Consider the following 52667-nt stretch of genomic DNA (forward strand, 5'->3'; position numbering starts at 1 on the left):
CCAAGGGGTGTGTCTTTACCCAAGGGGTGTGGCTTCCCGAAGGGGGTGTGGCTTCCGCGATAGGGGCGTGGCTTGGGGGGATAAGGGCGGGGCTTAATGGGGGCGGGGCTTTGGGGTCTGGGTTCCTGGCTGCTGCTGCGAGGGCTTTAGCCGCGTGGGCGGGGCTTCCTGGCGGAGTGGGCGGGGCTGGAGTGGGTGGGCGTTGCCCAGCGGGTGGGAGGGGGTTTAGGTCGGGAGGGGCGGGGTCTCCTCGGAGGGGCGGGGTCTCCTCGGAGGGGCGGGGCCTCCACAGAGGGGCGGGGCCTCCAGGAGACTGCAAACCTAAGGGGAAGGCGCTTAGGGGGGCGGGGCTTGAAGATCGGGGGGTGTGGCCTCGGTGCCTTGCTTGGGGGCGGATCCGACGACCTTGGGGGGGCGTGGCTTGCCAGACGAGTGGGTGTGGCTTGCAGTGTGGGCGGGGCTTGCAAGAATAGACCCTTAGTGAGGAGGTGCTGGGTGGGTGGGGGTGGGCGTTGCCCGTAGTGGGCGTGCCCTCCCTGAAGCCCCGCCCTCTTCCCCCCACAGGTGGGCGGGGCAAGCGCTGGGGCTGGGTCCCTGGGGGGCGCTGGGCCTGCGGGCCTTGGGGGCGGCCGCTTTGGGGCTGGGGGCTCTCCGGCTGCTCGTCCCCCTCCTGCCCCCCCCTTAAATTAATAAAGGCACCTATAGGAGCTGCCAGAGCTTTATGGGGACCGGGTGGCTGGGGGGGGGTCTTAGGGGTCTGGGGGGGGGGGGCTCAGGGGTCTGGGGGGGGGTCTTAGGGGTCTGGGGGGGGTCCCAAACGTCTGAGGGGGGGTCCAAGGCATCCAGGGGGGTGTCCCAGGAGGCTGGGGGGGGTCCCAGGGATCTGGGGGGGGTCCCAGGGATCTGGGGGAGGGTCTCAGGTGTTTGGGGGGGGGGTCCTAGAAGTCTGAGGGGGGGTCCAAGGCATCTGGGGGGAGGTCCAAGGCATCCAGGGGGGTGTCCCAGGAGGCGGGGGGGGTCCCAGGGATCTGGGGGAGGGTCTCAGGTGTTTGGGGGGGGGGTCCAAGGCATCTGGGGGGGGTCCAAGGCATCCAGGGGGGTGTCCCAGGAGGCTGGGGGGGGTCCCAGGGATCTGGGGGGGTCCCAGGGATCTGGGGGGGGGGCTCAGGTGTTTGGGGGGGGGGTCCTAGAAGTCTGAGGGGGGGTCCAAGGCATCTGGGGGGGGGTCCAAGGCATCCAGGGGGGTGTCCCAGGAGGCTGGGGGGGGTCCCAGGGATCTGGGGGGGGGGGGCTCAGGTGTTTGGGGGGGGGTCCTAGAAGTCTGAGGGGGGGTCCAAGGCATCCAGGGGGGTGTCTCAGGAGGCGGGGGGGGTCCCAGGGATCTGGGGGAGGGTCTCAGGTGTTTGGGGGGGGGGTCCAAGGCATCCAGGGGGGCGTCCCAGGTGTCTGGGGGGGGGTCCCAGGGATCTGGGGGGGGGCTCAGGTGTTTGGGGGGGGGTCCTAGAAGTCTGAGGGGGGGTCCAAGGCATCTGGGGGGGGGCTCAGGTGTTTGGGGGGGGGTCCTAGAAGTCTGAGGGGGGGTCCAAGGCATCTGGGGAGGGGTCCAAGGCATCCAGGGGGGTGTCCCAGGAGGTGGGGGGGTCCCAGGGATCTGGGGGGGGGGTCCCAGGGATCTGGGGGGGGGCTCAGGTGTTTGGGGGGTTCCCTAGAAGTCTGAGGGGGGGTCCAAGGCATCTGGGGGGGGGTCCAAGGCATCCAGGGGGGTGTCCCAGGAGGTGGGGGGGGTCCCAGGGATCTGGGGGGGGGGGCTCAGGTGTTTGGGGGGGGTGGTCCTAGAAGTCTGAGGGGGGGTCCAAGGCATCTGGGGGGGGGTCCCAGGGATCTGGGGGGGGGCTCAGGTGTTTGGGGGGGGGTCCTAGAACTCTGAGGGGGGGTCCAAGACATCTCAGGGGGGGTCCAAGGCATCCAGGGGGGTGTCCCAGGAGGCTGGGGGGGCCCCAGGGATTTGGGGGGGGTCCTAAAAGTCTGAGGGGGGGTCCAAGGCATCTGGGGGGGGGTCCAAGGCATCCAGGGGGGTGTCCCAGGAGGCTGGGGGGGTCCCAGGGATCTGGGGGGGGGGGCTCAGGTGTTTGGGGGGGGGGTCCTAGAACTCTGAGGGGGGGTCCAAGGCATCTGGGGGGGGGTCCAAGGCATCCAGGGGGGTGTCCCAGGAGTCTGGGGGGGGTCCCAGGTGTCTGGGTGGGGGTCCCAAGCCTCTGGGGGTGGTGTCTCAGATGTTCAGGGGGGGTCCCAGAAGTCTGGGGGGGGGGTCCCAGGTATCCGGGGGTTGTCCCAGAAGTATGGGGGGGGTCCAAGGCATCCAGGGGGGTGTCCCAGGTGTCTGGGGGGGGGTCCCAGGGGTCTGGGGCGGGGCCCTGAGGCTGCTTGTCGTCCCTCCCCCCCCCCCCCCAATTAATAAAGGCACCTATAGAAACTCTGAGAGCTTTATTGGACCCGGGTGTCCATCGGGGGGGGGGGGGCACCCAGGTGTCTGGGGGGGGTCCCAGGTGTCCGAAGGGGGGGTCCCAGGTGTCCGAAGGGGGGGTCCCAGGTGTCCAAGGGGGGGTCCCAGGTGTCCGGGGGGTAGTCCAAGGTGATGGGGGGGGGGGGGGTCCCAGGTGATGGGGGGGGTCCCAGGTGATGGGGGGGGGTCCCAGGTGATGGGGGGGACACCCCAAATGTCGTGGGGGGGGGGGGGTGTCCCATCAACCTCCATCTCAGTAGTAGAGCTCTCGGTCCCACCAACCTGGGGGGGGGGGAGAAAGACACAGAGGGGTGAGGGGGGGACGGGACACGGGACCCCCAATTATCCGGGGGGGGGGACACACGCAGGGGGTCCGGCCCCAACCACTCACTTCCTGGGTGTCTCCGTACTCCCAATTTCCGGATCTCGTCGTAGACGAGGATGAGGAGGCCGAAGGGCATCGGCACGAACCACCACTGGAACCTGGAGGATGAAGGGGGGGGGGGGGGGGGATGACACCCATGGTCAGGGGACCCAGGGGGGGTTTTTTTTTTGGGGGGGGGGGTCCTAGGGGTCTGGGAAGGGGACCTGGATATTGGGAAAAGGGATCTAAATATCTGGGATGGGGTCAGGGGGGGACCCAGGTGTCCGGGAAGGGGACCTGGATATTGGGAAAGGGGACCTAAATATCTGGGATGGGGTCATGGGGGGGATCCAGATATCCGGGAAGGGGATCCCAGTGTCTGGGAAGGGGATCCCAGTGTCCGGGAAGGGGACATGGATGTCCAGGAAGGGGACACGGATGTCCGGGAAGGGGACACGGATATCTGGGATGGGGTCAGGAAGGGGCCCAGGTATCCAGGAAGGGGACCCAGATATCCGGGATGGGGACCCAGGTGGCCAGGAAGAGGACCCAGAAATCCGGGAAGGGGACATGGATATCTGGGATGGGGTCAGGATGGGATCCAGATATCTGGGAAGGGGACCCCCGTGTCCGGGAAGGGGACACGGATGTCCAGGAAGGGGACTGAGATATCCGGGAAGGAACCCCAGATATCCGGGAAGGGGACCCAGATATCCGGGAAGGGGACTGAGATATCTGGGAAGGAACCCCAGATATCCGGGAAGGGGACCCAGATATCCGGGAAGGGGACTGAGATATCCGGGAAGGAACCCCAGATATCCGGGAAGGGGACCCAGATATCCGGGAAGAGGACTGAGATATCCGGGAAGGAACCCCAGATATCTGGGAAGGGGACCCAGATATCCGGGAAGGGGACCCAGATATCCGGGAAGGGGACCCAGATTTCCGGGAAGGGGCCGGAGCCCACCGGATGGGCATGAAGTTGAAGACGTTGGGCATCCCGGGGCAGTAGCAGAGGAAGCAGCCGATGGACACCTGGAACACGATGGCGATCACCAGGATCCGGTTCCTGCGGGAGACGAGCCCCTATAGCCCCTCCGAGGGCTCCTATAGTGCCCCACAGGCTTATGTAGCAGAGCTCCTATAGACCCCATAGGCACCAGAAGAGCCCCATAGCTCCCCCAGGCACTGGCAGAGCCCCTATAGACCCCATAGGTGCCAGAAGAGCCCGCTACCTCCCACAGGGACTGGAAGAGCCCTTATAGACCCCATAGGCACCAGAAGAGCCCCTATAGACCCCCATAGGCACAACAAGAACCAGCTAGCTCCCCCAGGCACTGGCAGAGTCCCTATAGACCCCATAGACCCCCAGAAGATCCCACTAGCTCCCCCAGGCACTGGCAGAGTCCCTATAGACCCCATAGACCCCCAGAAGATCCCACTAGCTCCCCCAGGCACTGGTAGAGCCCCTATAGACCCCGTAGGCACTGGCAGAGCCCCTACAGACCCCGTAGGCATCAGAACAGCCCCTATACACCCCCATAGGCACCACAAGAACCCACTAACTCCCACAGGCACTGGAAGAGCCCCTATAGATCCCATAGGCACTGGCAGAGTCCCTATAGACCCCATAGCCCCCCAGAAGATCCCACTAGCTCCCCCAGGCACTGGCAGAGCCCCTATAGACCCCATAGGTGCCAGAAGAGCCCGCTACCTCCCACAGGGACTGGAAGAGCCCCTCTAGACCCCCCCGGCACTGCCAAAGCCCCTACAGACCCCATAGGCATCAGAACAGCCCCTATACACCCCCATAGGCACCACAAGAACCCACTAACTCCCACAAGCACTGGCAGAGCCCCTATAGATCCCATAGCCCCCCAGAAGATCCCACTAGCTCTCCCAGGCACTGGCAGAGTCCCTATAGACCCCATAGCCCCCCAGAAGATCCCACTAGCTCCCCCAGGCACTGGCAGAGTCCCTATAGACCCCATAGACCCCCAGAAGATCCCACTAACTCCCCCAGGCACTGGCAGAGCCCCTATAGACCCCATAGACCCCCAGAAGATCCCACTAACTCCCACAGGCACTGGCAGAGTCCCTATAGACCCCATAGACCCCCAGAAGATCCCACTAGCTCCCCCAGGCACTGGCAGAGCCCCTCTAGACCCCGTAGGCACTGGCAGAGCCCCTATAGCCCCTATAGGCACCGGAAGAGGCCCTGCTGGAAGAGGGAGAGACGTCGGGTCTTGCGGATGAGGACGTCGGCGATCTGGCACATCTCGATGCTGATGAAGAAGACGGTGTAGCACGTGTACTGCTGGTAGCGGCGCTGCTCGAAAGTCTACGGTGGGGCCGAACCGGGACGTATAGGTCAGCGAGGGGGACGTATAGGCGCCTATAGGGGTCTCTAAGGGTGGTACGTACCCACTGCTGGCCGTAGCTGTCCTGCAGCTCCTGCTCGTGGGTGTCCTCCCAGCGCGGGCGCAATCCCAAGCAGAGCAGAGGCCACCAACCCTCCTGCGCCATCGCCACGAAGTAGTCGGTGAAGCCGGCGAAGGACTGGATGGCACCTACCGGGGTGGGGGAGGGGTGGGGGGGGACACGACAGATTTAGGTGGGGACCCAGGGGTCCGGGCACCCATGGACCCAGGTGTCATGGGGACCAAGGGACCCCGGTGTCTGGGGACATGAGTGTCCAGGGATCTGGGGACACCGGTATCTGGGTGTCCTGGGACTCGGGGAACCAGATGTTTGGGTGTCCAGGACCAAGGGACGCGGGTGGACGGGCACCCAGATGTCCAGGGACCTGTGTGTCCATGGAACTAGGCACCCATGAACCCAGATGTCCAGGGACTTGGGTGTCCATGGAACCAGGCACCCATGGACCCAGATGTCCAGGGACTTGGGTGTCCAGGGAACCAGGCACCCATGGACCCAGATGTCCAGGGACCTGGATGTCCAGGGACCCAGGAATCCGGGCACCCATGGACCCAGATGTCCAGGGACCTGGATGTCCAGGGACTTGGGTGTCCAGGGACCCAGGTGTCCAGGCACCCAGGGACCTGGATGTCCAGGGACTTGGGTGTCCATGGAACCATGCAGCCATGGACCCAGACGTCCAGGGACTTGGGTGTCCATGGAACCAGGCACCCATGGACCCAGATGTCCAGGGACTTGGGTGTCCAGGGAACCAGGTGTCCAGGCACCCAGATGTCCAGGCACCCAGGCACCCAAGATGTCCAGGGACTTGGGTGTCCAGGCGCCCTGATGTCCAGGGACCTAGGTGGGCACCCATGGACCCAGATGTCCAGGGACCTGGGTGTCCAGGGACCCAGGAATCCGGGCACCCATGGACCCAGATGTCCAGGGACCTGGATGTCCAGGGACTTGGGTGTCCAGGGACCCGGGTGTCCAGGGACCCAGGAATCCGGGCACCCATGGACCCAGATGTCCAGGGACCTGGGTGTCCAGGGACTTGGGTGTCCAGGGACCCAGGAATCTGGGCACCCAGGGACCCAGATGTCCAGGGACTTGGGTGTCCAGTGACCCAGATGTCCAGGGATTTGGGTGTCCAGGGCCCCAGATGTCCAGGGACCCAGCATCTGGGCACCCAAGGCATCCGGGCACCTGGGCACCCCCATGTCCATGCACCCAGGAATCCGGGACACCCCAACATCTAGACCAGCCAGACCCCTCTCTACCCACCCAAGGTGGACCACCCACCCACGGGACCCAGCCGTTCTCCCCCCACCCAAACCTTGGCCACAACCCATTCATCCCCTCTCCTAGCTGGACCCTGGTGTCCGGACCCTTCCCTCAGCTCCGGAAAAAACGCCCGTTATCCGGATCGTACCGATCTGGAAGTAGGAATAAGCCGCCAAAGGTTCGTTGACCAATCGGTCGCGTCGAGGGTTGCGGGGCTTCAGGTGCATGATGTCGCTCTCTGCCCTCTCATAGGCCAAGGAGACCGAGGGGAACTGTGGACCCGGGTTTTTGGGTGAGGGACCCAAGTGTCCGGGAGGGACCCTCTGCATCCCATTGGGAGACGCCGGTATTTGGGAGAGGGACCCAACCCTTGGGGGGAAGGACCCAAGTGTCTGGGTGAAGGACCAAGGTCTCAGGGTGAAGGACTCAAGGTGTTGGGGTGAAGGACCCAAGTGTCTGGGTGAAGGACCAAGGTGTCGGGGTGAAGGACTCAAGGTTTCGGGGTGAAGGACTCAAGATGTCGGGGTGAAGGACCCAAGTTGTTGGGGGGAAGGACCCAAGTTGTTGGGGTGAAGGACTCAAGGTGTTGGGGTGAAGGACTCAAGGCATTGGGGTGGAGGACCCAGGGTGTTGGGGTGAAGGACTCAAGGTTTCGGGGTGAAGGACTCAAGGAGTTGGGGTGAAGGACCCAGGTGTCCAAAATGGACCCAGCACCCAGGTGGGACACCCCGGCATCCAGGAGGGACCCCGGTGTCTGGGTGAAGAACCCAGATACTTGGGTGAAGAACCCCAAATCCATATGAAGAACCCCCAAATCCATACGAAGAACCCCCAAATCCTTACGAAGAATCCCCAAATCCCTATGAAGAACCCCCAAATCCTTACGAAGAATCCCCAAATCCCTAAGAAGAACCTCCAAATCCTTATGAAGAACCCCCAAATCTTTACGAAGAATCCCCAAATCCATACGAAGAACCCCCAAATCCTTACGAAGAATCCCCAAATCCCTATGAAGAATCCCCAAATACATACAAAGAACCCCCAAATCCTTACAAAGAACCCCCAAATCCATACGAAGAATCCCCAAATCCATACGAAGAACCCCCAAATCCTTACAAGGAATCCCCAAATCCATATGAAGAACCCCCAAATCCTTACGAAGAACCCCCAAATCCCTATGAAGAATCCCCAAATCCATACGAAGAACCCCCAAATCCATATGAAGAACCCCCAAATCACTATGAAGAATCCCCAAATCCATACGAAGAACCCCCAAATCCTTACAAAGAATCCCCAAATCCATACGAAGAACCCCCAAATCCTTACGAAGAACCCCCAAATCCATACGAAGAACCCCCAAATCCCTATGAAGAATCCCCAAATCCATACGAAGAACCCCCAAATCCCTATGAAGAACCCCCAAATCCTTACAAAGAACCCCCAAATCCTTACGAAGAATCCCCAAATCCCTATGAAGAACCCCCAAATCCATACGAAGAACCCCCAAATCCCTATGAAGAATCCCCAAATCCATACGAAGAACCCCCAAATCCATACGAAGAACCCCCAAATCCCTATGAAGAACCCCCAAATCCTTACAAAGAACCCCCAAATCCTTATGAAGAATCCACAAATCCCTATGAAGAATCCCCAAATCCTTATGAAGAACCCCCAAATCCTTACGAAGAACCCCCAAATCCTTACGAAGAATCCCCAAATCTCTATGAAGAATCCCCAAATACATACGAAGAACCCCCAAATCCTTACGAAGAACCCCCAAATCCATATGAAGAACCCCCAAATCCCTATGAAGAATCCCCAAATCCATATGAAGAACCCCCAAAATCCATACGAAGAACCCCCAAATCCTTACGAAGAATCCCCAAATCCCTATGAAGAACCCCCAAATCCTTACAAAGAACCCCCAAATCCCTATGAAGAATCCCCAAATCCATACAAAGAACCCCCAAATCCTTACGAAGAACCCCCAAATCCATACAAAGAACCCCCAAATCCTTACGAAGAACCCCCAAATCCATACGAAGAACCCCCAAATCCTTATGAAGAATCCCCAAATCCCTATGAAGAACCCCCAAATCCTTATGAAGAACCCCCAAATCTTTACGAAGAACCCCCAAATCCTTACGAAGAACCCCCAAATCTTTCCGAGGAACCCCGGTTCCTGGATGAGGAACCTCAACGACTGGTTGATGGACCCCAGTGGGGTGGGGGTGGGGGGGACACCCTGGCGTCCGGGTGGGGGGACCCCGGGCACTCACGATGTCGGTGCAGAGCTCGATGAAGAGGATGGTGATGCAGCCCAAGGGCAGGGGGACGCTGGCCGTGATGTAGATGAGGTAGGGGGTCAACTCGGGGATGTTCTTGGTCAAGGTGTAGGCGATGGACTTCTTCAGGTTGTCAAAGATCAAGCGGCCTGGAGAAGGGTGGGGACGGTGTCACCGGGACGGCGTCACCTCACGTCACCCCCCCCCCCCCCCCCGGTGTCCCCAGTCCCACCTTGCTCCACGCCGGTGACGATGGAGGCGAAGTTGTCATCGAGGAGGATCATGTCGGCCGCGTTCTTGGCGGCGTCGGAGCCGGCGATGCCCATGGCCACCCCGATGTCGGCCTTCTTCAGCGCCGGGGAGTCGTTCACCCCGTCCCCCGTCACCGCCACGATGGCACCCTGGGGACATCGGGAGCGGAGAAGTGAGGGTTGAGGACCATCATCATCCCCGTCATGGTGGCACCTTGAGGACATGGGGAGTGGAGAAGTGAGGGTTGAGGACCATCACCATGTCCATCATGGTGGCACCTTGGGGACCGAGGGACCAGGGAGATGGTGACTGGGACCATGTCCATCATGGTGACACCTTGGGGACAGAGGGACCAGGGAGATGGCGACTGGGACCATCCCCATGTCCATCATGGTGGCACCTTGGGGACCAAGGGACGAGGGAGATGGCGACTGGGACCATCCTCATCATGGTGGCACCTTGGGGACCAAGGGACGAGGGAGATGGCGACTGGGACCATCCCCATCATGGTGGCACCTTGGGGACCGAGGGACCATGGAGATGGCGACTGGGACCATCCTCATCATGGTGGCACCTTGGGGACCAAGGGACCAGGGAGATGGCGACAGGGACCGCCACCATCCCCGTCATGGTGGCACCTTGAGGACACGGGGAGTGGAGAAGTGAGGGTTGAGGACCATCACCATGTCCATCATGGTGGCACCTTGGGGACCGAGGGACCAGGGAGATGGTGACTGGGACCATGTCCATCATGGTGACACCTTGGGGACAGAGGGACCAGGGAGATGGTGACTGGGACCGTCCCCATCCCCGTCACGATGGCACCTTGGGGACACGGGGACCATCCCCATCCCCAACGTGATGACACCCTGAGGACAACGCCGCTGAGGGCACCTCTCTGGTCATCCCAGTGTCCCCAGCGCCCCCTTCCCACCAGGACTGGTGGTGGCTTTGGGCTTTGCCCATGTCCCCCCCGATGTCCCCCAACGGCCCCCCCAACATCCCGAATGTCCCCACCAGCCGCTGGCAGCTCTCCACGATGACAAGTTTCTGCTGCGGTGACGTCCGGGCGAAGACCATCTCGGGGTGGGCGCGTAGAAGAACCTCCAGAGCTTCCGGTGTCATGGACGCCAGCTCCGCTCCCGTCACCACCCGCGCCCGCGCCTGTCTGGGGGGGGACGGGACACACAACCGGACATCTGGGTCCCCCCAACCCGGACACCTGGGTCCCTCCTGGACATCTGGGTCCCCTCTCGGACACCTGAGTCCCACCTGGGGTCCACTTGCTCAAGGGGTACACGTAGACGAGCTGCCACCTCCTCGGGGGTCTCGCTGCCCTCGGAGATGATGCCGACGGCGGCCGCGATGGCTTTGGCCGTGATGGGGTGGTCTCCGGTCACCATGATCACCTGGGGACATCGGTGTGGGCTTGATGGTTCCTCACGGTCCCCTGTGGTTCCCCATTTCCCCCCCCCCACCATGTCCCTCAACGTTCTTGATGTCCCTCCATCCTCACGTCCCGCATGTCCACCCCATGTCCCCAAATCCCTCCACGTCCTTGATGTCCCTCCATCGCTACATCCCTCCCAATCCCCGTGTCCGTCTCGTCCCCATGTCTCTCCATGTTCTCCATGTTCTTGATGTCCCACCATCCGTCCTTGATGTCCCCCAACCCCATGTCCCTCCATGTCCTTCCATGTCCTTGACGTCCCCCCATCTCTACGTCCCTCCCAATCCCCGTGTCCGTCTCGTCCCCACGTCTCTCCATGTTTTTCCATGTCCTTCATGTCCCCCCATCCCCACGTCTTTCCACGTCCCTAATGTCCCCTGAACCCCAAATCCCTCCATGTCCTTGATGTCCCTCCATCTCTACATCCCTCCCAATCCCCATGTCCATCTTCTGTCCCCATGTCTCTCCATGTTCTTCCATGTTCTTGATGTCCCACCACCCCCGTGTCCTACCACGTCCTTGATGTCCCTCCATCTCTACGTCCCTCCCAGTCCCCGTGTCCACCTTCTGTCCCCATGTCTCTCCATGTTTTTCCATGTCCTTGATGTCCCCCCATCCCCACGTCTTTCCACATCCCTAATGTCCCCCCAACCCCAAATCCCTCCACGTCCTTGATGTCCCTCCATCTCTACGTCCCTCCCAATCCCCGTGTCCGTCTCGTCCCCACGTCTCTCCATGTTTTTCCATGTCCTTCATGTCCCCCCATCCCCACGTCTTTCCACGTCCCTAATGTCCCCCCAACCCCAAATCCCTCCATGTCCTTGACGTCCCCCCATCTCTACGTCCCTCCCAATCCCCGTGTCCGTCTCGTCCCCATGTCTCTCCATGTTTTTCCATGTCCTTCATGTCCCCCCATCCCCACGTCTTTCCACGTCCCTAATGTCCCCTGAACCCCAAATCCCTCCATGTCCTTGATGTCCCCCCATCTCTACGTCCCTCCCAATCCCCATGTCCATCTTCTGTCCCCATGTCTCTCCATGTTCTTCCATGTTCTTGATGTCCCACCACCCCCGTGTCCTACCACGTCCTTGATGTCCCTCCATCTCTACATCCCTCCCAATCCCCGTGTCCACCTTCTGTCCCCATGTCTCTCCATGTTCTTCCATGTCCTTGATGTCCCCCCATCCCCACGTCTTTCCACGTCCCTGATGTCCCCCCAACCCCAAATCCCTCCACGTCCTTGATGTCCCTCCATCGCTACGTCCCTCCCAATCCCCGTGTCCGTCTCGTCCCCATGTCTCTCCATGTTCTCCATGTTCTTGATGTCCCACCATCCGTCCTTGATGTCCCCCAACCCCATGTTCCTCCATGTCCTTCCATGTCCTTGACGTCCCCCCATCTCTACGTCCCTCCCAATCCCCGTGTCCGTCTCGTCCCCACGTCTCTCCATGTTTTTCCATGTCCTTCATGTCCCCCCATCCCCACGTCTTTCCACATCCCTAATGTCCCCCCAACCCCAAATCCCTCCATGTCCTCGATGTCCCTCCATCTCTACGTCCCTCCCAATCCCCATGTCCATCTTCTGTCCCCATGTCTCTCCATGTTCTTCCATGTTCTTGATGTCCCACCACCCCCGTGTCCTACCACGTCCTTGACGTCCCTCCATCTCTACGTCCCTCCCAATCCCCGTGTCCGTCTCGTCCCCACGTCTCTCCATGTTTTTCCATGTCCTTGATGTCCCCCCATCCCCACGTCTTTCCACACCCCTGATGTCCCCCCATCCCCATGTCCCTCCCTGTCCCTCCACGTCCCTGATGTCCCCCCATCCCCATGTCCCCCCACGTCCTCGACGTCCCCCTACCCTGATCCCGGCCGTACGACACTTGAGCACGGCCTGGGGGACGGTGGCCCTGGGTGGATCAATCATGGACACCAGCCCGGCGAAGCAAAGTCCCACGGCCACCTCCGGCAGCGACTCGGGGTCCGTCCCTGCTGCCACCGTCCCCGCCGGCAGCCAGCGGGCGCAGAACCCTTGGGAGGGACAAGGAGGGGGGGGGGACGCAAACACACGGGGTGACCTTGGGACCCGAGCGCACGGGGGTGGTGCACGGGCCACCTTCCTGCGCACGTGTCCTCCATCCCGTGTCCCCGCACCTTTCCGTGTCCCCCCTCCATGTCCCCATGTCCCCCCCATGTCCGCCCGTCTCCTCCATGTCCCCCATCTCCCTATCGTCTCCCCTCATCCCCACGTCCCCATCTCCCCATGATGTCCCCCATCCCCACGTCCCCCCCAACCCCATTTCCCACCATCTCCCTATGATGTCCCCCCATCCCCACGTCCCCCCAACCCCATTTCCCCCATTTCCCACCATCTCCCCATGATGTCCCCCATCCCCACGTCCCCCCCAACCCCATTTCCCACCATCTCCCCATGATGTCCCCCCATCCCCACGTCTCCCCCAACCCCATTTCCCCCATGTCCCACCATCACCCCATGATGTCCCCCATCCCCACGTCCCCCCAACCCCATTTCCCCCATGTCCCACCATCTCCCCATGATGTCCCCCATCCCCACGTCCCCATCACCCCATGATGTCCCCCATCCCCACATCCCCCCAACCCCATTTCCCAGCATCTCCCCATGGTGTCCCCCCATCCCCATCTCCCCATGGTGTCCGCCCATCCTCACGTCCCCCCATCCCCCTTCTCCCCGCCATCCCCCCCTCCACCCCGCTCACCCAAGACCCTCTCCCCGCGCCCCCCCAGCTCGGCGTAGGCCCCCTCGAAGGCTTCTCGCCATTGGGCGTCCAGGGCCAGCTCCTGTCCCTTGAGCAGCACCGTGCTGCACCGTTCCAGCACCCTCTCGGGGGCACCTTTCAGCACCAGGAGTTGCCGCTCTCCCGCCTCGTGGACCGAGAGCTGTCGAGGGACACGGATGCCCGAGTTCCCACCTGGATGCTTGGGTCCCTCCTGGAGATCTGAGGCCCATTCCCGGACACCTGGGTCCCATCCTGACCCCATCCCAGATATCTGGGTCCCCTTCCCGGACACCTGGGTCCTCTCCTGACCCCATCCCAGCTACCTGGATCCCCTTCCCAGATGACTGGGTCCCATCCTGACCCCATCCCAGATATCTGGGTCCTCTCCTGACCCCATCCCAGATATCTGGATCCCCTTCCCAGATGACTGGGTCCTCTCCTTACCACATCCCAGATATCTGGGTCCTCTCCTGACCCCATCCCAGCTATCTGGATCCCCTTCCCAGATGACTGGGTCCTCTCCTGACCCCATCCCAGATATCTGGGTCCCCTTCCCAGATGACTGGGTCCCTCCTGAACCCATCCCAGACATCTTGGTCCCCTTCTGAACCCCATCCCAGATATCTGGGTCCCCTTTCCGGACATCTGGGTCCCATCCTGACCCCATCCCAGATATTTGGGTCCCCCCATCCCGGATTCTTGGGTCCCCCCTCACCTGGAACTTGTTGGTGGAGTTGAAGGGCAACTCGGCCACCTTGGGGAACCGTCCCCGCGCCTCCGACACCGACCCCACCGTCACCTCGGCGAACTTCAGCAGCGCCGTCTCCGAAGCGTCGCCGATGACCTCACGCTGCAGGGGCGGGGCTTAAACGGGTGGGGCTTGGGCGGGGGCATGAGGGGCCCATATCCCTATATAGGACCCCTATGGGAGAGGTCTTGGCCCCTATATGCCTTTCCGAGCCCCATATAGGGCGTCTATGGGGGTCCTTGTGTTCCCCTTTCAGCCCCATATAGGGCTCCTATAGGCATCTATATGACATTTCCAGCCCCTATAGGCATCCCGGCCCCTATATGCCCCTCCCAGCCCCATATAGTGCCCCTATAGGAGTCCTGGCCCCTCTACACTTCTCCCAGTCCCATATAAAGCCCCATATAGGGTCCCTACATGCTCTCCCAAGCCCCACAGAGGGTCCCTAGATGCCCCTTCCAGCCCCATATAGGGTCCCTATACAGCCCTCCCAGCCCCCTATAGGTCCCCTATAGGACCCTATACGTGTCCCACCTTGGCCACGGGGACGTTGTCCTGTCCCGGCTTGAACTGGGCCCTATTGCAGAGGGTGACGACGCGGCTCAGCATGGTCCACGTCTCCGACGATTGGTCGAAGCTTTGACCTAGGTGGGACGTAGAGGTTGGGGGTCACCTCGGGGGGGTGGAGGTGGTGGTGGGGGGTGGATCCAGGCACGCGACTCACCCGATTGGTCCTCGGTGGTGTCGGCCGTATGGATCTGGTTGTCGAACCAGAGATGCGCCACCGTCATCCGGTTTTGGGTGAGGGTCCCCGTCTTGTCGGAGCAGATGACCGAGGTGGAACCCAACGTCTCCACCGCTTCCAGGTTCTTCACCACGCAGTTCTTCCTCGCCAGCCTCTTCGCCGTCAGCGAGAGGCAAACCTGGAGGTGCGCAAGTCCCTCAGCACCCTGGGGAACGCTGGGAAGCCCTAGGGGCACCCATGGGACCTCCCGTGGTGGCCTTGGAGCCACGGGGACCTCCAGGAAAGCAGTTGATGCCCGTGGACCCGTAGGGACAACCAGAACGCTGGGTTGTGGTGGGCCCATGGGGATCTCAAGAGTCCCAGGTGACCCCATGAAGACCCTCAAGAGTCCCAGGTGACCCCATGAAGACCCTCAAGTCTCCCGTAGCACCCACGTGGTGGGATCCACAGCTCTACGGCTCCAACCCCCATGATGCCCCAAGCCATACCGTGACAGTGGCCAGCAGCCCCTCGGGGACGTAGGCCACGACGATGGCCATGAAGAAGACCATGGCACGGAGGAAGGGGTAGCCGATGACCATGGCCACCACGAAGAAGGTGGCACCGAAGAAGATGGCAAGGCCGGCGATGATGTCGACGAAGTGCTCGATCTCGATGGCGATGGGGGTCTTCTCGTTCTCCACCCCCGAGGCCAAGCTGGCGATGCGCCCGATGATGGTCCGGTCGCCCGTGTTGATCACCAACCCCATGGCCGTCCCTATAGGACCCAGATATCCGGGTGGTTTAAGGGACCTTGGTGTCCACATGGGACCCAGATGTCCACGTTGGACCCGGGTGTCCAGGTGGGACCCAGATGTCTGGGTGGGACCCAGATGTCCAGGTTGGACCTGGGTGTCCGGGTGGGACCCAGATGTCCAGGTTGGACCCAGGTGTCCAGGTGGGACCCAGATGTCCGGGTGGGACCCAGATGTCCAGGTTGGACCTGGGTGTCCAGGTGGGACCTAGATGACCAGGTTGGACCCAGGTGTCCAGGTGGGACCCAGATGTCCGGGTTGGACCCAGGTGTCCAGGTGGGACCCAGATGTCCAGGTTGGACCTGGGTGTCCAGGTGGGACCCAGATGTCCAGGTGGGACCCAGATGTCCGGGTTGGACCCGGGTGTCCAGGTTGGACCCAGGTGTCCAGGTGGGACCCAGATGTCCGTGTTGGACCCGGGTGTCCAGGTGGGACCCAAATGTCCACGTTGGACCTGGGTGTCCAGGTGGGACCCAGATGTCCAGGTTGGACCTGGGTGTCCAGGTGGGACCCAGATGTCCGGGTTGGACCCGGGTGTCCAGGTTGGACCCAGGTGTCCAGGTGGGACCCAGATGTCCGTGTTGGACCCGGGTGTCCAGGTGGGACCCAGATGTCCAGGTTGGACCCGGGTGTCCAGGTGGGACCCAGATGTCTGGGTGGGACCCTGATGTCCAGGTTGGACCCAGATGTCCGGGTGGGACCCAGATGTCCAGGTTGGACCCGGGTGTCCAGGTGGGACCCAGATGTCCGGGTGGGACCTAGATGTCCAGGTTGGACCTGTGTGTCCGGGTGGGACCCAGATGTCCAGGTTGGACCCGGGTGTCCAGGTGGGACCCAGATGTCCGGGTTGGACCCGGGTGTCCGGGTGGGACCCAGATGTCCGGGTGGGACCCAGATGTCCGGGTTGGACCCGGGTGTCCAGGTTGGACCCGGGTGTCCAGGTGGGACCCAGATGTCCGGGTGGGACCCAGATGTCCAGGTTGGACCCGGGTGTCCAGGTGGGACCCAGATGTCCGGGTGGGACCCAGATGTCCAGGTTGGACCGAGGTATCCGGGTGGGACGCACCTTCTAGGCACATGGTGGAGAAGAAGGCGATGTTGCGGGTCTCCAAGGGCGAGTCATGGGTGCACTCGGGTGACCGCGTCTGGGGCTCCGACTCCCCGGTCAACGATGAGTTGTCCACCTGGAGGTGGTGGTGGGAGGACACGTCTCAGCCCGGCGGTGGAAGGGGGGGGAACCCAGGTGTCTGGTCACCCCCCCAAAAGGGACCCAGAGGTCCGGGCCCACCTTGCAACCCTGGGCTGAGATGATGCGGATGTCTGCAGGGACTCGGTCGCCTCCTTTGATCTCCACCAGGTCACCGACCACCAACTCGTTGGCGTTGATCTGTAGTTTGTCTCCTTCCCGGATCACGGTGGCTTGCTGGAGGTCACAGGAGAATCCAGGTGTCCGGGTGGGGACCCTGGTGTCCGGGTGGAGACCCAGGTGTCCAGATAGGGAAGGGACCCAGGTGTCCTGGTGGCCCCACCTGAGGGACGAGGTTCTTGAAGCTGGCGATGATGTTGGTGCTCTTGAACTCCTGGTAGTAGCCGAAGCAGCCGGTGACGACGACGACGGCGATGAGGGCGATGGCGAGGTACAGCTGGTGGGAAGGGACAGGATCAGGCCCATGGGGTGGGGATCTGGGTACCCCCATCCAAGGGGACCCAGGTGTCCTACTTCCCCCCACGAGGGTCCTAGACACCTGGATCCCCCCTCCAAGCCCCACAAGTTCTCCCCTCCTGAGCGTTCCTGGCTTCCAGGTACCCCCCAGATGTTCTCCAGATGGACCTAGATGTTCCCCCACCCCAAGATGGACCCATATGTTCCCCCACATGGACCTAAGTGTCCCCAGTCCAGATGGACTCAGATGTTTGCCCAGATGGACCCAGATGTTCCCCCAGATGGACCCAGATGTTCCCCCCGAGATGGCCATAGATACGAACCCAGAGGTTCTCCCAGATGAACCCAAAGGTTCTCCACCCCAGATCTTCCCCAAGATGGACCCAGGGGTTCCTCAACCCATGGACCCCTGCGTTCCCTCCTAGATGGACCCAGATGTTCCCCCCGAGATGGACCCAGATGTTCTCCCCTGAGATGGACCCACGTCTCCCCCCGAGATGGACCCATGTCTCCCCCCAAGATGGCATTTTCCCTCCACCACAGATGGACCCAGGCGTCCAACGTACGTTGTCGGAGCTGCCGCGGTCACCTTCCCCCTCCTGCACGCCGTAGGCGATGAGGCAAATGGCCGCCGCCACCCACATCAGGCACTGGAGACCCCCGGCCAGCTGCCGCCCAAACTTGACGCACTCGGGGGTCCCCCGGGGGGGGCGGAGCTCGTTGGGACCATCCCGCAGCAGCCGCTCGGCTGCCACCGCTTCTACCAGGCCCTGCCGGGGTCAATGGGGGGGTCAACGGGGTTGGTGGGGGTCATGGAGTTGACTGGGGTCAACGGGGTCGGTGGGGTCAACGGGGGTGTTGGGGATCATGGAGTTGACTGGGGTCAACGGGGTCGATGGGGTGAACGGGGATGTTGGGGGTCGTGGAGGTGACTGGGGTCAACGGGGTCAGTGGGGTCAACGGGGGTGTTGGGGATCATGGAGTTGACTGGGGTCAACGGGGTCAATGGGGTGAACGGGGATGTTGGGGGTCATGGAAGTGACTGGGGTCAACGGGGTTGGTGGGGTCAATGGGGTTGGTGGGGTCAACGGGGTCAGTGGGGTCAACGGGGGTGTTGGGGATCATGGAGTTGACTGGGGTCAACGGGGTCGATGGGGTGAACGGGGATGTTGGGGGTCATGGAGGTGACTGGGGTCAACGGGGTCAGTGGGGTCAACGGGGGTGTTGGGGATCATGGAGTTGACTGGGGTCAACGGGGTCGGTGGGGTCAACGGGGGTGTTGGGGATCATGGAGTTGACTGGGGTCAACGGGGTTGGTGGGGTGAACGGGGATGTTGGGGGTCATGGAGGTGACTGGGGTCAACGGGGTTGGTGGGGTCAATGGGGTTGGTGGGGTCAACAGGGTCGGTGGGGTCAACGGGGGTGTTGGGGATCATGGAGTTGACTGGGGTCAACGGGGTCGATGGGGTGAACGGGGATGTTGGGGGTCATGGAGGTGACTGGGGTCAACGGGGTTGGTGGGGTCAACGGGGTCGGTGGGGTCAACGGGGGTGTTGGGGATCATGGAGTTGACTGGGGTCAACGGGGTCGATGGGGTGAACGGGGATGTTGGGGGTCATGGAGGTAACTGGGGTCAACGGGGTTGGTGGGGTCAACGGGGGTGTTGGGGATCATGGAGTTGACTGGGGTCAACGGGGTCAGTGGGGTCAACGGGGGTGTTGGGGATCATGGAGTTGACTGGGGTCAACGGGGTCAATGGGGTGAACGGGGATGTTGGGGGTCATGGAGGTGACTGGGGTCAACGGGGTTGGTGGGGTCAATGGGGGTGTTGGGGGTCATGGAAGTGACTGGGGTCAACGGGGTTGATGGGGGTCATGGAGTTGACTGGGGTCAACGGGGTTGACAGGGGTCACGGCATTGACCCCTGGGATCAACGGGGTCGATGGGGTGAACGGGGATGTTGGGGGTCGTGGAGGTGACTGGGGTCAACGGGGTTGGTGGGGTCAATGGGGTTGGTGGGGTCAACGGGGTCGGTGGGGTGAACGGGGGTGTTGGGGATCATGGAGTTGACTGGGGTCAACGGGGTCGATGGGGTGAACGGGGATGTTGGGGGTCATGGAGGTGACTGGGGTCAACGGGGTTGGTGGGGTCAACGGGGTTGGTGGGGTCAATGGGGTTGTTAGGGGTCATGGAAGTGACTGGGGTCAACGGGGTTGATGGGGGTCATGGAGTTGACCGGGGTCAACGGGGTTGGTGGGGTCAACGGGGTTGACAGGGGTCACGGCGTTGACCCCTGGGATCAATGGGGTTGGTGGGATTGATGGGGTCAATGGGTTTGGTGGGGCCAATGGGGTTGATGGGTCACGAGGGGTCAACAGGTTCAACGAGGTTGATTGGGGTCAACGTGATTGGTGGGGCCATGGGTCAACAGAGCTCAACGGGGTTGAGGGTGAAAGGGTCATGGTGCTGGGAGCTGGGGGGGTTGGCCGGGGTCAGAGGTCAGGGGTCACCCACCTTGGTGATGCTGGTGCTGTACTTGAGCTCCAGGTCGTTCACGTCAAGCTTGTGGTCATCCTGGGGGCACCTGCCTCAGCACTGGCCCCTGACCCCCGACCCCTGACCCTCGCAGTGCCCCCCAGTATAGCCCAGTGCCCTCGCAGCCCCTCCCAGTGCCCCATTGACCCTCCCAGTCCCCCGCTGACCGTCCCAGTTGCCTCTTGATGAGCTCCCCACTCTCTCAGTTGCCCTCCCAGTGCCCCCCCCATTGACCCCCAGTCCCTCCCAGTCCCTCTTGTTGACCTCCCAGTCCCCCAACTGACCTCCCAGTCTCTCCCGTTGACCCTCCCAGTCCCTCCCAGTCCCCCCCTCATACCACATCCATCTCCTTCTTCATGTCTTCCAGTTTCTCCTGCTTGCGGCGGCCACGGCCCTTTTTCGCCGGGGGCGGGGCCTTGCCCCGTGGCCCCAACTCATAGCTCTCCTGGGGGCAGAAGTCAAGGGTCAAGGGTCAGCTGGGGGCAGGTCCCTTCGTCCGTCCGTCCATCCGTCCCACCTCCCTCTTTCCCTTCACCCCGTGCCCCCTTCTCTCTGCCCACGTGTCCATCTGTCTGTCCCTCCATTGCTCCATCCCTCCGTCCATCCCTCCGTCCATCCCTCCATCCCTCCTTCGGTCCAGCCCTTCGTTCCTCTCTCCATCCCTCCATCTCTCCTCCATTTCCCCATCCCTCCATCCCTCCATTTCTCCATCCCTCCATCTCTCCATCTCTCCATTCCTCCAATCCTCCTCCATCTCTCCTCCATTCCTCCATCCCTCCATTTCTCCATCCCTCCATCCCTCCATCCCTCCATCTCTCCATCCCTCCAATCCTCCTCCATCTCTCCTCCATCCCTCCATCCCTCCATTTCTCCATCCCTCCGTTTCTCCATCCCTCCAACCCTCCTCCAGCTCTCCATTTCTCTATCCCTCCGTCTCTCCATTTCTCCGTTTCTCCATCCCTCCATCCCTCCTCCATCTCTCCAGCCCTCCAACCCTCCTCCATGTCTCCAACTCTCCATGTCTCCATCTCTCCATCCCTCCAACGTCTCTCCTCCATCCCTCCATCTCTCCATGCCTCCTCTATTTCTCCATCCCACCATCCTTCCATCCCTCCTCCATCTATTTCTCCATCTCTCCATCTCTCCATCCCTCCTCCATCTCTCCATCCCTCCGTCTCTCCATTTCTCCATCCCTCCATCCCTCCATCCCACCATCCCACCATCCTTCCATCCCTCCTCCATCTATTTCTCCATCTCTCCATTTCTCCATCCCTCCTCCATCTCTCCATCCCTCCATCCCTCCATTTCTCCATCCCTCCGCCTCTCCATTTCTCCATTTCTCCATCCCTCCATCCCTCCTCCATCTCTCCAGTTCTCCATTCTTCCATCTCTCCATTTCTCCGTCCCTCCATTTCTCCATCCCTCCAACGTCTCTCCTCCATCCCTCCATCTCTCTGTGCCTCCTCTATTTCTCCATCCCACCATCCTTCCATCCCTCCTCCCTCTATTTCTCCATCTCTCCATTTCTCCATTTCTCCATCCCTCCTCCATCTCTCCATCCCTCCGTCTCTCCATTTCTCCATTTCTCCATCCCTCCAACCCTTCTCCAGCTCTCCATTTCTCTATCCCTCCGTCTCTCCATTTCTCCATTTCTCCATCCCTCCATCCCTCCTCCATCTCTCCATTTCTCCATTCTTCCATCTCTCCATTTCTCCGTCCCTCCATTTCTCCATTCCTCCATCCCTCCATCCCTCCATTTTTCCATCCCTCCGCCTCTCCATTTCTCCATTTCTCCATCCCTCCATCTCTCCTCCATCTCTCCATCCCTCCATCCCTCCTCCATCTCTCCATTTCTCCATTCTTCCATCTCTCCATTTCTCCTATCCCTCCATTTCTCCATTCCTCCAACCCTCCATCCCTCCATCCCTCCATTCCTCCATCCCTCCATCCCTCCATTTCTCCATCCCTCCAACCCTCCTCCAGCTCTCCATTTCTCTACCCCTCCATTTCTCCATTTCTCCATTTCTCCATCCCTCCAACGTCTCTCCTCCATCCCTCCATCTCTCTGTGCCTCCTCTATTTCTCCATCCCACCATCCTTCCATCCCTCCTCCCTCTATTTCTCCATCTCTCCATTTCTCCATTTCTCCATCCCTCCTCCATCTCTCCATCCCTCCGTCTCTCCATTTCTCCATTTCTCCATCCCTCCAACCCTTCTCCAGCTCTCCATTTCTCTATCCCTCCGTCTCTCCATTTCTCCATTTCTCCATCCCTCCATCCCTCCTCCATCTCTCCATTTCTCCATTCTTCCATCTCTCCATTTCTCCGTCCCTCCATTTCTCCATTCCTCCATCCCTCCATCCCTCCATTTTTCCATCCCTCCGCCTCTCCATTTCTCCATTTCTCCATCCCTCCATCTCTCCTCCATCTCTCCATCCCTCCATCCCTCCTCCATCTCTCCATTTCTCCATTCTTCCATCTCTCCATTTCTCCATCCCTCCATTTCTCCATTCCTCCAACCCTCCATCCCTCCATCCCTCCATTCCTCCATCCCTCCATCCCTCCATTTCTCCATCCCTCCAACCCTCCTCCAGCTCTCCATTTCTCTACCCCTCCATTTCTCCATTTCTCCATTTCTCCATCCCTCCAACGTCTCTCCTCCATCCCTCCATCTCTCCGTGCCTCCTCTATTTCTCCATCCCACCATCCTTCCATCCCTCCTCCCTCTATTTCTCCATCTCTCCATTTCTCCATTTCTCCATCCCTCCTCCATCTCTCCATCCCTCCGTCTCTCCATTTCTCCATTTCTCCATCCCTCCAACCCTTCTCCAGCTCTCCATTTCTCTATCCCTCCATCTCTCCATTTCTCCATTTCTCCATCCCTCCATCCCTCCTCCATCTCTCCATTTCTCCGTCCCTCCATTCCTCCATCCCTCCATCCCTCCATTTCTCCATCCCTCCAACCCTCCTCCAGCTCTCCATTTCTCTACCCCTCCATTTCTCCATTTCTCCATTTCTCCATCCCTCCATCTCTCCGTGCCTCCTCTATTTCTCCATCCCACCATCCTTCCATCCCTCCTCCATCTCTCCATCCCTCCGTCTCTCCATTTCTCCATCCCTCCATCCCACCATCCCTCCATCCCACCATCCCTCCATCCCTTCTCCTTCCCTCCATCCCACCATCCCTCCATCCCTTCTCCATCCCACCATCCCTCCATCCCTTCTCCATCCCACCATCCCTCCTCCGTCTTTCCATCCCTCCATCCCTCCCCCTCTCCCCTCACCTCCTTCCCCATGGCAGCTCCCGGCAGCTCCCAGTCCCTCCCAGTGCCTCCCAGTCCTCTCCCCACCTCCCCTTATAACCCACCTTGGGGAACCGCCCCAAGGTGACCTCGCCGGGACGCCTGGGTCCCTCCTTGGGGGGGGTGGGGACACCCCCCTCCCTTTTTGGAGGAGAACTAGGACAACCGGGGGGTCTTGGAGGGGACACCTGGGTCCCCCGAAACACCTGAGTCGCCCCCCCCCCCCCCCCCCCCCAAAAAAAAATCTGAGTCGCACAGCGGGGGGGGGGTCCCAAACATCCCCCCCAAACCCCCAGCGCCCTTGATGAAGTTCCCCTCCCCCTCCCCCAACGCTTATCAGGTTCTGGCTTATCAATTGCGGGGGAGGGGAGGCCCCAGACGCCCGGATCCCCTTTTGCCGCTCGTTAATGATTAATTACTGATAGCTTATCGGGCTCGTCCCCATAAGGCGCGTGTGGGAGGGTATAATGGGGGGGGGGGGATGTTTTTGGGGACCCAAGCGTCCGAGCTCCCATCATGCTTTGCTCTAAGCTTAGCTACTGCTTGGGGGGGGGGGGGGCCCCCCCCCCCCCCAAAAAAAAAAAAACCCCAAACCAACAAAAAACAACCCAAAAAAAGGTCCGGGACTTCCCATCATGCTCCGCTCTACCCCATAACCCCCGTCGCCCTTCTTTGGGGGGGGGGGGGGGATGTGGGTTTTTGGGGCCCCGCGGCGTCACCCTGGTTTTGGTTGGGTGAACCCAGGTGCTCGTCACGCCTCCCCCCCCCCCCCCAAAAAAAAAAAAAGGGGAACCCAAGCATCCGGGCTCCCATGATGCCTTGCTCTGCCCACCACCAACCCCATGGGGACCCAGGTGTTCCCAGTAAGCTTTGCGGGTGGATATGGGGGGGGGGGGGTGTGGTAGGATGGTGTGACCCACCCCGGATGCCCGGGTCCATCGCGGAAGACCCGTCGGGACTTTTGGGGTCCTCCAGCCTTCGATTGGAGAGGAGGGGGGGTGTCAGGTGAGACGGGATTGGTCCGGATGTCTGGGTCTCTTTGGGGTAGGAGGACCATGGGGTGGTGGGACTCGGACGCTTGGGTGACTTTGGGGTTAGGTCTATGGGTGGTGGGAGCTTTTGGGTGGTGGGACCCCTCGGGTGGTGGGACTCGGGCGTCTGGATCCCTTTGGAGCATCTATGGGGTGGTGGGATCCGGACGCCTGAGTCCCTTCGGGGTAGGATGTCCATGGGGTGGTGGGACCCATCGGGTGGTGGGACTCGGACGCCTGGGTTCACTTGGGGTGTTTACGGGGTGGTGGGACTCGGACGCTTGGGTGCCTTTGGGGCAGGAGGTCTGTGGGTGGTGGGACCCCTTGGGTGGTGGGACTCGGACACCTGGGTCCTTTTGGAGCGTCTATGGGGTGGTGGGACCCAGATGCCCGAGTCCCTTTGGTGTAGGAGGTTTATGGGTGGTGGGATCTTTTGGGTGGTGGGACTCATCGGGTGGTGGGACTCGGACGTCTGGGTGCCTTTGGGGCAGGAGTTCTATGGGTGGTGGGATCTTTTGGGTGGTGGGACCCCTTGGGTGGTGAGACTCGGGCGTCTGGATCCCTTTGGAGCATCTATGGGGTGGTGGGATCCGGATGCCCGAGTCCCTTTGGTGTAGGAGGTTTATGGGTGGTGGGATCTTTTGGGTGGTGGGACTCATCGGGTGGTGGGACTCAGATACTTGGGTGCCTTTGGGGCAGGAGGTTTATGGGTGGTGGGATCTTTTGGGTGGTGGGACTCATCAGGTGGTGGGACTCGGACGTCTGGGTCCCTTTGGGGCAGGAGTTCTATGGGTGGTGGGATCTTTTGGGTGGTGGGACCCCTTGGGTGGTGGGACTCAGACGCCTGGGTCCCTTTGGGGTGTCTATGGGGTGGTGGGACCCAGATGCCCGAGTCCCTTTGGTGTAGGAGGTTTATGGGTGGTGGGACTCGGACGCCTGGGTCCCTTTGGGGTGTCTATGGGGTGGTGGGATCCAGACACCTAGGTCCCTTTGGTGTAGGAGGTTTATGGGTGGTGGGATCTTTTGGGTGGTGGGACTCATCGGGTGGTGGGACTCAGACACTTGGGTGCCTTTGGGGCAGGAGGTTTATGGGTGGTGGGATCTTTTGGGTGGTGGGACCCCTTGGGTGGTGGGACTCGGACGCCTGGGTCCCTTTGGGGTGTCTATGGGGTGGTGGGACCCAGATGCCCGAGTCCCTTTGGTGTAGGAGGTTTATGGGTGGTGGGACTCGGACGCCTGGGTCCCTTTGGGGTGTCTATGGGGTGGTGGGATCCAGACACCTAGGTCCCTTTGGTGTAGGAGGTTTATGGGTGGTGGGATCTTTTGGGTGGTGGGACTCATCGGGTGGTGGGACTCAGACACTTGGGTGCCTTTGGGGCAGGAGTTCTATGGGTGGTGGGATCTTTTGGGTGGTGGGACCCCTTGGGTGGTGGGACTCGGACGCCTGGGTCCCTTTGGGGTGTCTATGGGGTGGTGGGACCCAGATGCCTGGGTGCTTTCAGGGTAGGAGGTCCATGGGGTGGTGGGACCTATTGGGTGGTGGGAACCCTTGGGTGGTGGGACTCGCACGCTTGGGTCATCTATGGGGTGGTGGGATCTGGACGCCTGGGTCCCTTTGGGGCAGGTCTATGGGGTGGTGGGACCCAGACCCTGAGGTCCTTTTGGAGCATCTATGGGGTGGTGGGACCCAGACCCTGAGGTCCTTTTGGAGCATCTATGGGGTGGTGGGACCCAGACCCTGAGGTCCTTTTGGAGCATCTATGGGGTGGTGGGACCCAGACCCTGAGGTCCTTTTGGAGCATCTATGGGGTGGTGGGACCCAGACCCTTAGGTCCTTTTGGAGCATCTATGGGGTGGTGGGACCCAGACCCTGAGGTCCTTTTGGAGCATCTATGGGGTGGTGGGACCCAGACCCTGAGGTCCTTTTGGAGCGTCTATGGGGTGGTGGGACCCAGACCCTGAGGTCCTTTTGGAGCATCTATGGGGTGGTGGGACCCAGACGCTTGGGTCCCTCCAGGGTAAGAGGTGCACGGGGTGGGGGTGGTGGGACCCAGACGCTTGGGTCCCTTCGAGAAGAGGGAAGGAAATGGGCTCGACTGGCTTCGAGCGGGGGAGGAGGCGAAGAACCCGGACGCCTGGGTTCCTCTTGTGTCTCGGGGGGGTGGGGGGGGGGGGGGAAGGAGGTGGCCAAATCCAGATGCTGGGGTCCCCTCGGACGCTCGCGTCCCCCTCAGTTGATGTTTCGACCTCCTCGGTCAGGTCCAGATTCTGCCGACATGCGCGTCTTCGTCTGCCTCCTCTTCTTCATCCCAGGTAGGGACCTTTCCTGGGATGCCTGTGTCCCCTGAGAGGGTGGGTGGGGGTCATGGTGGGAGTCCCTCTGGTTTTTGGGGGTGTAGGAGATGATGGGTAGGGGTCCCCAGATGCCTGGGTCCCCAAAACGCCTGGGTCCCCGGGTCCCTCTGGTCTTTGGGGTTGAAGGTATGGCCAGGAGATCTCCATCCGTGGCCACCTGGGTCCCTCGGGTCTTTGGGGTTGAAGGTATGGCCAGGAGATCTCCATCCGTGGCCACCTGGGTCCCTCGGGTCTTTGGGGTTGAAGGTATGGCCAGAAGGTCTCCATCCGTGGCCACCTGGGTCTCTCGGGTCTTTGGGGTTGAAGGTATGGCCAGGAGATCTCCATCCGTGGCCACCTGGGTCCCTCGGGTCTTTGGGGTTGAAGGTATGGCCAGAAGATCTCCATCCGTGGCCACCTGGGTCTCTCGGGTCTTTGGGGTTGAAGGTATGGCCAGAAGAACTCCATCCGTGGCCACCTGGGTCTCTCGGGTCTTTGGGGTTGAAGGTATGGCCAGGAGATCTCCATCCGTGGCCACCTGGGTCTCTCGGGTCTTTGGGGTTGAAGGTATGGCCAGGAGATCTCCATCCGTGGCCACCTGGGTCCCTCGGGTCTTTGGGGTTGAAGGTATGGCCAGGAGATCTCCATCCGTGGCCACCTGGGTCTCTCGGGTCTTTGGGGTTGAAGGTATGGCCAGAAGATCTCCATCCGTGGCCACCTGGGTCTCTCGGGTCTTTGGGGTTGAAGGTATGGCCAGAAGATCTCCATCCGTGGCCACCTGGGTCTCTCGGGTCTTTGGGGTTGAAGGTATGGCCAGAAGATCTCCATCCGTGGCCACCTGGGTCTCTCGGGTCTTTGGGGTTGAAGGTATGGCTAGGAGATCTCCATCCGTGGCCACCTGGGTCTCTCGGGTCTTTGGGGTTGAAGGTATGGCTAGGAGATCTCCATCCGTGGCCACCTGGGTCCCTCGGGTCTTTGGGGTTGAAGGTATGGCCAGAAGATCTCCATCCGTGGCCACCTGGGTCTCTCGGGTCTTTGGGGTTGAAGGTATGGCCAGGACATCTCCATCCGTGGCCACCTGGGTCTCTCGGGTCTTTGGGGTTGAAGGTATGGCCAGAAGATCTCCATCCGTGGCCACCTGGGTCTCTCGGGTCTTTGGGGTTGAAGGTATGGCTAGGAGATCTCCATCCGTGGCCACCTGGGTCCCTCGGGTCTTTGGGGTTGAAGGTATGGCCAGAACATCTCCATCCGTGGCCACCTGGGTCCCTCGGGTCTTTGGGGTTGAAGGTATGGCCAGAAGGTCTCCATCCGTGGCCACCTGGGTCTCTCGGGTCTTTGGGGTTGAAGGTATGGCCAGGAGATCTCCATCCGTGGCCACCTGGGTCTCTCGGGTCTTTGGGGTTGAAGGTATGGCCAGAAGATCTCCATCCGTGGCCACCTGGGTCTCTCGGGTCTTTGGGGTTGAAGGTATGGCCAGAAGATCTCCATCCGTGGCCACCTGGGTCCCCAGACACCTGGATCTCCAGATGCCCGAGTCCCTCAAGCTGCCCAGGGTCCTTCTGGCCTTTGAGGGTTGAAAGTCTCCACAAAAAATCTCAGTCCCCGGACATCTGGGGCTCCAGACACCTGGGTGCCCAACCACCTGCGTCCCCCAAAACACCCACGTCCCGGGACGTCTCGGTCCTTCGACGACCTAAGTCCCTCCGGCGTTTGGGGTTGAAGGTGTCTCCGGAACATCTCCAGCCCTGGACTCCTGGATCCCTGGACCTTCGGGTCTTTGATAACCTGGGTCCCCAAATTCTTGGGTCTCCAAAACACCTCCAAGACCTTCCGTCTTTCTCCAGGCTCCCTGTCCATGTGCTCGGAGCCGGTGAAGGGTCCAAAGGAGTTGGTGGCCGGGTTGGGTTCCTGCCTCTACATCTCCTGCCGCTACGACCTGTGTCAAGTGGGATCGGACACCAAGCTCCAGAAACTCCTTTGGCTCCGTAATCCCTTTTACGAAAGCACGATGAAGGAATTTATTGGGGTGAAGGTGAGCGAACCCCCAAGAACCCCAGAAGCCAACAAGGGCGACTGCAGCCTGATCCTGCGCCACGTCCGAGCCGGCGACGCCGGTTTGTACGGGTTGCGGTTGGTGGCCGGTCCCACCGGTCGGAAGAAAGAACAACTCCTGTGGATACACCGTGTCACCATCAATGTCACCGGTAGAGATGGAGGACACCCCCTTGTCCCCCCAAATTGTTCCCTTTTGTCCTGCCCATTTTCCCCCCAGTATCCCCACATCGTCACCCCAGTATCCCCACGTCGTCACCCCAGTATCCCCACGTTGTCCCCCCAGTATCCCCACATTGTCACCCCATTTTCCCCCATTATCCCCACGTCGTCACCCCAGTATCCCCATGTTGTCACCCCAGTATCCCCACGTCGTCACCCCAGTATCCCCACGTTGTCCCCCCATTGTCCCCCTACTTATTCCCTCATTGTCCCCCCAAATTGTTCCCCTTTGTCCTGCCCATTGTCACCCCAGTATCCCCACGTCGTCACCCCAGTATCCCCATGCTGTCCCCCCAGTATCCCCACGTCGTCACCCCAGTATCCTCATGTTATCCCCCCATTATCCCCCCATTGTCCCCCCAGTATCCCCACGTCATCACCCCAGTATCCCCATGCTGTCCCCCCAGTATCCCCACGTCGTCACCCCAGTATCCCCACATCGTCACCCCAGTATCCTCACGTTATCCCCCCATTATCCCCCCATTGTCACCCCAGTATCCCCACATCGTCCCCCCAGTATCCCCACATCGTCACCCCAGTATCCTCACGTTATCCCCCCATTATCCCCCCATTGTCACCCCGGTATCCCCACGTTGTCCCCCCATTATCCCTCCCCTTGCCCCCCCTTTCCCCCCCCATTATCCCCCTCCCATTATCCCCATCATCCTCCCACCCCCCCGCATCCCCCATATTGTTCCCCATCGCCCCCCCCTTGTCCCCCCATTATCCCCCCCCACTGTGCCCCCCAACCCCCCCATCACCCCATATTGACCCCCCCTTACCCTCTCCTCCATCTCTCCCCCCCCCCCGCCCCCCAACCACCTCTCGCAGACACCCCACCTGCCCCCCACCTATGGCCGGACCCAACGCCCCTCACCCAAGGCCAGAAGACCACCCTTGGGTGCTGGGTGCACCCCTCCTGCCCCGAAGAAACCTTCACCCTCACCTGGGAGGGACCCATCACCAGGACACCGGGGGTCCACGTGGAGGCCTGGACCCCCCCGGATACCGTCGTGTCCTTCCCGGTTCTCGGCAACCTCTTGACCTTCGAACCTTTTTGGTACCACGACGGGACCTTCCTCAACTGCAGCATTCGGGGGTCCGATAGAAAAACCATCTCCTGGGCGTCCCGGGAGCTCCAGGTCAACTGTGAGATATGGGGTGGGGGTCCTTGGGTGGGTGGGTGGGGGGGGGTTTTGGGGTGGGGGGCACCTGGGTTCCTCATGGAAGGGTTATGGGGGGACGGCAGATGAGCCTGGCCTGGGCGTCCCACCAACTTTGAGATATTTGGGGGGGGGGGGGGTCCCTGGGGGGGTTCCTTGGGGGTTATGGGGGTCCCTGGGGGGGTTATGGGGGTCCCTGGGGGTTATGGGGGTCCTTGGGGGTTATGGGGGTCGCTAGGGGGGGTTATGGGGGTCCCTGGGGGGGGTTATGGGGGTCCCTGGGGGTTACGGGGGTCCCTGGGGGGGTTATGCGGGTCCCTGGGGGTTATGGGGGTCGCTGGGGGGGGTTATGGGGGTCCCTGGGGGTTATGGGGGTCGCTGGGGGGGGGTTATGGGGGTCCCTGGGGGGGGTTATGGGGGTCCCTGGGGGTTACGGGTGTCCCTGGGGGGGTTATGCGGGTCCCTGGGGGTTATGGGGGTCCCTGGGGGGGGGTTATGGGGGTCCCTGGGGGTTACGGGGGTCCCTGGGGGGGTTATGTGGGTCCCTGGGGGTTATGGGGGTCGCTGGGGGGGGTTATGGGGGTCCTTGGGGGTTATGGGGGTCCCTGGGGGGGGTTATGGGGGTCCCTGGGGGTTACGGGGGTCCCTGGGGGGGTTATGCGGGTCCCTGGGGGTTACGGGGGTCCCTGGGGGGGTTATGCGGGTCCCTGGCGTTATGGGGGTCGCTGGGGGGGGTTATGGGGGTCCCTGGGGGGGGGTTATGGGGGTCCCTGGGGGTTATGGATGTCCCCTGGCTGCCCCATATGGGGATTATGGGGGGGGGTCCCTTGAGGAGGCTATAGGGGTCCTGGAGGGATTTGGGGGGGATCCCTGGGGCGCTTATGGGATTCTAGAAGTGCGCGTAGGACCCATACTGGTTTGTACTGGTCCCCGTCCCCCCCCCCCGCCGCCGCCAGACGCCCCGCGGGACGTGCGGGTGGAGGTGACGCCGTCGTCGCCCGTCCACGAGGGCCAGGAGGTGACGCTGAGCTGCCGGAGCTCGGCCAAACCCCCGTCCCACACCTACACCTGGAGCGCGGGGGGCCGGATCCTGCCCCACCAGGCGGCCCAGGTGGTCCTGGGGACCGTCCAGGCCACCGACAGCGGCTCCTACAGCTGCCGGGCCACCAACGCCGTGGGGACGACCGAGTCGCCCCCCACCGTCCTCAAGGTCTACTGTGAGTGGGGCGAGATGGGGCGGGGCGGGCGGGGCAAGGTGGCGGCATGGGGGGACCTGTCAATCACCCTTAGCACCACCCCATGAAGCACCTGTCAATCACCATTAGCCCCATCCACGAGGCACTTGTCAATCACCCTTAGCTCCACCCCATGAAGCACCCATCAATCACCCTTGGCCCCGCCCCATGAGGCACCTGTCAATCACCCTTAGCCCCGCCCCATGAGGCACCTGTCAATCACCCTTACCTCTACCCCACGAGGCACTTGTCAATCACCCTTAGCCCCACCCCATGAGGCACCTGTCAATCACCCTTAGCCCCGCCCCACGAGGCACCTGTCAATCACCCTTAGCTCCGTCCCATGAGGCACCTGTCAATCACCCTTAGCTCCACCCCACGAGGCACCTGTCAATCACCCTTAGCCCCACCCACCCCATGAAGCACCTGTCAATCACCATTAGCCCCACCCCACGAGGCACCTGTCAATCACCCTTAGCCCCGCCCCACGAGGCACTTGTCAATCAACCTTAGCCCCACCCCACAAAGCACCCATCAATCACCCTTAGCCCCGCCCCATGAAGCACCTGTCAATCACCCTTAGCCCCGCCCCACGAAGCACCCATCACCCTTAGCCCCGCCCCACGAGGCACATGTCAATCACCCTTAGCCCCACCCCACGAGGCACCCATCAATCACCCTTAGCCCCACCCCACGAGGCACTTGTCAATCACCCTTAGCCCCGCCCCACGAGGCACTTGTCAATCAACCTTAGCCCCACCCCACAAAGCACCCATCAATCACCCTTAGCCCCGCCCCACGAAGCACCCATCAAACACCCTTAGCCCCGCCCCATGCCGAAACTGTCATCCGCCCAGAGCCCCACCCCACAAGTCACCTGCCAATCACCCTTCGCCCCGCCTCTTTCTGGCCCCGGGGGGGGGAGGCGTGTCCAGGACCTCTCCCAACCAACGACCCCCCACAGACGCCCCGCGGGACGTGCGGGTGGAGGTGACGCCGTCGTCCCCCGTCCACGAGGGCTGGGAGGTGACGCTGAGCTGCCGGGACTCCTCCAACCCCCCGTCCCACACCTACACCTGGAGCCTGGAGGGCCACATCCTGCCCCACCGCACGGCCCAGGTCCTCCTACGGGCCACCAAGGCCACGGACGGCGGCTCCTACAGCTGCCAGGCCACCAACGACTTAGGGACAGCCAAGTCCTTCCCTACCACCCTTGAGGTCTACTGTGAGTGGGGCAAGATAGCGGTGGAGGGTGGGGCAAGATGGCGGTGGGGTGGTCAAGAGGGTTGTAGGGTGGTCAAGATGGCGGTGGGGTGGTCAAGATGGTTGTAGGGCGGTCAAGATGGCGGTGGGGTGGTCAAGATGGTTGTAGGGTGGTCAAGATGGCGGTGGGGTGGTCAAGATGGCAGTGAGGTTGGTCAAGAGGGTTGTAAGGTGGTCAAGATGGCGGTGGGGTGGACAAGATGGTTACGGGGTGGTCAAGATGGTTACGGGGTGGTTCAAGATGGCGGTACGTGGTCAAGACGGTTGTAGGGTGGTCAAGATGGCGGTGGGGTGGTCAAGATGGTTGTAGGGCGGTCAAGATGGCGGTGTGGTGGTCAAGATGGTTGTAGGGTGGTCAAGATGGCGGTGAGGTTGGTCAAGAGGGTTGTAAGGTGGCCAAGATGGCGGTGAGGTGGTCAAGAGGGTTGTAGGATGGTCAAGATGGCGGTGGGGTAGTCAAGAGGGTTGTAGGGTGGTCAAGATGGCGGTGAGGTTGGTCAAGAGGGTTGTAAGGTGGCCAAGATGGCGGTGAGGTGGTCAAGAGGGTTGTAGGGTGGTCAAGATGGCGGTGAGGTTGGTCAAGAGGGTTGTAGGGTGGTCAAGATGGCGGTGGGGTGGTCAAGATGGTTGTAGGGTGGTCAAGATGGCGGTGAAGTTGGTCAAGACGGTTGTAGGGTGGTCAAGATGGCGGTGGGGTGGTCAAGAGGGTTGTAAGGTGGTCGAGATGGTGGTGAGGTTGGTCAAGAGGGTTGTAGGGTGGTCAAGATGGCGGTGGGGTGGTCAAGATGGTTGTAGGGTGGTCAAGATGGCGGTGGGGTGGTCAAGATGGTTGTAGGGTGGTCAAGATGGCGGTGAGGTTGGTCAAGAGGGTTGTAGGGTGGTCAAGATGGCGGTGGGGTGGTCAAGATGGTGGTGGGGTGGTCAAGAAGGTTGTAGGGTGGTCAAGATGGCGGTGGGGTGGTCAAGAGGGTTACGGGGTGGTCAAGATGGTTACGGGGTGGTCAAGATGGCAGTAGGGTGGTCAAGACGGTTGTAGGGCGGTCAAGATGGCGGTGGGGTGGTCAAGATGGTTGTAGGGTGGTCAAGATGGCGGTGAAGTTGGTCAAGACGGTTGTAGGGTGGTCAAGACGGCGGTGGGGTGGTCAAGATGGTTGTGGGGTGGTCAAGATGGTTGTAGGGCGGTCAAGATGGCGGTAGGGTGGTCAAGACGGTTGTAGGGCGGTCAAGATGGCGGTGGTGCGGTCACGGTGGTCATAGGTGGTCAAGATGGCCGTAGAGCGGTCGAGGTGGAGATTGGTTGGCCGCCGTGGTAGTACGGTGGTCGGGGGGGTCGTGAGGTGGTCAAGACGGCCAATGGGGTGGTCAAGATGGTGGTAGGGCGGGGTCAAGGTCACCGTAGGCGGTCAAGATGGCCGTAGGGTGGTCAAGGCGGTGGCGGTAGGCTAGTCACGGTGGCCGTGGGGTGGGCAAGTTGGCCGTAGGGTGGTGGGAGTGGCCAAAGGATGGGGGTGTGGCACGTGGCCCCTTCAGCCAATCCCCTTTAGCCCCGCCTCTCACGCTTAGCCCCGCCTTCTCCCCTTCCCTAGACCCTCCCCGAACGGCCACCTTGGAGAACTTGACCTCTCTACCGGCGCTTGTGGGTTCCCGCGTCACCATACGCTGCGCTTTTGGCCCCGCCCACCCCGCTCCCTCCTACGTCCAATGGCTACGCAACGATCGCTGGGAGGCCAACACCCCCGGCCCCGCCCTCACCTTCAACGCCGACCCCGCCCGTGCCGGCACCTATCGTTGCGCCGGCCAAAATGCCGCCGGCAGGGCCCTCTCCCCGCCCCTCTCCGTCATCGTCTGGTGTGAGTGGTGGTTTCGAGGCCCCCCCCCCCCCTCCCCCATTGGTGGTGGCAGTTTCGGGGGGCCCTGGGAGCGGTTTCATGACCCCCCCTCACAGTTCTCCCTCCACCCCCAAAATGGAGGTTTCGAGGCCCCCAACAATCATTTCAGGTGGCCCCCCCCCCCCCAATTAAGGTTTCAAGCCCCCCCGCTAGTGCTTTTGAGCCCCCCCCCCCCAGCCCTAGATCACAGTTTTGAGCCCCCCCGGCGCTAAATGACAGTTTCAAGCCTCCCCCAGCCCTCTTTTGAGACCCCTACCCCCAAATATTGGTTTCAAGCCACCCCCCGCAGCCCTAAATGACAGTTTCAAGCCTCCCCCTGCCCCCTTTTGAGACCCCTACCCCTAAATATTGGTTTCAAGCCCTCCCCTGCAGCCCTAAATGACAATTTTAACCCCCCCGCCCCATTTTGAGCTCCCGCCACCCCCAAATATTGGTTTCAAGCCTCCCCCGCAGCCCTAAATGACAGTTCCAAGCCTAGCCCTTGAGACCCCTACCCCCAAATATCAATTTCAAGCCCTCCCCTGCAGCCCTAAATGACGGTTTCAAGCCCCCCAGCCCTCTTTTGAGACCCCCTACCCCCAAATATCGGTTTCAAGCCCTCCCCTGCAGCCCTAAATGACAATTTTAACCCCCCCGCCCCATTTTGAGCTCCCGCCACTCCCAAATATTGGTTTCAAGCCCCCCCCAGCCCTAAATGACAGTTCCAAGCCTCGCCCTTGAGACCCCTACCCCCAAATATCAGTTTCAAGCCCTCCCCTGCAGCCCTAAATGACAGTTTCAAGCCCCCCCAGCCCCCTTTTGAGACCCCCTACCCCCAAACATCAATTTCAAGCCCTGCCCCGCAGCCCTAAACGACAATTTTACCCCCCCCCCCGCCCCATTTCGAGCTCCCGCCACCCTCCCCAAATATCGGTTTCAAGGCGCCCCAACCTCCGCCGACGCCGGTTTCTCTCCCGTTTCCTCCAGATCCTCCCAAAACCGTACGGGTCCTGCAGAGCCCGGCGGGTCCGGTGGTGGCCGGGGGGGGTCCCGTACGACTCCGCTGCCAGGTGGGAGCTTCCAACCCCCCCGAGGTGACGATCGGGTGGTTCAAAAACGGGCAGGAGCTGCCCGTGCCCACCCCCGACCTCCTTCTACCGGGACCCCAACCCACCGACGCCGCCGTCTACGCCTGCCAGGCCCGAAACGACGTGGGGGTCGCCCGCAGCCCCCCCGTCACCCTCGACGTCCTCTGTGAGTCGTACCCCAAAAATTCTCTCCGCCCACCCCCCCCCCCCAGGGTGGATCCCCCCATACACCCCTTTTTTGTTATGGGAAGCACCCAGGTATCTGGGATCCCCCCCCCCCCCAAAAGGGGACCCAGGTATCTGGGACCCCCCCCACCCAAAAAAAAAAGAGGACCCAGGTATCTGGGACGCCCCAAAAAAAGAGGACCCAGGTATCTGGGAGCCCCCCAAAAAGAGGACCCAGGGATCTGGGACCCCCCCACCCCAAAAAAAGAGGACCCAGGTATCTGGGACCCCCCCACCCAAAAAAAAAGAGGACCCAGGTATCTGGGACGCCCCAAAAAAAGAGGACCCAGGTATCTGGGACCCCCCCCAAAAAGAGGACCCAGGTATCTGGGACCCCCCCACCCCAAAAAAAGAGGACCGAGGTATCTGGGATCCCCCCCAAAAAAAGAGGACCCAGGTATCTGGGACCCCCCCCACCCCAAAAAAAGAGGACCGAGGTATCTGGGATCCCCCCCAAAAGCAGACCCAGGTATCTGGGACCCCCCCCAAAAAGACGATCCAGGTATCTGGGACACCCCACTCAAAAAAAAGAGGACCCAGCTATCTGGGACCCCCCCAAAAAGAGAACCCAGGTATCTGGGACCCCCCCCCCCAAAAAAAGGGGACCCAGGTATCTGGGACCCCCCCCCCAAAAGCAGACCCAGGTATCTGGGACCCCCCCCCCCCCAAAAAAAAAGACGATCCAGGTATCTGGGACCCCCCCCCCCAAAAAGAGGACCCAGGTATCTGGGACCCCCCCAAAAAGCAGACCCAGGTATCTGGGACCCCCCCCCCCCCCAAAAAAAGACGATCCAGGTATCTGGGACCCCCCCACCCCAAAAAAAGAGGACCGAGGTATCTGGGACCCCCCAAAAAAAGAGGACCCAGGTATCTGGGCCCCCCCCCCCCCCAAAAAAAGGGGCCCCAGGCATCCAGGTGACCCCCCCCCCCCAACTCTGGACCCCCTTTTCCCCCCTATGGCAAGCACCCAGGTACCTGGGGACCCCCCCCCCCCCCCCCCCCAAAATACAACCCAGGTATCTGCCCCCCCCCCCCCCAACCCCAACCCCAAAAAGGGGGTCCCCAGTTTTGGGGGTGCTGACGTTTGCGCCGCAGTCGGACCCCAAGGGGTCGAGCTGGTGCCGGACCCCAGCGGACGGGTGCAGGATTCGACCAACGTCACCCTCCGGTGTCGCGCCGACGCTCGCCCCCCACCCAGCGCCTTCGAGTGGTTTCGAGACGAAAGACCCCTCGGTCGGACCCCTAAAGGATTATGGGTAATCCTGGCGGCGGAAACTCGGCTATCGGGGCGCTATCGGTGCCGCGTCACCAATGACATCGCCACCGTTGACTCCGATGACGTCATCGTCACCGTTTACCGTAAGGGACTTGGGCGGTTGCGTCTTATTTTTTTTTTGGTCCCATTGGGAACCCAAGCGTCCGGATGAGGTTGGGTGGGTGGGATGGGACCCAGAGATATTTGGGACCGGGGGGAGGGAGGGGGGGACGGGGACACCCCCAAAAATTTGGGTGTGGCCTCTTCTTCTTGACCCCGCCCCCCCCCTAGACTCCGCCGCCACCATCCTCCGAAGAACCTTCGTGGGTCTCGGCGCGGGGCTGAGCGTCCTCCTGGCGTTGGGCACCCTTGGGTGCTTCCTCCGCCGACGGTGAGATGGGAATCTCAGGTTTTTTGGGTGTCACCTCCCCCCCTGTCCCCAAACTTAAAGGACCCCAAATTTTGGGTAGGGTGGGGGTGGGGGGGGGGGGGGGACGACCACACCCAGGTGTCCCGGTTGTCCCCTTTAGGTGGCGGAGGCAGATGGCAGCCGATGAGGAACCCGTGGTAGAACCATCAGGGACCTTCTTCCTCTGCAATAAGAAGGTACGTCGGCCCACCCATCGATGTCTGGGTGTCCCCTGTCCCCCCCCCCCTCCCCGAGACACATGGGTGCCCCCCCCCCCCCCGTGGGACATCTGGGTCCTCAAGGTGCTACTTGAGGGGGGATCCCCCAATTTCGCGGCAGCCCCAGGTTCCTGGGTCCCCCCGACTTCCTCGTGGCGCCGATGACACCGACACCATCAGTTACTCGTCGTTGCTGTCACCTCCTACGTCTGGCGCTGTCCCCAGGTGACACCCCCGCCCCCATCGTCATGTCACACCCCTCCCGATCTCTGAGGGGTCCCAGGGACATCGGGGCGCCCTTGTCTCTCCCTCTTTTGTCATCGTGTCCCCCCCCCCCCCCCCACACCCCCCCAGGCTGCGAGGGGACACCGTGGTCTACACCGTCCTCAAGAGGAACGATGGTTCTGCAAAGGTGCCCAAGTGCTCCACGTCCCCCTTGATGTCCCCCATAACCTCAATGTCCCCCATGTCCTCCTTGATGTCCCTAACGTCCCCCTTGATGTCCCCCCCGAGCTCCATCGTCCCGATATCCTCAATGTCCCCCATGACCCCCTTGAGGTCCACCATGTCCCCAACGTCCCCCATGTCCCCCTTGCTGTCCCCCATGTGCTCCATCTCCTCGCTAACCTCAATGTCCCCCATGACGCCCTTGAGGTCCACCATGTCCCCCACGTCCCCCTTGATGTCCCCCATGTCCCCAATGTCCCCCACAACCCCCTTGATGTCCCCCTTGATGTCCCCCACGTGCTCCATCTCCTCGCTAACCTCAATGTCCCCCATGATGCCCTTGAGGTCCACCATGTCCCCAATGTCCCCCTTGATGTCCCCCATGTCCCCAATGTCCCCCACGACCCCCTTAATGTCCCCCTTGATGTCCCCCACGTGCTCCATCTCCCCAATAACCTCAATGTCCCCCATGACCCCCTTGAGGTCCACCATGTCCTCAATGTCCCCCTTGATGTCCCCCATGTCCCCAATGACCCCCTTGATGTCCCCCACGTCCCCCTTGATGTCCCCCACGTGCTCCATCTCCTCGCTAACCTCAATGTCCCCCATGACCCCCTTGATGTCCCCCATGTCCCCAATGTCCCCCACGACCCCCTTGATGTCCCCCTTGATGTCCCCCACGTGCTCCATCTCCTCGCTAACCTCAATGTCCCCCATGACCCCCTTGATGTCCCCCATGTCCCCCACGACCCCCTTGATGTCCCCCTTGATGTCCCCCACGTGCTCCATCTCCCCAATAACCTCAATGTCCCCCATGACCCCCTTGAGGTCCACCATGTCCCCAATGTCCCCCTTGAGGTCCCCCATGTCCCCCATGTCCCCCTTGCTGTCCCCCACGTGCTCCATCTCCCCGATAACCTCAATGTCCCCCATGACCCCCTTGAGGTCCACCATGTCCCCAATGTCCCCCTTGATGTCCCCCATGTCTCCAATGTCCCCCACGACCCCCTTGAGGTCCCCCACGTCCCCCTCGATGTCCCCCTCGACGTCCCCGTCCCCTGTCACAGCCACCCTCCGTCCCCACAGGCCACCGAAGGTCCTGACTACGAGAACGTCCCACCTGGTCCCAGCAACAGAAACAGGGACGGGGATGGGGACCGGGACGGGACGCTGGTCTACGCGGCTCTGGCCCTGTCCTCTCCGGGGCCACAACAGGGACATGCCGGGGACGTTGGGGACACCGTTGAGTACGCCGCTCTGAGGCACTGAGACCTTGGGGACACCAAGATACGGGGAAGTAGCCACCACGGGGACACGGGGACACCGTAAAATCTCCACGGGGACACCATAAAGCGGCCAGAGGGACACGAGGACTCGGCCACCACGGGGACACAGGAACGCGGCCACCGTGAGGTTCACAGGCAGATGGTGGCATTGAGGACATGGAGACACCGAGGACACGGTGGTGGCCACTGTGGGGTACATGTCACCATGGAGGACATGCCACAACCACGGCCACCACCATGGGGACATGCCACCATGGAGGACATGCCACAATCATGGCTATCATGGGGACATGTCACCGTGGAGGACATGCCACAACCATGGCCACCACCATCACCGGGATGTGCCACCATGGAGGACGTGCCACCACGGGGGACGTGCCACAACCATGGCCGCCACCACCACCACCACAGAGGACATGTCACAACCACGGCCACCACCACCACCGGGATGTGCTACCATGGAGAACATGCCACCATGGAGAACGTGCCACCATGGAGAAAGTGCCACCACGAGGGACATGCCACCACGAGGGACATGCCACAACCATGGCCACCACCACCACCACCGGGACATGCCACCATGGAGGACTTGCCACCATGGAGGACTTGCCACCACAAGGGACATGCCACCATGAGGGACATGCCACCACCACGGAGGACATGCCACAACCATGGCCACCACCACCACCGGGACGTGCCACCATGGAGAACGTGCCACCATGGAGAACATGCCACCACAAGGGACATGCCACCATGAGGGACATGCCACCACCACGGAGGACATGCCACAACCATGGCCACCACCACCACCGGGACGTGCCACCATGGAGAACGTGCCACCATGGAGGATGTCCCACCACGAGGGACATGCGATAACCATGGCCACCACCACCACCACCACCACGGAGGACATGTCACAACCACGGCCACCACCACCACCGGGATGTGCCACCATGGAGAACGTGCCACCATGGAGAACGTGCCACCACGAGGGACATGCCACCACAAGGGACGTGCCACAACCATGGCCACCACCACCACCGGGATGTGCCACCATGAAGAACGTGCCACCACGAGGGACGTGTCACCACGAGGGACGTGCCACCACGAGGGACGTGCCACAACCATGGCCACCACCAACACCGGGATGTGCCACCATGGAGAACGTGCCACCACGAGGGACGTGTCACCACGAGGGACGTGCCACCACGAGGGACGTGCCACAACCATGGCCACCACCACCACCGGGACGTGCCACCACGGAGAACGTGCCACCACGGAGAACGTGCCACCACGAGGGACGTGCCACAACCACCGCCACCTTGAGGACACCAGGTTGATGGCCACCACCACCGTGGCAGACTTGCCAGGACATGGACGGTGATACGCCGCTGCCACCGAGAAAGCCACCGTCACCCCCCCCCAATAAAATAATTAGGGTTAATTAATTGGCCCGGACGCTTGGGTCCTCTCCTGTCGCGACCGGTGTCCCCGGAGCCGGATGGGTGGGGGGGGTTGGTTAGGACGGAATGGGGTGGGAGTGGCCGTCCGGACGCTTGGGTCCCTTGGGATGGGGGGGAGGAGTGGGAAGGCTGGGGGGGGATTTATGGTCATCGGTCCCTCCCTGCCACCGTCCGTCCGTCTGTCCGTCCGTCCGCCTGCTGCTACGGTAGGGCTCATCTTCTTCTTCTACCCCGGAACTTCACCCAACCCAAGGACCCACCCCCCTGTCCCCCACCTAGAGACCCCACCACCAACCCAGGGAACCCACCACCCACCTCAGGAACCCCCCAAAGACCCCACTTCCAACCCAAGGACCCCACCACCCACCTCAGGAACCCCCTGGGAACCCCCCAAAGACCCCACCTCCAACCCAGGGACCCACCACCCACCTCAGGAACCCCCCAAAGACCCCACCTCCAACCCAGGAACCCACCACCCACCTCAGGAACCCCCCAAAGACCCCACTTCCAACCCAGGGACCCACCACCCACCTCAGGAACCCCCTGGGAACCCCCCAAAGACCCCACCTCCAACCCAGGGACCCACCACCCACCTCAGGCCCCCCAGGAACCCCCTAGAGACCCCACCTCCAACCCAGGGACCCACCACCCACCTCAGGAACCCCCCAAAGACCCCACCTCCAACCCAGAGACCCCACCACCCACCTCAGGAACCCCCCAAAGACCCCACCTCCAACCCAGGGACCCCACCACCCACCTCAGGAACCCCCCAAAGACCCCACCTCCAACCCAGAGACCCCACCACCCACCTCAGGAACCCCCCAAAGACCCCACCTCCAACCCAGGGACCCACCACCCACCTCAGGAACCCCCCAAAGACCCCACCTCCAACCCAGAGACCCCACCACCCACCTCAGGAACCCCCCAAAGACCCCACCTCCAACCCAGGGACCCACCACCCACCTCAGGAACCCCCCTAGAGACCCCACCTCCAACCCAGGGACCCACCACCCACCTCAGGAACCCCCCTAGAGACCCCACCTCCAACCCAGGGACCCCACCACCCACCTCAGGAACCCCCCAAAGACCCCACCTCCAACCCAGAGACCCCACCACCCACCTCAGGAACCCCCCCAAGACCCCACCTCCAACCCAGGGACCCACCACCCACCTCAGGAACCCCCCTAGAGACCCCACCTCCAACCCAGGGACCCCACCACCCACCTCAGGAACCCCCCAAAGACCCCACCTCCAACCCAGGGACCCCACCACCCACCTCAGGAACCCCCCAAAGACCCCACTTCCAACCCAGGGACCCACCACCCACCTCAGGCCCCCCAGGAACCCCCTAGAGACCCCACCTCCAACCCAGGGACCCACCACCCACCTCAGGCCCCCCAGGAACCCCCTAGAGACCCCACCTCCAACCCAGGGACCCACCACCCACCTCAGGCCCCCCAGGAACCCCCTAGAGACCCCACCTCCAACCCAGGGACCCACCACCCACCTCAGGAACCCCCCAAAGACCCCACTTCCAACCCAGGGACCCCACCACCCACCTCAGGAACCCCCCAAAGACCCCACTTCCAACCCAGGGACTCCACCACCCACCCTACCGAACCCTAGTAGATCCCAACGGCCATTGGCCAACTCAACTGAACCTTAGAAGATCCTGGTCACCATTGGCTGCCCCATCTCAAGGTCTGGAAGACCCCGGCCACCATGGCATCCCCACCCTTTGCCATCAACCACCGCCTGTGTTTGGGGGTCTACGCGGGTGCCTTCACCTTGGGGTTGCCCCTCAACGTGGCAGCCCTGGTGGCCTTGGGGACAGCGGCCCGACGCCGGCGCCTGCTGCCCGCCGACATCCTCCTCCTCAACCTGACCATCGCCGACCTAGCGCTGGTGGCCTCCTTGCCCGTCCGCATGGCCGAGGCGGCATGGGAAACCACCTGGAAGCTTCCGCCGGCCCTCTGCCCGCTCTTCGTCTTCCTCTTCTTCACCAGCATCTACCTCACCATCCTCTCCCTCACCGCCCTCAGCGTCGACCGTTACCTCAGCGCCGCCTTCCCCGTCCAATACCGCCGGCGCCGACGGGCAAGCCACGCCGCCGCCGCCGCCGCCGCCTTCTGGGTGGCCGCTTTGGCCCACTGTAGCGTGGTCTACGTGGCCCAACCCGACGCGGCAGTCAACGGCACGGCGTGCTACACCCGTTTCGCCGGTCCTCAGCTGGCCGTGCTGCTGGCTCTCCGCCTGGAGATCTTCCTGGTGCTCTTCTGCCTACCCTTGGCCATCACCGCCTTCTGCTACGGCCGCTTGGTCTGCATCGTGGTCTCCCTCCCCACCGCGACGCCGGGTAAGAGGCAACGAGCGGTGGCCCTGGCGTCGGCCACGGCCGTGGCCTTTGTCCTCTGCTTCGCCCCTTTCAACGTCTCCCACGTGGTGGGGTACCTACGGCGGGAGAACCCACCTTGGAGAGCCTACGCCTTGCTGCTCACCACCCTCAGCGCTTGCCTCGACCCTCTCATCTTCTGCTTCTCCTCTGCCGCCCTAAGACGGGGTCTCTGGCAGGTTTGGGACACGGTGGGACTCGGTCGGCTCCGTGCCAGGCGCCGGCTGCCGGTGGGGCAAAGCGAGGGTCCGGCTGAGGTGACTGGACGTGGAGGATCTGGAGTATCTTCACATCAAGGGGTAGATGGTGCTAGGCTGGTGACACCTTGGGGGCTTCAGACCTGAAAGAGCCCAACGTGGGACGTGGGTTTTGGGAGGGGGGGTGGTTGCGGGATGTGGGGATGGCTTGGGGATGGTTTTGGGTGAGATGAGGAGGTGTTTGGTGGTTGGAGCTTTATGAGCCATGAAAGTCTTCCTTGGGCTGGGTGGGATGAGTTGGGTTCACCTGAAGCTTTGGGTTGAGTTGGGGTCTGCTGAGACGTCGGGTTGAGGTGGGGTCTGCTGAGACGTCGGGGTGACGTGCGGTCTGTCGAGACGTCGGGGTGACGTGCGGTCTGCCGAGACGTCAGGTTGACGTGGGATCAACAGAGACGTTGGGTTGAGGTGGGGTCAACAGAGACGTCGGGTTGAGGTGGGGTCTGCCGAGACGTTGCGTTGACGTGGGATCAACAGAGACGTTGGGTTGAGGTGGGGTCAACAGAGACGTCGGGTTGAGGTGGGGTCTGCCGAGACGTTGCGTTGACGTGGGATCAACAGAGACGTTGGGTTGAGGTGGGGTCAACAGAGACGTCGGGTTGACGTGGGGTCAACAGAGACGTCGGGTTGACGTGGGGTCAACAGAGACGTTGGGTTGAGGTGGGGTCAACAGAGACGTTGGGTTGAGTTGCTTCTCCTGCCCTCTTCCCCCTCATCATCCTCCAGTTCTGAGGTCACGGGCAGTGGCCAATGCGTCTCTCCTGCATCTGCGTCCCTTCCAGGAGAGCCAATCGGGTGAAAGTAAGGGGGTGGAGGGGGGGTGGAGACCTACATGCCTGAGTCTTCTCCTGGCTCTGGAGCCAAGTAGGTGAAGGTAGGTTGACAGGGGTGGGAATCCGGATGCCTGGATCCTCTCCGGTGCCCATTGGGTGAAGGAAGGTCATGGAGTGTGGGAACCTGGACTCCTGGGTCCTTCTGCTCCCATAATGCCCTGGGGCTGAGCCGCTGCCCCTTCCCTGGTGCCTCTTGTCCCCATTTCCAAGGAACTTGGGATTCCCTCGGGGAAAGCGGAGAGCAGCCAGATGCCTGGGTCCGTTCCCAGATGCCGGGATCCCTTGGGAAGACGAAGAAAGGATGTCTGGGTCCTTGGGTGCGGTGGGGGGAGGGAAAAAGACACCCCCCACCCCCCCCCCCCCCACCGGACGTCTGGGTCCCCTGCGGACGTGTGCCCATGAATGTGGCTTTTGGCTGCGGTCAAAAAAAAAAATGAAAAAAACATCAAAACTTCCTCGATGTTATCAAAGCCACTTCCCCCTCCTCCCCCCATCACCAGAGGGACCCAGGCATCCGGGGAAAAAGAGGGGGGGGGCTTGGGAGGGTGAGGGGGGAGGCACCCAGACATTTGGGAGAGGCCCCCGGCGTTGGAGGCCACCCAAAATCCCATTGGGATAATAAGGTACGGAGAGGGAATAAAGGGGGATGGGGGAGGTTGGGGTGCCGGGGGGGGGGGGGGGGGGGGGCACCCAGATGCCTGGGTCCTCTCCTGAAGGTTTGGGTCCTTTTGGGGGGTTTGGGGGGGGGGGGGGGGGGGTCACGGATGCCTGGGTCCCCTCTGGGATTTTGGGAGGGGGACACGGTGGAGGCGGGGGTGTTGGTTGGATGGATGCCGGGGTCTTCTATGGTGGGGAGGGGGAGGTTATACTGGGAGGAATTGGGAGAGGATGGGGGGAGGAACTGGGATGGTGTTGGGGAAGGGGGGGGGGGCTGCCCTGGATGCCTGGGGTCCCCCCCCCCTCACACCTTGGGTGGGGGGGGTGGTGAATATATATTTCTAGGCATTGGACCAGATCCAACCCCCCCCCCCCCCAAAAAAAGGGACCCAGATATCCGGGGGCTCCCCCACCCTCCCCCTAACGCTCCCAAGGGACCCCGGTTTTTGGGGGCTCCCTCTCCCCTCCCCAACCCAACCCCCACCCCCCAGGGACCCAAGCATCCGGGGACCCAGGCATTTGCCCCTCCCCCCCCCCCACCCCCCCTCGCAGGAAACAATTAAACAAATAAGGGTGGCACCACCCAGTCCGGACAACTGGGTCCAGTTTGGGAGTGGGAGGCAGTGGTGGAAAGCCTGGACGACTGGATCCCCCTTGGAGCAAGGTGAGACCACCACGGTCCCCCCCCCACCCCCACCCCCAAATGCCTGGGGTCCGTTTACGTAGGTGGGTTGGAGTAGGGTGAGGACCACCTGGATGCCTGGGTCTTCTCCGCGTCCCCCTCTTGGTCCGTTGGTTGGACCAGGAAAAGCCTCCTGAGATACTTGGGTTCTTCCTGAGATACTTGGGATCCTCCTGAGATACTTGGGATCCTCCCGAGATACTTGGGATCCTGCCCCAATAGGACCCGCAGCACCCACCCAGGTCCTTTCCCCCCCACCCAATCCTCTTACGGGTCCACGTATCTCCCCAGGGTTGTCCTCCAACCATGCTGGTCCTCACTATCTACATCCTGACCTTCTCCGTGGGCTTCCCGGCCAACGTCTTCACCTTCGCCACCCTCTTGGGCAAGGCCCGTCGGCGTGTCTCCCCCTCCGACATCCTCCTCCTCAACCTGACGGCCGCCGACCTTCTGCTTCTCCTCTTCCTCCCTTTCAAGATGGCCGAAGCTGCCGCCGGCATGACTTGGCCCTTACCGGCTGTCCTCTGCCCGGTGGCCAACTTCTGCTTCTACTCCAGCATCTATCTCAGCAGCCTCTTTTTGGCGGCCCTCAGCGTTGAGCGGTATCTCGGCGTCGTCTTCCCCCTCCAGTACAAGGACCGGAGAAGACCGGCGCGGGTCATGGCCGCCAGCGTTGTCCTCTGGCTCTTGGCCTGTTCCCATTGCTCCATCGTCTTCGTGGCCCAGTATCATGGTGGTGGGAACCGGACCCCAGCCAACAGGTCCACGGTTATCGGCTCCGATGGCTCCACGGTCAACGGGTTCAAGCTTGGGAGCTCCAAGATGTCCAACGTTGATGACTTCAACCTCAATGGCTTCAGCATCTCCAACCCTGATGGCTTCACCCACAGTAACTCTCAGATCTCCAGCCCCAACATCAGCAAGCCCAAGGTCTTCGATATCTCCAACCCCGGCGACTCCACGGACAATAACTTCATCCCCCACGGCTCCAAGAGCACCAACAGCGACATCTCCGCCCGCAGTGGCTCCACGATCTCCAGCCCCACCGTCTCCACCTCCAAAACCTCCACCACCAAAGGCGCCAACATCCAGGACATCTCTGGCCCTGCTGGTGTCTCCCAGACCTCCACCATCCCCAGTTCATCTGCTCCCAGCGTCCATGATCGCTCCACCGCCGACAAAATCCAAAAGTGCTACGATGACTTCTCCGAGGACCAGCTGAGCTTTGTCCTCCCGCTACGCCTGGAGCTCTTCCTCGTCCTCTTCCTCCTGCCCTTCACCGTCACCATCTTCTGCTACATCAACTTCGTGCGAGCCCTCCTCGCCCGACCAAATATCCCTCTGGAGAAGAAACAACGAGCCGTGGGCTTGGCCGTGGCCACCATGGTCAACTTTGGGGTCTGCTTTGCGCCCTACAACCTCTCGCACGTGGTGGGCTTCGTGGAGAAACGGAGCCCGGACTGGAGGGTCTACGCTTTGCTCTTCACCAGCCTCAATGCCGCTCTAGACCCTCTCGTCTTCTACTTCTCCTCCACGGCGGTGCAGAGGGCCATGGCCAGGGTGGTGGTGGCCGTGCAGCACAAGCTCCGGGTGGTGGTGGGTTGGTATTACGGGGCGCGTTCTCCTGGGCCTTCCCAGAATGAGTCTGAGGGCTCGTTGACGTGAAGCTTGTTGGGGGGACCCGGGGAGGGGGTGGGGGGGTGAATGGTCTCACCACGGGTGGGGGGTTGGATTTGGGGGGGTCGGGGGTCGGAAGGGCTTTGGACGATGGTGGCGTTTCTAATGTCCTTAGGGTCGCGGCCGACTTGGCCTCATAGCATCGAGGAACGCTGGGTCGTAGGAACATCTCCAACAGCTGTAGGGCTACGGAGGACCCGTGGTTCGGGGTGATGACATCATGCACCGGGTCACGGCGTCATCTCCGACATCCGTGTGGCCACGCACAACTTGGACCCATAGTTTGAAGTTTATGGTCTCCATAGATCCGTGGGCCCCATGGGGCCAAGACGGATGTTGTTCGTGGCCTCCAGGGGTTGAGGGTCTCCATGAAGCCGAGGTCTGTGTTGGTCGGTGGCCTCCATGGGTCAATATCCCGCGTCGGTTGACGTTCTGCATGGGTTGACATCCCGCATGGGTTGACATCCCGTGGGGGGTCGATGTTCTCCGTGGCTTGATGACCTCCATGGGTCAATATCCCACGTCGGTTGACGTTCTGCATGGGTTGATATCCCGTGGGGGGTCGATGTTCTCCGTGGCTTGATGACCTCCATGGGTCAATATCCCACGTCGGTTGACGTTCTGCATGGGTTGACATCCCGTGGGGGGTCGATGTTCTCCGTGGCTTGATGGCCTCCATGGGTTGGTGGCCTCTATGGGGTGGCGGCCTCCGTGGGGTGGTCTCCTCCTCTCCTTGCTGTTCCCCCAGAGAGCCCCACCCCAAAATACGAGATATTTATTCAAGACTCTGGTCCAAGAGTGGTCAATGCTGAAATGGGGGGGGTGGGTGGGTGAAGATCTGGACATCTGGGTCCAAGAGGAGAAGAGGGACCCGTGGGTCCCTTGGTGGGGTGGGGGGGGGTGGGTGGGCACATCCTGATGGGGGGTGGGGGGATGGACACGCCCGGACCCCTGGGAGATGGTGGTGATGATGGTGGGGAGAAGAAGGTTCCCGAACGCCTGGGGGTGTTGTGTGTCGTCATCGTCCCCCCCCCAAATTTTTGGGGTGGGGGGGTAGGATGGTAGAACTCTACCCATGGTGCTCTAGCGCCATCTAGTGGCCTGGACGTCTTCTGGCACCCATGGGTGGGTGCTCCCCCACCCAAGCCCCCTCTCCAGCCAAAATCCTGGGTCCCCTTGGCTAAAAGATCCCCCCCTCCCCCTTCCTCCCCCACCAAGGGGCCCCAGGAGTCCGGGGTAATTTCCCTATAGGTCTCCCCATGCAAATGAGCATGCAAATGAGTATGCAAATGAGCCAAGGGAGAAGAAGGAGGAAGCCGTCTTAAGCCCAGCCGCATGGCTGGGTTCCCCTCCCCCCGCCTTTAGGGGACATTTGGGGTGTCCTTGGGGGGTATGATTGTAATTAGGAGTAATTAACGCATGAACTCAACCCTGGGTTTTCTTTCATCAAGGCGGGCGTTAGTCACTCCATTAGCATAAATAAAAATGTAAGAATTGTAAGTTAAGAAATAAAAATAAACCAGCAATAAAAACAATTTTTAAAACCCCCAAAATAACCCCCTCCCAAAACCTAAAAAATTAAAAAACCAGGAAATTAATTAGGTGTAATGAAGGAATACAAGCCACAGCTTCTATTTAATGAAGCTATCATTAATAACACCCAAGTAGCATGAGAAAATTAATTTCAAAATAAAATGAGAATACCGATTGAGTGTGATTAATGCATAAATTCAGCATAATTATTATTTAATAGATCACGGGCATTAATTACATCCAAATGGTATTAAGCTAGTAATTAAAAACCGTAGACTTTAAGATAAATAAAATTAGAGTGCTCTTTGGGTGTAATTAACGTATAACTCCAGCATAATTATGACTTAAAATACCACAGGCATTAATTACGCCCAGTCAGGACTAAACTAATAATTAAAAAAAAAGCAGAATTTAAGTCAAATAAAGCTAGAATACTAATTAGGTTGAGCAGTGCAGTTATGGTTTACCGTTAGGCTTGGGGTTAGGTTTAACCCCGATCACCGGCTGTAATGGTTTAGGGTTAGGGTTGAGGTTAGCGCTAGGCTTAGGTTTGGGGTTAGGGTCGAGTTAGGGTTTAGGGTTAATTTGGGGGGGTTAGGCTTCGTGTTCGGGTCACGCTAAGCGTTAACCTTCGTTAAGGTTAAGGTTAGGGGTTGTGCGAGGCTTCGAGAGGGGTTTAGAGTGAGGACTAGGTTGGGGGTTAGAGTTAGGGTCAGGTTTAGTTTGGTTTGTGGTTGGGGTTAATGGTTAAGGTGTAAGATAGCGCTTAGGAGAGGGGTTAGGGCGAGGACTGGGGTTAGGGCTTAAGAATTAGGGTGAGGATTGGGGTTAGCGCCTAAGAATTAGGGTGAGGATTTGGGTTAGCTCAAGAATTAGGGCGAGGATTTGGGTTAGGGCTTAAGAATTAGGGTGAGGATTTGGGTTAGCTCAAGAATTAGGGTGAGGATTTGGGTTAGGGCTCAAGAATTAGGGCGAGGATTTGGGTTAGCGCTCAAGAATTAGGGCGAGGATTTGGGTTAGGGCTTAAGAATTAGGGTGAGGATTTGGGTTAGCTCAAGAATTAGGGTGAGGATTTGGGTTAGCGCTCAAGAATTAGGGCGAGGATTTGGGTTAGAGCTTAAGAATTAGGGTGAGGATTTGGGTTAGAGCTTAAGAATTAGGGTGAGGATTTGGGTTAGCGCTCAAGAATTAGGGCGAGGATTGGGGTTAGGGCTTAAGAATTAGGGTGAGGATTTGGGTTAGGGCTTAAGAATTAGGGCGAGGATTTGGGTTAGGGCTTAAGAATTAGGGTGAGGATTTGGGTTAGGGCTTATGATACTAGTTAGGGCGAGGATTTGGGTTAGGGCTTACAAGTTAGAGCAAGGATTTGGGTTAGTGCTTATGAGTTATGGCGAGAATTTGGGTTAGCGCTTAAGAATTAGGGCGAGGATTTGGGTTAGGGCTCAAGAATTAGGGCGAGGATTTGGGTTAGGGCTCAAGAATTAGGGCGAGGATTTGGGTTAGGGCTTAAGAATTAGGGCGAGGATTTGGGTTAGGGCTTAAGAATTAGGGCGAGGATTTGGGTTAGGGCTTATGATACGAGTTAGGGCGAGGATTTGGGTTAGGGCTTACAAGTTAGAGCAAGGATTTGGGTTAGTGCTTATGAGTTATGGCGAGAATTTGGGTTAGCGCTTAAGAATTAGGGCGAGGATTTGGGTTAGGGCTCAAGAATTAGGGCGAGGATTTGGGTTAGGGCTCAAGAATTAGGGCGAGGATTTGGGTTAGGGCTTAAGAATTAGGGTGAGGATTTGGGTTAGGGCTTAAGAATTAGGGCGAGGATTTGGGTTAGGGCTTATGATACGAGTTAGGGCGAGGATTTGGGTTAGTGCTTAAGAATTAGGGTGAGGATTTGGGTTAGCGCTCAAGAATTAGGGCGAGGATTTGGGTTAGGGCTTAAGAATCAGGGTGAGGATTTGGGTTAGCGCCTAAGAATTAGGGTGAGGATTTGGGTTAGCTCCAGAATTAGGGTGAGGATTTGGGTTAGCGCTCAAGAATTAGGGCGAGGATTTGGGTTAGGGCTTAAGAATTAGGGTGAGGATTTGGGTTAGAGCTTAAGAATTAGGGTGAGGATTTGGGTTAGGGCTTAAGAATTAGGGCGAGGATTTGGGTTAGGGCTTATGATACGAGTTAGGGCGAGGATTTGGGTTAGGGCTTACAAGTTAGAGCGAGGATTTGGGTTAGTGCTTATGAGTTATGGCGAGGATTTGGGTTAGCGCTTAAGAATTAGGGAGAGGATTTGGGTTAGTGCTTAAGAATTAGGGAGAGGATTTGGGTTAGCTCAAGAATTAGGGTGAGGATTTGGGTTAGCGCTTAAGAATTAGGGCGAGGATTTGGGTTAGTGCTTAAGAATTAGGGAGAGGATTTGGGTTAGCTCAAGAATTAGGGTGAGGATTTGGGTTAGCGCTTAAGAATTAGGGCGAGGATTTGGGTTAGTGCTTAAGAATTAGGGAGAGGATTTGGGTTAGGGCTTAAGAATTAGGGCGAGGATTTGGGTTAGCTCAAGAATTAGGGTGAGGATTTGGGTTAGGGCTTATGATACGAGTTAGGGCGAGGATTTGGGTTCGTGCTTAAGAATTAGGGCGAGGATTTGGGTTAGTGCTTAAGAATTAGGGAGAGGATTTGGGTTAGGGCTTAAGAATTAGGGCGAGGATTTGGGTTCGTGCTTAAGAATTAGGGCGAGGATTTGGGTTAGGGCTTATGATACTAGTTAGGGCGAGGATTTGGGTTAGTGCTTATGAGTTATGGTGAGGATTTGGGTTAGCACTTAAGAATTAGGGCGAGGATTTGGGTTCGTGCTTAAGAATTAGGGCGAGGATTTGGGTTAGGGCTTATGATACGAGTTAGGGCGAGGATTTGGGTTCGTGCTTAAGAATTAGGGTGAGGATTTGGGCTAGGGCTTAAGAATTTGGGCGAGGCTTTGGGTTATTTGGGTTAGTGCTCACGTTACGATTTACGGCAAGAATTTGGGTTAGCGCTTAGGAGAGGAGTTTGGGCGAAGATTCGGGTTAGCGCCGTTTCCCTCCAGCAGATGAACGCCTCCCTCTGCTCCCGTCCCGTGCCGCTGGTGGTGGTCACCATGTCACGCACCTGCTTGTAGGGTTGGTCCATCTCCAATGTCTTGGGAAGAGAAGGGTACGGTGCCCGGCTCTTACTTCCAAAATTTGGAAGGATGCCTGCCTGGAGACCTCAAGCTCTTACCTCCAAATTTTGGAGGACATCCGCACGGAGCCCACCTCGAACTCTTATCTCCCAACCTTGGATGACAACTGCCTGGACACCTTCTCGAGCCCGAAGCTTCAACGGCGCCGGAGACCGCCCAAAGCTCTGGCACTGGGAAGGACCTCCAGCCAACATTCCATGGATGAAGACCTCCTCCAGCCAACGTTCCATGGATGAAGACCTCCTCCAGCCAATGTTCCATGGATGAAGGCCTCCTCCAGCCAACGTTCCATGGATGAAGACCTCCTCCAGCCAATGTTCCATGGATGAAGGCCTCCTCCAGCCAACGTTCCATGGAGGAAGACTCCTCCAGCCAACATTCCATGGATGAAGACTCCTCCAGCCAACATTCCATGGATGAAGACTCCTCCAGCCAACATTCCATGGATGAAGGCCTCCTCCAGCCAACGTTCCATGGATGAAGACCTCCTCCAGCCAACGTTCCATGGATGAAGAAGACCTCCTCCAGCCAACGATCTAAGACCCCCACCAGGCAAAAACCCTGAAGAGCCTCGACCCCCAAGAAGCCCGTTGTGGGGCATCCCCTATAGCTCCTATATGGGGGGAGGTGTCCTATAGGTGCCTTGTTATGGGGGTCCCCTATAGCTCCTGTATGGGGGGGGTCCCCTATAGCTGCCATATTGGGGGGGGATCCCATAGAGCTGCTATATTGGGGGGGGGTCCCCCTATAGCTGCCCTGTTGGGGGGGGTCCCTATA

General features: G+C 60.6%; 3 protein-coding genes and 2 long non-coding RNA genes across 19 annotated transcripts; 3 read left to right on the forward strand and 2 right to left on the reverse strand.

The window, feature by feature from the left end:
• Positions 1 to 2730: 2730 nt before the first annotated feature.
• Positions 2731 to 42771, reverse strand: ATP4A (ATPase H+/K+ transporting subunit alpha). Its single transcript, XM_049793280.1, has 23 exons — positions 42451 to 42771; positions 20141 to 20248; positions 19783 to 19842; positions 17835 to 18038; positions 17135 to 17248; positions 16894 to 17028; positions 16672 to 16789; positions 15300 to 15568; positions 14791 to 14989; positions 14601 to 14710; positions 14034 to 14168; positions 13298 to 13478; positions 12421 to 12590; positions 10382 to 10518; positions 10127 to 10277; positions 9090 to 9258; positions 8852 to 9006; positions 6721 to 6844; positions 5292 to 5437; positions 5075 to 5208; positions 3835 to 3936; positions 2895 to 2986; positions 2731 to 2785 (listed from the first exon to the last, which is right to left on the reverse strand). The coding sequence occupies exons 1-23, from the start codon at positions 42670 to 42672 to the stop codon at positions 2757 to 2759; spliced, it is 3264 nt and encodes a 1087-aa protein (XP_049649237.1). The 5' UTR covers positions 42673 to 42771; the 3' UTR covers positions 2731 to 2756.
• On the forward strand, positions 23938 to 33358 carry CD22 (CD22 molecule). 15 transcript variants are annotated; one of them, XR_007504841.1, is made up of 9 exons: positions 23938 to 24109; positions 26395 to 26448; positions 28314 to 28673; positions 29575 to 29892; positions 30863 to 31123; positions 32106 to 32554; positions 32978 to 33018; positions 33140 to 33180; positions 33261 to 33358. XR_007504841.1 is itself a non-coding variant. In XM_049793279.1 (7 exons), exons 2-6 carry the CDS (start codon positions 26412 to 26414, stop codon positions 32471 to 32473), a joined length of 1344 nt encoding a protein of 447 aa, XP_049649236.1. In that variant the 5' UTR covers positions 23938 to 24109; positions 26395 to 26411; the 3' UTR covers positions 32474 to 32494; positions 33120 to 33325. The 15 variants fall into 15 exon arrangements, 1 of the variants encoding a protein (XP_049649236.1); XR_007504834.1 differs by adding an exon at positions 32776 to 32816 and having other exon boundaries at positions 32978 to 33058; positions 33140 to 33325; XR_007504839.1 differs by lacking the exon at positions 33140 to 33180 and adding an exon at positions 32776 to 32816 and having other exon boundaries at positions 32978 to 33058; positions 33261 to 33325.
• Positions 26800 to 27486, reverse strand: LOC126035149 (uncharacterized). The gene is made up of 3 exons (XR_007504848.1): positions 27428 to 27486; positions 27008 to 27127; positions 26800 to 26895 (listed from the first exon to the last, which is right to left on the reverse strand). It is a non-coding gene; the product is annotated as an uncharacterized LOC126035149 (long non-coding RNA).
• An 808-nt stretch (positions 42772 to 43579) lies between the features above and the next one.
• LOC126035148 (uncharacterized) lies at positions 43580 to 44524 on the forward strand. The gene is made up of 4 exons (XR_007504847.1): positions 43580 to 43599; positions 43684 to 43745; positions 43802 to 43829; positions 43886 to 44524. It is a non-coding gene; the product is annotated as an uncharacterized LOC126035148 (long non-coding RNA).
• Positions 44525 to 45442: 918 nt separating this feature from the next.
• LOC126035130 (free fatty acid receptor 2-like) lies at positions 45443 to 47146 on the forward strand. Its single transcript, XM_049793221.1, has 2 exons — positions 45443 to 45463; positions 45773 to 47146. The coding sequence occupies exon 2, from the start codon at positions 45788 to 45790 to the stop codon at positions 47144 to 47146; it is 1359 nt and encodes a 452-aa protein (XP_049649178.1). The 5' UTR covers positions 45443 to 45463; positions 45773 to 45787.
• The last annotated feature ends 5521 nt before the right edge of the window (positions 47147 to 52667 follow it).

Source organism: Accipiter gentilis, chromosome 37 (genome assembly GCF_929443795.1).
Source record: "Accipiter gentilis chromosome 37, bAccGen1.1, whole genome shotgun sequence".
Lineage (NCBI taxonomy): Eukaryota > Metazoa > Chordata > Aves > Accipitriformes > Accipitridae > Astur > Astur gentilis.

Excerpts from the sequence above, each read along its gene's own strand:
- CD22 (XM_049793279.1), top strand. The coding sequence starts at position 26,412 with ATGCGCGTCTTCGTCTGCCTCCTCTTCTTCATCCCAG. Across the intron at positions 26,449-28,313 it reads CCTCCTCTTCTTCATCCCAG|GCTCCCTGTCCATGTGCTCG; the intron begins GTAGGGACCTTT and ends GTCTTTCTCCAG. Across the intron at positions 29,893-30,862 it reads CCGGGAGCTCCAGGTCAACT|ACGCCCCGCGGGACGTGCGG; the intron begins GTGAGATATGGG and ends CGCCGCCGCCAG.
- ATP4A (XM_049793280.1), bottom strand. The coding sequence starts at position 42,672 with ATGCTGGTGAAGAAGAGGAAGACGAAGAGCGGGCAGAGGGCCGGCGGA. Across the intron at positions 19,843-20,140 it reads TGAAGAAGGAGATGGATGTG|GATGACCACAAGCTTGACGT; the intron begins GTATGAGGGGGG and ends AGGTGCCCCCAG. Across the intron at positions 9,007-9,089 it reads CGTCACCGGCGTGGAGCAAG|GCCGCTTGATCTTTGACAAC; the intron begins GTGGGACTGGGG and ends ACCCTTCTCCAG.
- LOC126035130 (XM_049793221.1), top strand. The coding sequence starts at position 45,788 with ATGCTGGTCCTCACTATCTACATCCTGACCTTCTCCGTGGGCTTCCCG.